Source organism: Dipodomys spectabilis, unplaced genomic scaffold, assembly GCF_019054845.1.
Source record: "Dipodomys spectabilis isolate Male_0828 unplaced genomic scaffold, ASM1905484v1 ptg000018l, whole genome shotgun sequence".
NCBI classification, from domain to species: Eukaryota; Metazoa; Chordata; class Mammalia; order Rodentia; family Heteromyidae; genus Dipodomys; species Dipodomys spectabilis.
Genome location: NW_024870695.1, coordinates 21,104,809 through 21,175,513, shown reverse-complemented (window position 1 = coordinate 21,175,513; position 70,705 = coordinate 21,104,809). Strand labels below are relative to the sequence as shown.

General features: G+C 48.5%; 2 protein-coding genes across 3 annotated transcripts; one reads left to right on the top strand and one right to left on the bottom strand.

Annotated features, from left to right (window-relative positions):
* Positions 1–29,982: 29,982 nt before the first annotated feature.
* On the bottom strand, positions 29,983–64,872 carry Akap1 (A-kinase anchoring protein 1). 2 transcript variants are annotated; one of them, XM_042673665.1, is made up of 11 exons: positions 64,796–64,872; positions 43,237–44,881; positions 40,240–40,373; positions 38,767–38,893; positions 37,809–37,936; positions 36,078–36,255; positions 34,602–34,752; positions 34,362–34,429; positions 32,785–32,858; positions 31,541–31,603; positions 29,983–31,055 (listed from the first exon to the last, which is right to left on the bottom strand). In XM_042673665.1, the coding sequence occupies exons 2-11, from the start codon at positions 44,855–44,857 to the stop codon at positions 30,981–30,983; spliced, it is 2,619 nt and encodes an 872-aa protein (XP_042529599.1). In that variant the 5' UTR covers positions 44,858–44,881; positions 64,796–64,872; the 3' UTR covers positions 29,983–30,980. The 2 variants fall into 2 exon arrangements, with proteins under 2 accessions (XP_042529599.1, XP_042529597.1); XM_042673663.1 differs by lacking the exon at positions 64,796–64,872 and adding an exon at positions 64,513–64,613.
* Positions 63,826–64,908, top strand: LOC122100538 (proline-rich protein HaeIII subfamily 1-like). Its single transcript, XM_042670903.1, has one exon. The coding sequence runs from the start codon at positions 63,826–63,828 to the stop codon at positions 64,906–64,908; it is 1,083 nt and encodes a 360-aa protein (XP_042526837.1).
* The last annotated feature ends 5,797 nt before the right edge of the window (positions 64,909–70,705 follow it).

Here is a 70,705-nt window from a genome sequence, read left to right as displayed (position 1 = left end):
AACGGGCACTTCCGGATGCACTTGAAGGACAGATTGCTCGGGCTGGGATTGCAATCCAGTCTCCGAGTGGGAGAATGATTGCTGCCCTCATCTATATTACCGCCGCCTAAGTCTACGCAGGGCTCATTCAGGTAATTGGGGTCCCAAATTTCATTTTTATCCAGATGCCAAGATGAATCGAAATGGCTTCTTGGAATTAACTCTTTGTGTAGCTTTCCTACCGGCAGCACCGTGTCTGTTCTCCGGCGGTGACATTCACATCTGGTCAAAGGTAGAAAAGATTGCTAGGACCTGAGGGGAAAGTCAAAGGGTTAGACCTGAACATTTAGGATGTCAAGGTTCGTTGTCTGGCTTCGCTGGTCCAAATATTTCCAAGGTCAAGGTCCCAGGATTGCTGTGGAGTTGTCAGCTCTGGTTTAGGAGCCCCTGGGCAGCCCCTCTGAGAGGAGGATGCAGGTCAGGATCCTGAGACAGAAGACATCAGTAAGCCTGGAGGGGTGGGGGGGAGGTGGAGGGCAATGGGCTGTGGTTGCCATAGGAACCACCCAAACTAAGCACACACCATCACTGAAAGCATTGAGCAATACCTCTTGGCTGTTGTTAGGGCATGACATTTATATCATTAATGCAATAAATATTTACTGAAGGCTTATCATGTATCTTGCCCAAGGCATCTCTTCCATTTATGCATGAGTTGTATCCTTTATAATAAACTAGAAATAGGAAAGTGCTTTTTTTCTATAAAAAAAAAAAGGAAGGGGGAGAGATAAAAAAAGCTAATAAATGGAAAGACATCTTGTGCTCATGTATTGGGAGACTATGTCTTATTAAGATGGCAGCACTCTTCAAACTGAGGTATCCTTTCTTTTTCTTTCTTTTTTTTTTTTTTTTGTCGGTCGTGGAGCTTGAACTCTGGACCTGGGCGCTGTCCCTCAGTTCTTCTGCTCAAGGTGAGCACTCTACCACTTGAGCCACAGTGCCACTTCTGGCTTTTCTGTTTATGTGGTGCTGAGGAATCAAACCCAGGGGCCTCATGCATGCAAGGCAAGCACTCTACCACTGAGCCACCTTCCCAGCCCTCCTTTCTTGTGTGTGTGTGTGTGTGTATATGTGTGTATGTGTATATGTGTGTGTGTGTGTGCAGGTCTTGGAGCTTGAACTCAAGGTGTAGCACTGTCCCTGAGCTTTTTTTAAAAGTGAAGGTTAGCACTCTACCACTTGAGCCAAAGCTCCACGTCCAGCTTTTTTTTTTTTTTTTTTTTTTTGGTGGTTAATTGGAGAGTCTCATGGACTTTCCTGCCTGGACTGACTTCGAACCAAGATCCTCAGATCTCAACCTCCTGAGTAGCTAGGACTGCAGGCATGAGCCACCAGTGCCTGCTGAGCTGAGGTACCATGTCATTATCTCCTCTACCAAAACCCACACGCCTGCTCTGCAGAAGGACAGTGCACCCTGAGATGTGTATGAAATTGTAAGAAAAGCCAGAAACTTAAGCAGCTATGGAAAAAAGAACAGAGTTGGAATCTCATTCTTCTCTTCCCTTCCCTCCCTTTTTTCTATGTGTTGTTAGCATGCATGAATAGTGCTAGGAGGTTTCATTGGGATAATTCCATAGATACATGCAGGATAGTGTGGATACCCCTTCTATAATATTCTCTTGACTTCCTTTCTTCATCCCCCCCCCCATTTTTCAACCAGTATTTGGTAGGTTTCATTATGTTATCTTCATATGTATGGGTATGTATGTATATGTATGTACATATAAAACAGCTCATGAAAACATGTATGTAACATACTTGGACCCTATTTATCCCTAGTGCCCTCTTTTCCCTCTCTGCCCTCCCCACCCTGTTTTGCTGGTGCTGGGGCTTAAACTCAGGGCCTGGGTGCTGTTCCTGGGCTTTTTGTGCTCAAGGCTAGTGCTCTACCACTTGAACCACAGCTCCACTTCCAGCCTTTTGTATGGTTAATTGGAAATAGGAAGTCTCACAGACTTCTTGCCTGGACTGGCTTTGAACCACAATCCTCAGCTCTCAGCCTTCTGTGTAGCTAGGATTACAGGCGTGAGCCACCGGCACCCAGCAATATCTGGGTGTTTGATTATCTCATTCAACATGATGACCTCCAGTTCTTTCCATTTTCCTGCAAACAACATGACTTCATTCTTCTTTATGACTAATTAATGCTCCACTATATGCATGAATCACATTTTCTTGATCCATTCATACACTGATGTACACCTAGAGTCTGCAGGTTATCTTAACACTCCTTTGGAATATGCCCAAGAGTAGAATACAGCAATGTCTATTTTTAGCTTTTAGCTGAATCTCCATACTGATTTCCATATTAGTTGCACGAGTTTATAAGGATTTCCATTTCCCCACATTCTGGTCAGCATTTGTAATTGCTTTTTTTTTTTTTTTGTCATAGGCCTTGAACTCTGGGCCTGGGCACTGTCTCTCAGCTCTTCAGCTCAAGGGGAACACTCTACCACTTGAGCCACAGTGCCACTTCCAGTTTTCTGGTGGCTTATTGGAAGTAAGGGTCTCACGGACTTTCCTGCCCAGGCTGGCTTTGAACTGTGATCCTCAGATCTCAGCCTCCTGAGTAGCTAGGATTATAGGAGTGAGCCACCACCAAGTGCCCGACTGCCTTTTTTTTTTTTTTTTTGATGGTAGGCTAGCTGGGGTGAGATAGAATCTGTCACTTTGATTTGCCTTTTCTTTTTTTTTTTTTTGGTCCCGTCGTGGGGCCTGAACTCTGGGTCTGGGCACTGTGCCTCAGCTCTTCAGCTCAAGGCTAGCGCTCTACCACTTGAGCCACAGCACCACTTTCCGGCTTTTTTCTTTTTGCTTATGTGGTGCTGAGGAATCGAACCCAGGGCCTCATGCATACAAGGCAAGTGCTCTACCACTGAGCCACCTTCCCAGCCCCTTGATTTGCCTTTTCTTTATGGCTAAGGGTGTTGAACATTTCATGTATTTATTGACCATCTGTTATTCTTCTGAGAACTCTGTTCAATCCCCTGGCCCATTTATTATTAGTTAGACTTTTTTTTTGGCTTGGTGTTTAACTTCTTGAGTTCTTTGTGTGTGCTGCATATTAGTCCTTTATCCACTGAATAGCTTGTCAAAGATTTCCTCCCACTCTGTGAGTTGTCTCTTGATTCCGATGATCTTTTTGCTGTGCAGAAGCTGTATAATTTATTGGTCAATTCTTGCTCTTATTTCCTGGCAGATTGGAATCTATTCAGAAAATACCTGCCGATGCCTGTCTGTACCTTCCAGTGTTTCTTCCTACACTTACTTGTAGACACACATGCTTCTTAGTATCAAACTACTTACAAAGGTACAGTAATACAAACACTGTGGTACTGGCATGAGGATAAAAATAGAGGTTAATGGAATAGAATTGAGATCCTCAAAATAAGTTCATATGTTTTTATAAGAAATTATAATTATTTCAAAGGTGATGCACAGTCTTCCATTGCTTCTTAACACAAGTGCTAAGACCAGGCAATAATGAAAGAACAATCTTTTCAATAAATGCCACCAGGACAACTGGCTATCCACCTACAAAAGAATGAAGCTAGAGCCCTACTTCACACCGTACAGAAAGTTTCCCTTAGAGCTGATCCAAGGCCTAAATGTAACCTTTAAAACTACTGCACTCAGCCGGGCACTGATAGCTCATGCTTGTAATCCTAGCTACTCAGGAGGCTGAGATTTGAGGATCGTGGTTCAAAGCCAGCCCAGGCAGGAAAGTCTGTGAGACTTTTATCTCCAATTAACCACCACAAAACTGGCTCAAGGTGTTAGAGTGGGAAAGTGCCTAGGCCCTGAATTCAAGCCTCACAACCGACCACAAACAAACTGAAAAAAAGGAAGGGAGGAAGGAAGGAAGGAAGGAAGGAAGGAAGGAAGGAAGGAAGGAAAAAGAAATGAGTGTCTAAACAAATACCTGTATACAGACATTGAGAGTAGCACTATGTATAATAGCCAAAAATCAGAATATGCCATGAATTTATGAACAAAATGCAGTAGATTCATACAATGGACTATTACTCAACCATAAAAAGGAATGAATTATTGATATAAACTAAAACATGAATTTAAAACAATCATTATGTTAGGCGGAAGAATCCAAAAGGCCACCTATGAGGGGTGACTATTTACCAGACATGGGGTTTCTTTGGGGGATGAGGAATGTGTTCTGGAATTGAATAGTGGTCATAGTTTTACAACACTGATGCCCCAAACCACTGAACTAGTTTCACTTGAAAATGGTTAATGTGGTAAGTTTTATGTTGTGTCCAACTAGCCTTCATTTTATTTTTGGAATTTAAGAGAAAGAAATACGTGGCAGCCGGACGCTGGTGGCTCACGCCTGTAATCCTAGCTACTCAGGAGGCTGAGATCTGAGGATCACAGTTCAAAGCCAGCCTGGGCAGGAGAGACTGTGAGACTCCTATCTCCAATAAACCACCAGAAAACCAGAATTGGCGCTGTAGCTCAAGTGGTAGAGCGCTCGCCTTGACCTGAAGAGCTGAGGGACAGCGCCCAGGCCCAGAGTTCAAGCCCCATGACCGACAAAAAAAAAAAAAAGAAATACGTGGCAGTTCAAGACTCGTTTGCTGATGGAGTTTCCATGATGATAAAAGGTGTGGAGCTCTAGGTTCCCAGCCACAAGGACCACAAGACCAGGGCATTATACGGATGAGACACAGACCTCCCCTGCCACCTCCACCCAACACTACAAGCCTGGTGAGAGTCAAACCAGAGCTCAGCGTCCCAGAAGGCTTACCAGGGTATCAAGGACATAGCAAAAAGCAGGAAGCTTCGAAATACTGTGACACCATGGAGACAACCAGTCAGGTTGTCTCCAGAAATGGAGGAAGTGGAGCCATCCTTACCCCTATCCAAAATAGCAGTAGAGAATAAGGTCCTCCCAAACACATGGTCGCCGAGGCCTGGCTGAAGTCCTGCTCCCTTCCTCTGCTTCCACAAAAGCCTAAGGTGTGAATCTGAGAAGGAAACCGCCCTTGTCCAGGTACAAGGGACACCACACTGCTTAGCAACTGTGAACCCCCACTTCGGGGAACACTGGGACTCAGAGAGCTCCATGGAGCGCACAGGTGCCATTCAGGAACTTACAGGAAAAACTAGAGGCCTAAAGAATACATTGCCTGACCATTACCCTCTGCCTCCGGCTTGGCCACGCCGCCTTCCAGGATTCTCAGACTCTTCACTCATTTTTCTCCTTCTTTTGCATCTGTCAAAATCACCCAGTGAGGTAGGGAAGCTGGTGGCTCACACCTGTAATCCTAACTACTCAGGATGCTGTGATCTGAGGATCCAGGTTCAAAACCAGCCCAGGCAGACAGCTCAGAGAGACTCATCTCCAATTAACCACTAAAAAAAAAAATGTCAGAAGTGTGGCTCAAGTGGCAAAGCACCAACTTAAAAAACAAAAGCCAAGCAAGATTGAGAGACCTCAGGTTCAAGCCCCCAGTACAGGTGTGTGTGCGTATCCACACACACATACACACACACATACACACACTCACATGCAAAATCGCCCAGCGGCTCAGCCTTGCTTGGGGCCTACAGTGAGCCCTCAGTTCTGTACCTGGGTTCAGTTTCGCAGCTACTGGCCATTCTCTGACCCCATCTGGTCTCTGGTAAGTCTGAGAAGGCTTCTCTGCAGAGCAGTCCTTTCAGTTCTCAGACTGGAAGAGACAGACTGACCCTTCTGCCTTCCCACAGCCTCCTGAGAGCCAAAAAGCCCACCCTTTCCTGCTTTCCCCCACTGGCGCCTGACTTGGAACACCTGAGATGAAGAAACAAAACCAAAGAGCTGAGAGCCTTTGTTTCCATCCAGAAGCGGCTCCTCTGCACATTTTAAGTTGAGTACGTTTATGTGAAAGCCTTGGCTTCTGTCTTGAAAGCTCAGGTGATTTGGCCTGGTTGGGCTCGTGGTGGAAGGAGCAGCTGCCTCCTTTAGGTGGGACAGGCCAGACCCTCACTTGTTTAGGCTTCAGTAGACTCTGGTCTTGAGAACACTGGTTAAATGTCTTCCCCAGCTCCACAGCGGAGGCCTTACCACCTGCAGATCTCATTTCTTGTTCTTTATCCATTTTGGGGGGCATTGGCTATCACACTTGCTAAGCGAGTGCTTTACCACTTGAGCCCCAAACCCTTTTTCACATACCGTTTTCAAAAAGCATTTTTGGGGGCTGGGAAGGTGGCTCAGTGGTAGAGCGCTTGCCTTGCATGCCTAGAGGCCCTGGGTTCAATTCCTCAGCACCACATAAACAAAAAGAAAAAAGCGGGAAGTGGCGCTGTGGCTCAAGTGGTAGAGCGCTAGCCTTGAGCTGAACAGCTGAGGGACAGCGCCCAGGCCCAGAGTTCAGGCCCCATGACCGGACAAAAAAAAAAAAGCATTTTTGGTTTTTTTTTTTTTTTTTTTTAAATGCTCTTTTGCCCAAGTCTGGTCTTGGATCTCAATTCTCCTCTCTCCACCTGCTGAGTAGCTGGGATTATAGGCATATACCACCACACCTGGTCCTCATTCAGCTACTTTTTTTTTTTTAAGTTTTTAACCCTTGATGAGAGGTAATAGATGAAGACATTCAGCTTTCCTTTCTTTGAGTTTTTAGGGGTTTCGTTTGTTCCGATTTGTTTGGTTACTTTTCTTATATTTTAGGGCAACAGCTTTAAAATTATTTCCTAAACAATCAACCGTCAGATAAGATGTAATCATGCTTCAAAGCAACGCATTTTCTAAAAAGCATTATTGTGTTTAGGTGAGATACCTTTTTCTTCTTCCCCATGATGGGTGTGGGTGGGAACAGCAAACTCCAATTTCAATAGCACGTTTCAAAGGTAATCCAACTGAATGGGGGTCTTTTTTGCTTCGAAGTACATCAAATGCTTGAGCAAATCCTCCCCATATAAAACCATTTAAGCAATTTCAAATGCATTTCCCTGGCATAATTATGCAAGGACCTTGGTCTTAAAAACATGCCACTGAAAACGTAAGTGAAATCACCACAGATTATTATTTGCAAGAAAAATGCCCCCTTGTAAGATAACCCTGTCAGCAGCTCCTCCGTAGACTTCCACACTGTCATTTCTCACAACCCATGGCCCCAATCAGTGTGCCCTCAGGGCGCTGGAAAAGCCCCTCCTCCCACCCCCCAAGGAACCTCAATTAGCATCTAGCTGGGGTTGAGCAGATTGGCTCCTAATGCTGGGGATTTTGAGCTTGAAAGTAGAAGTCATTATGTTGCTGCACGTTAAGGAAAAGGGCCTTCATTTCCCTTCAGGAATCCACTACTCGCCCAGTTTCCCTATGGACTGAGCCACCATCCTCATCTCTGGCTTTGCAATGGGACACTCAGGGAGGCTTTGAAGAAAAATGCCAGTGTCTGGCCACTACAGTGGACCAAGGCAATCAGACTCAGAGAGGGGAGCCAACTGTGATGGGTTTTTTCCCCCGTGCTCAGGTGTTTCTGATGGTAAGCAGCGCTGAGAGGCCCACCCGCCCGCCCCACCCCCTGCCTATGGTCACACCAGGCCTCAAAGTCAGGAGTGTGGTCCTCTGGCTCGTGGGGGTGAAGATTCGGGAGCCCAAACCCAGACCTGCTGATTCAGAACCCCCAGGGGCTGGGCACCCATGGCTCCCGCCTATAATCCTAGCTACCAAAGAGTCTAACATATGAGGAGCACAGTTTGAAGCCAGTGCGGGCAGGAGAGTCCATGAGACTCTCATCTTCAAGTAACCACCAGCACAAAAACAAAAACATGGAAGTGGAGCTGTGGTTCAAATGGGAGAGTGCTAGCCTTGAACAAACAAAGCTAAGGGACAGAACCCTGAAGACTTAGTACTAGTGCAAAAATAGAAAAATGGATAGATAGATAGATAGATAGATAGATAGATAGATTAGATAGATGGATGGATAGATAGATGGGTAGATAACTGGACAGATGGACGGATAGATAGATAGATAGATAGATAGATAGATAGATAGATAGATAGATAGATAGATAGATAGATAGATAGATAGATAGATAGATAGATAGATAGATAGATAGATAGGCAGGCAGGCAGAGACAGACAGACAGACAGACAGACAGAACCCCTGGTGCCCAAGAGACTGTGACACGTGCTCAAGAGAGAATCACTGGGTTTGGATCCTAGATTCAGTCAACTTTGAGTTTCCATCCAAGCCCCCATTTAGGAGCCGTGGGACCTGAGGCCTGGGCTGTCCTAGCTGAGAGTCAGTTTGCACATCTGTAAAATGGGGATAAGGATAAGGAGGATTTCCATACAACAGCGCATGCAGTGGTATAGTATCTGACAGGGACTCTGTGTGAATGTCAGTTGATAAGATGAATGTCAGTTCATCTTATCCATTATCTTCCATTTTCTCTTCCCCATCCACCCCCCTCTCTTCTTATTCTTCCCCTCCTTTCTCCTCCTCCCATCATTGCTCCTCGTGGGCTGTCTGGGGTGGAGATACGGAGGAGACGAGTGGAAGTGGGATAGGATGTGTGCACAGTTGCTGGAGGCCGAGCTACCTCTGAGGGAAGAGGGTCGGCCTCCGCTGGCCCGCCAGGCCAGCACTTTCCCTCCTGAGACCTCAAGCTGGGTGACAAGTTTAGCCCTACACAAACCCACATTTTTGGAACCCTGGGTCAAGTGTGTCCCCAGGCTTCCTGTGATATTTGTTAGAACTTAAGGCATCCCTGGAACCTGATAAACTGCTCCTGATCCGTCCTGCATGGCTGCCACCCAGAAAGCTAAGAGTGTCAAAGTCCTTGGCCAAGGAGCCCGAGTCTTCCCTCATGCCCTGATCTGTTGGATGTGAAGCAGGAGTTTGGGGTAACTCAAGCTTGGAGGAAGAATGCAAACCACCAGGCCTGGAAGAAGGCCACGACCATCTTCTAGACACACAGCCCTCATGTGTCCTGCTAACCTCGGCAGCGATCACTCCCACACCCTCTCCCCAGACGACAGAAGCCCAGCAGGTGCACAGGACAAAGGAGAAACGGGATCCAGAGGGTTGGTGGCTCTGCAATGTGGCTTCACCATCACCACCCACGTCTCCTAAAATGGTCCCTTACTCTTGCCATCCACTAGGCACTAGGCACAGCTCTGCCTGGCTGGTGCTTCCTGCAGAGCCCCATGGAAAATCTCATCTCCTAAGGATCACTTCAAGGCAGGGAATGCAGAGAAGAGCAGAGCTGCTGGCTGCCTGGCTGGGATGAAGGAGAAAAGAGTAAGACACAGGGTCCCCCAGTCCCCTTCCAGGGCACACACCCCAGGGACCAGAGACCTCAGATGAGGCTCCACATCTTGAAGGGCTCACCACCTCTCAATAGCACCGAGCTGGAGTGTCAGCCTTTAACGAATGAGGAACATTTCAGATCTAAAATACAGCACCATCTGATTTAAAATTACAGCATGTATGCATGCACACATAAACAAATGTGCAGCCATAGGCACATATGTGTACATGTCTATGCAATATGAATATGCACACACACACACACTCACACTCACACGCTCCCCATCCCACACTCAATTCTTAAAGGTTGTCAGGGATCTCACTCAGAGAATCACTGTGATGGTTCACTCCACATCCACAGGAAGGTAAGCCCCACGAGGACCCTGTAGGACCCCTGGCTCTGTTTACTGATGTAATCCCCCCCCTCCACACACACACACAAAACAACCTAAAAGAGCATTGGCTCCAGAGTAGAAACTCAGTAAACTGTGACCTTGGGTAGTTTGGTAACCCTTCAGAGCCTCAGTTTCCTTATTTGTAAAGTGAGTATAACCATGACCAGTACTTAGATATCTGTGGGTTCCAAGGAGAAATGGAAATGCAGGAACACTTGTTCACGAATGATGAAGAATGTTATGCTGGGCAAGTCTGAGACTGGGGGATCGTGGTTTGAAGGCAGCTCAAGCAGAAAAGCCTATGAGACTTTTTATCTCCAATGAAACACCAAAAAGCCGGAAGTACTGGCACAAGAGAGAGAGAGAGAGACAGAGAGACAGAGACAGAGACAGAGACAGAGGAGGCAGAAGAGGAAGAAAAAGGGAAGAGGAAGGAGGAGGAGGAGAAGAATTTCTTTTTTTTAGCGGGGGGGGGGGGGGGGGGAGGGGGGAGGGGTTCGGTCGTGGGGCCTGAACTCTGGGCCTGGGCGCTGTCCCTCAGCTCTTCAGCTCAAGGCTAGTGCTCTACCACTTGAGCCACAGCACCACTTCTGGCTTTTTTCTTTTTGCTTATGTGGTGCTGAGGAATTGAACCCAGGGCCTCATGCATGCAAGGCAAGCGCTCTACCACTGAGCCACCTTCCCAGCCCCAAGAGAAGAAGAATTTCAAGGTGAGCATTGGACCCTGTTCATCTTTTGAACACAAGGTGCTACAGGTGCAGGCCCATGACGCTGGGCTGGGCGTGGTGACAATAAGATGGGTTTTATGGGGCTGAAGAACACATGCAGGGGGTTTTCCTCTCCTGCCTCACCTGCCCCTTCCACCCCTCACCTCTCAGCTCAGGAGCCAGGCCTCGCCCTCTATCTCCACCCTGCAGGGAGTCACAGACGGGCCCTCTGTTGCCATCATCTCGGCCTTGCCAGCTGTTCCTGGACAGAGGGGAGGAATTGTGCTCAAAGGAGGAATTGTGGGTGTCTCTGGCTGGGCAGCAGGGCTGAGCAGAGCCCCTTCCCCTTGCAGCCACTGCCCCCACCCACACAGCGGGCCGGAAGTTATTTCCCCTGGGTTGAATGAGTGACCGTGGTGACTGGCCAGAGCTTATGGCTTGCTCCCCCTGCCCACCCAAAGGTACAAACCAGAATCGTTTTTTGTTGTTGGTTGTTGGCCTTGAACTCTGAGCCTAGGTGCTGTCCCTGAGCTCTTCAGCTCAAGACAAGTGCTCTACCACTTGAGCCACAGCCCCACTTCCGGTTTTCTGGTGGTTCATTGGAGATAAGAGTCTCATGGAGGGCTGGGAAGGTGGCTCAGTGGTAGAGCGCTTGCCTTGTATGCCTGAGGCTCTGGGTTCGATTCCTCAGCACCACATAAGCAAAAAGAAAAAAGCCGGAAGTGGCGCTGTGGCTCAAGTGGTAGAGTGCTAGCCTTGAGCTGAAGAGCAGAAGGACAGCGCCCAGGCCCAGAGTTCAAGCCTCACAACCGGACCCCAAAAAAAAAAAAAAAGAGTCTCATGGACTTTCCTGTCCAGGCTGGCTTTGAACTGTGATCCTCAGATCTCAGCCTCCTGAGTAGCTAGGATTATAGGCGTGTGCCACCAGCACTGGTGGGAGTTGTTATTTTTTGGACCATCTCTTCACGGTTATATACTCTATCAGGGCTGGTCAGCAATGGCCAGCCCCCTTCTCAGGGGTTGAGGTGGGCAGGGGGCAGATTAAGAGTTCCCTAAATCCTGTGAATACCTTCTACTCCATGTGGTCAAAGTAAAGAGCTAGTTAGGGGCCTTGCCCCCTTCAACATCATGACAAACTAAGATGGGAATTGAGCTTTTTGCAGTGTACCCTGGAGGGTGGCTGAGGAGTGAGCACAAGCCCTGACTATAAAGAGTATAGATTGAGGGGCCGGGAAGGTGGCTCAGTGGTAGAGCACTAGCCTTGAGCTAAAGAGCTGAAGGACAATGCCCAGGCCCAGAGTTCAGACCCCATGATCGACAAAAAAATAAAAAAAGAATATAGATTGACACACAAAATATCAGGTGACATTCTCTATTGACCATATCATATATCTTTCAGTCTTTTAAAATTTTTCATAAAAAGTCACCTCTCCTGTTAAATAATGTGATTCAACTCACAAAACATCTATTCATGCACAATACAGTATTTGTTTTCTTTTTCTTTTTTGTCAGTGGTGAGGCTTGAACTCAGGGCCTAGGCACTGTCCCCGAGCTCACGGCTAACAATATATCACTTTGGGCCACAGCAACTCCTCTTCCTCCTCCTTTCCTCTTTCCTTCTCCTCCTCCTCCTCCTCCTCAGTCTTCTTCGTCTTCCTCTCTCTTTTGCTCTCTCTCTCTCTGTTTCTGTCTCTTTCTCTTTTGTGCCAGTACTTCTGGATTTTTGGGTGTTTTATTGGAGATAGAAGTCTCACAGGCTTTTCTGGTAGTTAATTGGAGAGAACAGTCTCACAGACTTTCCTACCCAGGCTGGCCTTGAACCATGATCCTCAGATCTTGGCCTCCTAAGTAGCTAGGATTACAAGCATGAGCCACCAGCACCCAGCTCACAATATTTTCTTAATGCTGAGGACTGAACTCAGGGCCTTGCATGCATCTATCATTTGAACCACATCCTCTTGCCCTTTTGTTTTTAGTGGTTTTTTTTCTTTTTATGCCTATTCTGGGGCTTGAACTCAGGGCCTTGAACACTAGTTTAGCTTTTTCACTCAAGGCTGGTGCTATACCACTTGAGCTGTTACACCTTTACTTCTGGCTTTTTTTTTCCTGGTTAATTGGAGATAAGAGTCTCATGGACTTTCTGTCAAGTGCTGGCTCTGAAGCACGATCCTCAGATCTCTGCCTCCTGAGTAGCTAGGATCACAGGTGTGATCCTTGCCTTGTGCATTTTTATCTTACAGTGCTGGAAAGGGAACCCAGGGCCTTGCACACGCCAGGCAAACGCTCTTGTACCGAACCACATCCCCAGCCCTTGCATTTTACACCAGCTGTATATATTTTGTACCTCAATAAAGATGAACTATTATAATTCGATTGCTTTAGCAGATCCTAAGGTCTCTGTGAATTATGATTAAATCAACCTAGTAACTATCTTGGGGAGAGCACATTGATATCACATTATATTGGTTTTTGTGCTAATGGCCTTCATTTTAAATATGTATACTATTGAAACACACAATTTTTGCAACCTGTTTTGACATTGCTTTATTATATAATAAGCCAGCGCTTAACGAAAGGGCAATGGCCTGGCTCTCGCTGAACCTCCGGTGCCCTGTCGCAGACACAGCCGCAGGACAAGTCTGAGGGTTGCTCTAGCACTGGCACAGATTGGCTGGGAGTAGGGCTAAGTGCCAGTCCTGGGGGCCCTGATGAGGCAGGAAAGTGGGCTCAGGATCCTCACAGCAGCCAGAGCCTCATCCCCGGAAGAGCCCTCTCTGCCTGTCGCCTGAAAGAACCCTGCGGCTTCCAAAGCTTTGGAAAGCCACGCTGTATTGATCCTTTCTCTAGCAGTCGGGTGACAGGGCACAGTCCCTAGGCCAAGATGTCCTTGTCTCTCCATGAACACACAGACCTGGAAAAGAGGCCCCAGAGCTAGCACACACTCAAGCTGCCCAAAGGGGGTGATCAGAGCCTGGACAGGGGTCACACAGGACCCCATTCTCAGAAGGGCTTAGCTAATGCTCTGTGATCACCTTTATTGGGTGTACTGGGACACACTTGTAATCCTAACATTTTGGAGGCTGAAGTGGGAAGATTTCAAGTTTGAGGCCAGTCTGGGTTACCTTTGTAGGAACCTGATTCAAAAAGTTAAAGGCTAGGATGTAGCTCAGTGAGAGAACATTTGTCTAGCATATACAATGGCCTGCATTGGATCCCCAATAACACACACACACACACACACACACACACACACACACACACACACACACACACACACAAAGAGGGAAGAAGAAAAAGAAGGAAGGAAGAAGGAAGGAAGGAAAGAAGGAAGGAAGGGAGGAAGGGAGGAAGGGAGGGAGGGAGGGAGGGAGGGATGAGAAGGGAAGATTATGGAGGCAGCAGCTTTTTCCACAGGCAGGAGCTCAGGAAAAAGGCCTCAGGGCCAAGGCCTCCTGACCACACACTCCCTCCTCACCACCAGAGAGGCTGAATTATCCACCTAGGAGAAGTGTGCCCTGATCAGCTCTCACAAGCAAATCTAGCCAGGTGCCAGTGGCCCATGCCTATAATCCTAGTTACTTAGGAGCCTGAGACCTGAGTATCATGGTTCAAAGCCCATCCAGGCAGGAAAGTCTGTGAGTCTCTTATCTCCAATTAAGCACCAAAAAAGGCAGAAGTGGAGCTGTGGCTCAAGTGGTAGAATGCTGGCCTTGTGCTAAAGAAGCTCAGGGACAGCACCTGGCCCTGAGTTCAAGTCCCAGGAAAAGTACAAAGGAAAAAAGAAGTAAATCTAAAATGCTGCAGAGCTCTGGCCTCGGCTCCACGTTGCTCTGCACACATGCGCGCGCGCGCGCGCACACACACACACACACACACACACACGCATGCACATCTCACAAAATGGAGGTGTGGGCAAAGGATGGGTCTGACCACTCCCAGGACAGGGCAGTGCGCCCACTCATTGAGCACTGGGGGCTGGGCGCCCTGTGTTGGGGGAACTTGGATACTGAAGGATGCAGTTGCTGGGTCAGCTGCCAGCCACACACTGTCCACACCACCCTGGGCGTTGGTGGCCTGGGACACAGGTTGGACGGTCCACGCTTCTGTCTCTTCTTCTGTGAATGAGAACCGTAACAGACTCCCCCTTCTTCCGGGCTGCCGGGAGGATGAGGGACGGTGACACCTGTGGGTCAGCACAGGCCTGGCGCCGAGGGGGCGCCCAGAATGTCACCTGTGCGTCCTGAGCGCCAGCCGCAGCCCTGCAGAAGTAGCAACAATGTTCTCGTTCTTTTTATTGTTGTTGTCATTATTGTTCCTTATCTGTCTCAGGACCTTTGGGTAGATGTAGGTTCCTTCTAGAGAAAGCTTCTAGAAGGTAGGAGAGTCATGAGCAGTACCAGCGATGGGTCAATTCCTAGAAATAACCTCGAAGTTGTTTTAATGTGAGAGCAGACAAAGGCCTTAGAGGCCAGCCAGTTCACATTTCTCATTATCCATGAGGAACCCAGGCTTCTACACTTGGGCGAGTGACCTTCCCAAGGTCACGCAGAGAAACAGGGGCTGAGCTGGGAAGGCTGCTCTGGGTTCTTGACCTTGCCCTGTGGGTTCCTGCTTCCAGCTCATTCTCTCAGAACCTCAGGCCCCTCCCACCCCTCCATCTCCCTGGTGGGCTTTCCACCAGGTTACTAGCTCATCGAATTCTTGGCCACATTCTCCTGGAGACACATTTTTCTTATTGAATCAGGCCGCCATTAGGTCCTGAAAGGCCCATAAGTCTTCTATGGATGAGCAGATCCCTTAATCTATTATTCCAGAGTACTATTTATATATATTTATCCATATGGCTATATAAATAGGGCTCTGAGACATACACGTGGCAGGTTATTGCTGTAGCATAGTTGCTGTCCCCAAGAGGGAAAGAGAAATGATGTATGGCAGAGACTTTTGCACGCAGAAAGCTCCCGACTGATTTATTAAGAGTTAGGCTTCAGCCACATGCTCTAAAGTAGAGAATCTATTGCCAAGTTATCTTAGAACAGCCAGCTGGGCGCCAATGGCTCATGCCTATAATCCTAGCTACTCAAGAGGCTGAGATTTGAGGATCACAGTTCAAAGCCAGCCTGGGCAGGAAAGTCTGTGAGAGTCTTATCTCCAATCAACTACCAGAAAACAGGAAGTGGCACTGTGGCTTAAGTGGTGGAGTGCTCTGCTTGAGCTGAAGAGCTCAGGGACAGCACCCAGGCCCAGAGTTCAAGCCCCATGACCAACCAAAAAAAAAAAAAAGTAGTCATGGCTTAGGCACCTGCCATGCCTCAGTACTTGACTTAGGACTCTGGGCTGCAAGTTGAAGCAAAAAAGAGTGCTCACAAGAAGTCGGGCACAGGTGGCTCCTGCCTGTAATCCTAGCTACTCAGGAAACCAAGATCTGAGAATTGTTGGAAGCCATCCTGGGCAGAAAAGTCCATGAGACTCTTTTTTTTTTTTTGTCGGTCGTGGGGCTTGAACTCTAGGCCTGGGCACTGTCCTTCAGCTCTTCAGCTCAAGGCAAGCGCTCTACCACTTGAGCTACAGCGCCACTTCCAGTTTTCTGGTGGTTTATTGAAGATAGGAGTTTCACAGTCTTTCCTGCCCGGGCTGGCTTTGAACCGTGATCCTCAGATCTCAGCCTCCTGAGTAGCTAGGATTACAGGCGTGAGCCACCAGCGCCCGGCTCCATGAGACTCTTATCACCAATTAACTAGCAAAAAAACTGACAGTGAAACTGTGGCTCAAGTGGCAGAGCAAAAAAGCTAAGGAACAGTGCCCAGGCCTTCAGATCAAACCTCAATACTGGCACCAAAAATAAATAAATAACCACCACCAACAACAAAAACTCATGCTGTGTGGCTCACATCTATAATCCTATCTACCCCAGAGGCTGAGATCTAAGGATCCTGGTTTGAAGCCAGCCCATGCAGACAAATTGAGACTCTTTTTTTTTTTTTTTGTCGGTCGTGGGGGCTTGAACTCTGGGCCTGGGCGCTGTCCCTCAGCTCTTCAGCTCAAGGCGAGCGCTCTACCACTTGAGCTACAGAGCCACTTCCGGTTTTCTGGTGGTTTATTGGAGATAGGAGTCTCACGGTCTCTCCTGCCCGGGCTGGCTTTGAACCGCGATCCTCAGATCTCAGCCTCCTGAGTAGCTAGGATTACAGGCGTGAGCCACCAGTGCCCGGCTCAAATTGAGACTCTTATCTCCAACAAACTAGTCAGAAAAATCTGGAAGTAGTGCTGTGGCTCAAGCAGTAGAGCACTATCCTTGAGCACAAGGAGGCTCAGGGATAGCACCCAGGCCCTGAGTTCAAGCCCCAGGACCAGTTTAAAAAAAAAAAGGCAGGGGGGAGGGGGGAACAACTACATGACCATCAAGAAAACAATCACCCGGATGCACTCAGTGGTTGGAAAGAGTGAAAGCACAGGCACCCCGCTCACGGTAAATCAACCCCTCCAGAAACCCCTTTCCCCAGCAGCAAACGGGGCCTGGTGGTAAGGTCAATGGATTCCCAACTGCTTGATTTAAATGTCATCTTTCAAAAATAACGGAACCTACTTTAAAATGAGAGAAAACCCCACACCCTCCGATGTGCTTTGTATCGGATGGTAAACCACCACAAATTCACACTCACGTGTGATTTCTACTCCCTCAGCCTTCTAGAAAACCCAAAGCGCCTGCTCCCATCTTCTCCACTGAGTTGGATCTCATCCTGAGACCCCAAAGCGAGCAGCTGCTACAATCTGTTGCCATTTTTAACTGCCTAGCTGCAGAGTCAAGATTTTTCTCAATATTGTGTAACCAGAGCAAAACATTGATCATTTGTATGTGGTGGGAAATGATCACTGCCACCTACAAGTGTCACTTCAGTTTGCTTTTTTTCATTTGTAACATGTGACAAAGGCCATAAAATTATTTAAACTTTTTCTTTAGAAATAACTTTATATTCCTAAGAAACTTCCTCAGATCTCATCCTCCTGAGTAGCTAGGATTATAAGCATGAGCCACTGGTGCCTGGCTTGTTGATTTCTTAATTAGCATCCTTCCTAGCCACAGCTCATGGTCACAGCTAAGAAACCCAGGGGCCTGCCAGTGTTAAATGGGCACCACACTGCACTCAGACCTATCAGTTTACCCACTTAGGACTTTCTCTCATCAAAGGTTTAATCTACGAGACCATACTAAATTTAGTCAGATTTTCATTATCATCACCCTTAATATCTTGGTTTAGTAAGTCAATTTGATACATGGGGACATATAGATTTATATTTTACTTCATATGTATGTACTACAGTGCTATGGGTAGAACTCAGCAGGCAAGGGCTCTACCACTGAGCCACGTTCACAGCTCTCAGCAGCTGCCTGTGCCCACGCTGACCTGAAAACAGGCTGAAGTGAGTGTGGGCTAAATGTAAGACCTCATCTCAACAAATGAGCTGGGCATGATAGTCAATGACTGTAATTCCAGATTGGAGGGTAGCTCAGGTAGGATTGTGGTCTGAGGCTGGCTCCAGGCTAAAACATGAGATCCTATTTAAAAATTAAAGCATAACAAGGCTGAAAGTGCAGCAGAGCCCCTGCCTAGCATCTGAAATCAGAGATCAAACCCAAGTATAGGAAGGGAGAGAGGGAAGGAGGGAGGGAGGGAAGGAGGGAAAGAAGAAGGGAGGGATGTTTAGATTTCAAAATTATGTTATGCGAGTGAAAGAAGCAGACAGAAGAATCTATACTGGCTGGGTGTGGTGGTCCATGCCTCTAAACCCAGCATAGTCAAGAGACAGAAAGATCTTGAGTTCAAGGACAGTCTGGGCTCTATAGTGAGACCTGTCTCAAAAAATAAAGGGCTGAGAAGGTGGCTCAGTGGTAGAGCGCTTGACTCGCATGCATGAGGCCCTGGGTTCGATTCTTCAGCACCACATAAACAGAAAAAAAACAGAAGTGGTGCTGTGGCTCAAATGGTAGAATGCTAAGAGCTGAGGGATAGTGCCCAGGCCCAGAGTTCAAGCCCCACGACCAACAATAAATAAATAAATAGTCAAGAGACTGTCAGAATGAGGGGAAAAAGTGGTTTATATTGAATACAGATTCTATATTTTATGCATATTAAAATTGCATATGATTACATAACATGCATGCATAAGCATTTTATGTTACATAAATACAATCATTATGTTTATCTTGCATATCATTCTAGACACCTGTACATTTCCATATTGTCTATCATACATTATTTTGCACTATTTATTTTTTTGGTTTTTGTTTGTTTTTTGGTGTTTGTCCTAGGGCTTAAAACGCTGTCCCTGACCTGTTTTGCTCCAGGCTAGCGCTCTGCTACTTGAGCCACAGATCCACTTCCGGCTTTTTCTTTTCTTTTTTAAATTATTTATGTGGTACCAAGGAATGGAACCCAGGGCTTCATGCATGCTAGGCAAGCACTCTACCACTAAGCCACATTCTCAGCCCCTGGCTTTTTCAATAGTTAATTGGAGATAAGAGTCACATGGATTTTCTTGTCAGAGCTGGCTTCAAACTACAATCCTCAGATCTTAGCATCTTCTGAGGAGCTAGGATTAGAGGCATGACCCCCTGGCACTTGGCTGTGATTTTGCTTTTATACATCTAAAACATGAATACGGTACTGTGTGTGCTGATGCATAACACCCAGATGTCTCCTAGCCATCTAGGAGACATCCATCAACCTGCATGCCCATTGAAAGCTGTCCCCCAGATTTCCCACCTTCCTCACAGGCTGAAGTTCCGAACAGGCAACATCTCCCAGCCCTGCCCCTCCAGGCTGGAGCTTTCTCTCTGCCTGGCATTAGCTTGAAAGTGGGATGATGGCTTTTCCTAACACTCCCAACCCAAGCAACACCAAACACGAGGCTGATGGGCAAAGGCCGAATCGTGGACGATTAGGAGTCATTTCTCTGTGACATCTCCTAGCAAACAGCTGACCTTGGCGCGGCCCGCTGGACTGCCTGCTCCACTGGCTTTTCTCACGCACCCTCCCATCCCGGCCTCTCCCCTCCCCAGCCCTCCTTCCAGCCCCCTGGCTCCTGTTTGCTCCCTTAGGATCACCTTCTGTGCCCCTAGATTTGTCTCTGCTAGAGCAAAGAAGCTCCAATTGCCTAGAACCTTCCCCCAAACTCCCAAAGGCCAGCCAGAAAGTAAGCAAGCGAGCTGCGGGCGCCCCCGAAGTAGCAGTGACCAGGTCTTTGGATGGGTCTAGAATTCCACTGGGTCTCCGTGTGTCGCATGCACACAGCCCTGGAAGGAACTCCCTCAGCACTCAAAGCCTGGCAGCCGAGGCCACCCCGCGCTCCCCTCCACCAGCGGCTCGCCATCCAGATCCAGGACCCTCAGGATTCCTGCCTCCCTCCCTTCTCTTCTGAAGTGTCTGTCTTTCCTGTCCTAAACTGTTGCTGTGCGTCCCAGCGCGCTGCGTTTCCTGACTAAGTAGCCAGCCAGCCAGCACAAAGGCTGAATAAACACTCGGCAGAAATTAACTTGAACGTTCAGGGAGAAGAACAAAGGCTTTGCCGGGAGCTGGGGAAGGAATTGTAATTGCCAGAGAGAAAAGGGAGGTCCAAGCACTCAGTGGCAAGAGCCCCAGAAAGTGTGGGGGGGGGGAGAGGAGGAGGGGGAGGGGGATGTTGACAGGCAGGCAGGCTGTCTTGGTAAAGCAGCCCGAAGAGGTGAGCAAGGAAGGGGCTGGGGTTGGGGGGGGGGGGGGGGAGAGGCAAGCCACCCTGGACCCACAATCCCAGCCCAGCAGCGGTGAAAGGCTAAGGCTGCCTGCCGCAGGTGTTCTGAGGATGGTATCATAGCCCTAATGATAACAGGTCCCCAGGGGCAGGTGAGAGGGACTGGCGGCCGTGACTTCAACATGGAGGAAGTAAGGGCTCCTTCCAGACTCACAGAAAGGGGGTTGTCCCACCCACAGAAACAGATGGGTGAGGCCTCATTTGAGCATCTTCTATAGAGAAGCATATGATGGGTCTTATCTCCCACCTGGCCCAGGCAGCAGCCAAAGGAAACAAATAGTGAACAAAATATTGATCAGGCAAGCCGGGTGCTGGTGGCTCATGCCTGTCATCCTAGCTACTCAGGAGGCTGAGCTCTGCAGATGGTGGTTCAAAGCCAGCTCATACAGAATAGTCTTATCTCTAATTAGCTATCAGAAAACCGGAAGTGGAACTGTGGCTCAAGTGGTAGAGTGCTAGGCTTAGTGGATAAAGCTCAGGGACAGTGCCCAGGCCTTGAGCTCAAGCCCCATGACTGACAGAAAAAAAAGACCAGGCATGGTGGTTCACAGCTGAAATCACAGCTCCTCCAGAGACTGAAGCAGAAAGATCATGAGTTCAAGGACAGTCTTCACTACAGTGAGACCCTGTCACAAAGCAAAAGCAAAGCAAAGCAAGTAAAACATGGTATAGAGGGCCTCCTGGTCACCAGGGGCTTCGTGTTTAGGTCCTGGGAGATGGGCTGTTGTGATCCTGTCTCTAAATGGGCAGGCAGAGGCCTTAAGAAGTGAAGGAACTTCTCCAAGATCCCACAGCTCCTAACTGGCATAGCCAGTTTTCTAGCACAGGTTTCAGTCCTAATAATATAGAAATGCGATCAGAGGACTTAGGCCCAAAGGACCTGGCTTTTTCTCCTTATCCCCCTCACAACCTATTCTGCCAGGTCTGGATATACCAGCAACTAACATGGCACCACACCTGGCTAAAGGCCACCTGCCCCCATCAGTCCCAGGCAAAAAAAAAAAAAAAAAGGACAGACCCACTGGTAGGAGTCCTGAGTACATCCTTAGGGGAAAGCAAATGGGGTGTCAGGAGATAGAACGGAGCTTCCAGACGGAGATGTGAGATGCATACCAGACAGGAAGTCACAGAATGCCCCGTGAGGCAGTTCACTATCCCGAGTCAATGCAGAGTAGCTGTTGGCAATCAGTATGCACAATCAGTATGCACAATCGGTGTGCACAATGGCTTATTTATTCGCCCAAACGTGCCCAGGGCCAGTGACACCTGGGTGCTGGGTCACAGGCTGGCGTTACACAGAATGCTCAGGCCCCGGTGGCAAAGGCTTCACCAGGCTAGCGGCTGATGGGCAGCAGTGACGCCGGGCATGCTCTGAGGCCAGAGTATTGTCAGCCAGGCCAGGGAGAAGGGTAGAGGGGGTAGCTTGTGCAGAGGCCCAGATGAGGGAACGGAACTTTCCTCAGCTGGAAAGGACGGCTCCAGGGGACTTTTTTGGGACACGGGGAGATTCTGTTTAGGGAAGAACAGGTGGTCCCTGGATCCAGTTGAGATATGGGAGAAAAGGAAGCTCCTTGGGGAAGAGGAAGCTCCTGCTAGAATGGGGTCCTTCCATTAGTGGGTCTGCTCTGCAAGGATCTCAACCTGGGCCCCGGGGACTCCTCCAGGGATGGCTATGCCACCAGACAGGACAACCAGGGTCCCTGCTACTCGGTCACACCAGACTCTGCTCAGGCGAGTGGACATGCCATACATACTCATGACTGGATAATCGAGGGGATGGTACCTCAAGAATCTATCCAGAGCTGGACGCTGGTGGCTCGTGCATCAGGAGGCTGAAATCTGAGGATCCAGGGTTGAAGCCAGCCCAGGCAGGAAAGTCCATGAGACTATCTCCAATTCGCAACCCAAAAGCAGAAAGTGGAGCCCTGGCTCAACTGGTAAAGCCCTAGGCTTGAGTGCAAAAAGCTCAGGATTAGTCAAAGCCCCGAGTTCAAGCCCCAGGTCTGGCACAGGAAAAAAAAAATCTATCCGAAGCACCTGGCTTTCATCCTTGGATAATGTGGCCTTCAGTCTTTGCAGGCTAGGTCAAAGGCCCAGAACTACACCTTCTAAAAACCCCATTTCCCTTTATGTGTTTAACAAAAGACATCTCCATGGTCTGTAGACTCTTAATTTCCGTGGATGTTAAAGTGCAGAGAATTAAAGAATCAATGAGCAGTTAAGCAGGCACTGGTAGGTTCCAGCCAAGAGCAGATTATTTATTTATTCAGCCAGCCATGCTCATTTTTAAAGAACTAACTTTCCCATTTTGTTTGTGACATCAAAGATGAATCAAACTAAACTGTACACGTTAGAGCTGGGGCAGGACGGGGGCATGATACACTGCCCCCTTTGAAGCTTCAGTAGCTACCCACAAAGCAAGTTTGGTGTCAAAAAAAAAAAAAAATTAATTCTGGTACTAGAATCCCCTTAGGACATAGATGGGATTGAAATGATAAAAATAAGGTTTTAATTCACTAGTGATTTTTTTTCTTCCATCTAGTCTCAAGCTTCTTTTTGATTTCTGAGCAGCCACTTACCCAAATTGTCTTAGGAGGGTAGCACGAATTCAGCCCATCAATGCAGCGGCGGGTGGGTGGGTGGAATTTCAGAACCGCCTGCTCTCAACCACCAGGGACTTAGGCTGACCCAGGGCTCCCCTGGGACTCAGCCAGCCTGTGTCTCAGCTCTCGTTCCAAGAGCCATCACCCAAAGTGGGAACCCCTTGAGTCCTCCCCCCACTTTTCCCTCCATTAACTGACATCACTAGATCTGCAAAACACAAGATTGCCACCCAGTTTCTAGGCCGGGAACTGCTGCCTATTTGGGAAGAGTCCTTTAGAAGTAATGATTCCTGCACTATTGTCCCTCGTCTGTCCTCACCCAGATTTTCCCTGCCCCAGGACTCACTCTAGCTCCTGCTTATCTTCCCCAGGTCTCTCCGGGGGCAGCCACTCTCAAAAGTGTGCACCAAAGGAGCTGGGAAGTTGGCTCAGTGGTAGAGTGCTTGCCTTGCATGCATGAGGCCCTGGATTCGATTCCTCAGCACCACATAAGCAGAAAAAAGCTGGAAGTGGCGCTGTGGCTCAAGTGGTAGAGCGCTAGCCTTGAGCTGAAGAGCTGAGGGACAGCGCCCAGGCCCAGAGTTCAGCCCCCCACAACCCCCCCCAAAAAAAATGTGCGCTGAAGCCACCTGCATGGCATACTGCAACAGTTTCTGATTCAGCAGGTCCCGAGTAAAGTCTGACTCTGCATTTCTAGTAAGTTCTAATGAAGAGGCCACACGCTTGGGAGAACTGCTGTCCTCAGGTAGGGAGACTTAGCCTGTACTGTGGCGCCATCTAGTGGCCCTTAACCGCAGCCGCAATCGGTAGTGTGTCCTTGCCTCCATGCCCCTTTGGGGCTGGCACACACCACCTTCACTTTGATCATCTCTGCTTAAGCTCTTGCTCCAGAGGGAGGGCCACAATGCTGAGGGGGACTGAGGTCTTTGCATTTGTCATGTAGCAAGTCTTGCCATCTCCCCAGACCTTTAGGACTGGCCTTGGACTGTCAAGCTCCTCCTCTAGTAGCTAGGATTACAGGTGTGAGCAGCCATGCTTTTGACTCCCTAGGATCACACAAGTGGCTGGGATTGTTTGTTGGATAGTTCAGGTAGGGGATCAATGTAGGTCTCACCCTTCAAACACAAGACTACAAGTGGCCAGCTCCTAGCCCAGGCCCACTGAACCTTAAATTCTTAAGAATGGAACTAGGACCAGTCACCGGTAGCTCACGTCTATAATCCTACTCAAGAAGCTGAGACCTAAGGATCTTGGTTCAAAGCCATCCTGAGCAGAAAAAGGCGGAAGTGGAGCTGTGGTTTAAGTGGCAGAGCACCAGCCTTGAGCAAAAAAGTTCAGGGCCTGCAACCAGAACACCAACCAACACCAAAAAAGAAAAGGAAAGAAAAGGAAAAGAACGAAGAATGAAACAAAAAAAGAATGGGACTAGGGCCAGGAGTAATGGTTCACATCTATCATCCTAGCTCTTTGGGAGGAAGAGACGGAGATCACTAGCAGGGGCAGAACAATTCCAGACCTCATCTCAACCAATGGCTTAGCATAGTGGTGTCTGTCATTTGGAGGACAAAGGAAAGAAGGATCAAAGCCCAAGCTGGTGGAGCATGAAGACCGTGCCTGAAAAATAACAGAAAACAGGGCTGGTAGAGTGGCTCAAGTGGTAGACTGCCTGCCACGAGGCCCCAGGTTTAACCTCCAATACCATCAAAATACAAAGAAAGAAGACATTTTATGTAACCTACTGTTCAACTCCCCTCCCCCCACCCTGCAGTTGTGAGGCTTGAACTGGGCACTGTCCCTAAGCACTTCTGCTCAAGGATAGTGCTCTACCACTTTGAGCACCAGCTCCATTTTCAGTAACTGGGGAAGACACTTATGGGGACTTTTCTACCTGGGCTGCCTTCAAACTGTGACCCACAGATCTCAGCCTCCTGAGTAGTTAGGATTACAGGCATGAGCCACCAGCATGCGGCTGTTCAAGACTTAAGTGCCTGTACTGGGGCTTGAACTCTGAGCCTTGGGCTCATGTGGCATTTTCCACTCAAGGCTTGCTGCTCTAATGCTTGAACCAGACCTCCACTTTCGACTTTTTGCTGGGTTATGGAAATTTCTGCTCAGCTGGCTTCAATCCTCAAATCTCAGCCTCCTGAGTAGCTGGTATTACAGGCATAAGCCATAAAGCATCCAGCTTGTTCAGGAGAATTTTGTAAGCATTCTTGTCTCTTCTTTTTTGTATTTTGAATCCAGGTAATCACAAATACGAGACAGGCTCTATACCACGCAATCTATATACCCCCAGCCCTATTTGCTTGTTCTTCAGATAGGGTCTAGCTTCACCCAGGCTGTTCTCAAGCTCACAATCCTTCCGCCTCCGAGTACAGGCATAAATCACCATGCCCATCTTGGTTTTTCTTATAGTGTCTTAGATTTCCAGCACATCTCAATTTGGACCAATCAAATTTCTAGTGCTCAGTGGTCTCAGGCAGCCCAGGAAGTGCAGAGTGTGGCGTGCCCACTGGCACATCTGCGCATGAAGGCATCATGCCCCAAGTGCATCCAAGGTGCCAGGCCGTGTCAGGTGCTTACATGCCTTATACCACTCGCCTCCCATCAACCCTGTTTGTAGGTCAAGGTAGGACGGTTGTGAATGATGTAGGAGCATCACATCCTTAGGTACACATGGCCCAGGCAGCACAGAAGCAAGCCAACAGGAAGAAGAGAGAGAGAGAGAGAGAGAGAGAGAGAGAGAGAGAGAGAGAGAGAGAGAGAGGGAGACAAGAGATTTACATACTGAAGAGGAGGGGATCCAAGTTCCCTCCTGCCCTGGGTCTTACCTTGTATGGTTAACATGTGGTAAAAAAAAAAAAGCAACGCTCTCCCCAAGACCAGCTCATGGTTGCTCCTTACCTCCCAGAGCAGTTATCACAGCTTCACGCAGTCTGGACCTCACCCTACTCCCAGGTGCCCTGCTGCCATTGGCCATCATGGGCATGCTGGCTGTGAGCTGCTGGGCTGCTGGCTGCAGCATCTCCAGGAGTGGAGCAGCACCCAGGACAGCTCCAAGGATGGCTGTGAAGACTGGGGTGTTAAGCTGGGCATGTGGCTTAGTGGTAGTGTTTGCCTAGCATGCATAAAACCCTGGGTTGATTCCTCAGTATCACATAAACAGAAAAAGCCAGAAGTAGCACTGTGGCTCAAGTGGTAGAGTGCTAGTCAAGCAAAAGCAGCTCAGGGACAGTGCTCAGGCCCTGAGTTCAAGCCCCAGGACTGGCAAAAAAAAAAAAAAAAAAAAAAAAGGAAAAAAACTAGGGTGTGGAAGAATCTTAAGTGGAGAATGGAGCATCCTGCCACAGGAGGAGGGGTGAGAGATGGAGGTTGGAACAGTCATGACCATTTACCAAAGGGCTTGTCTGAGATGCGCAGGGGGACAGAGACAAGGCCCTAAGGTGGCACATGCAGGATTCGGTGACTGGAGGTGGAGAGGTGTTGCCGGCTCAGATCTCATCCTTCAGGGAAGGCCCTGTTCGGAATTTAGGAGGGAAACTCATCCTGAGGATGGGGAAGGGAAAGAAATGTTTCTCAGGATGGCTGTGGGCTTTGATACATTTCCCAGAGTTCTGCAAAGGTGACGCCATCTTGCTAGAAATTTTACTGCTTTTGATGTTTATCTGGGCCAATTCATTTTGGACACCTTTGAATGACCAGTAGGACATACAGGGGATAGCTTCTTGTGACCTGGAAACCCCTGGACAAGCCGGGGGATTGGCATCCACCCAGGATGGGATGAGGAGTGGTCAGCACTAGCCATGGGAGTTTGGGGCTGCCCTTGTGGGAGCTGGGTTCTAGAACTCTTGTTATACTGTGTGATTATGCCACTTGCTGACAATGCCATCAGAAGAGAACTGATGTTGCTCTGAACCTTCACTGGGTCAGTCGTGAGAAGGCCAGCTGTGTGCTGGGGGCCATGGCCACTGAAAGGTAATATTCAGCCCTCAAGACAACTGGGGGGGGGGGGCAGGGCCTCCACAAAGGAGCAGCTGGCCCATACCATGGTCTGCAGCTGGAGCAGAGGTGCATTCCAGACCAGGCAGACCACCTTTCTTCTTGGTAGTACTGGGGACTTACTTAGGACCTTGTGCTGGCTAGGCAAGTGCTGGGCCACTTTGGCCATACTCCAGTCCTTTTGCTTTTAGTTTCCAGACAGGTTCTAGTACTTTTGCCTGGGTGGCCTCCAACTTCCCTTGTAGCAGGGATTACTACAGGTGCCAGTCCACAACTCCCAGCTCTAGGAGTAATTCTATTATGCAGCATGAAGTCATCTCCTGTTGCTCCATATGCTCCAGTTGTGCTACTCAAAGGAAGGATTTGAAACAGGAGAGATTGATTTTAAGTGAAAAATTAAGTTTTTGAAAACATGAACAAAGGAGATGCTTGTAGCCTCCGGGCCAAAGGGCAAATGTCTCTAATCTGCTGACCTAGAAGAAAAACTAAGTCTATTGACAGTATCATAAAGGACCTGGGCAGGAAAGTGAACCTGGGTCTGTCAGGCACTGGTGGCTCCTACCCAGAAGCCCAGATATGCAGGATGCTGTGATCTGGAGGATCACAGTTGAAGCAAGGATCCAATGAACACAAGGCCCTGAGTTCAAGCCTCACTACTGGTAAAAAAAAAAAAAAAGGGGGGGGGGGAGGGAATAATTTGAGTCTGCTTGTAAGATCAGTGCTAGGACCATAATAAAAGGTCACAAGACATAGGGAAAGTTAATTTCAGTAGAGGTGGTTAATTTTAGTGATAGTTAACCGGATATAATTTCAGCATATAACAGACATTAAAAACTACTAGTTTGGAAGTGGCGCTGTGGCCCAAGTGGTAGAGTGCTCACCTTGAGCTGAACAGCGCAGGGACAGCGCCCAGGCCCAGAGTTCAAGCCCCATGACCGACCAAAAAAACAAAAACAAAAACAAAAAACACCCCAAAAACTACTAGTTTACTTTTTTTTGGGGGGAGGGGTCAGTTTTGGGGCTTCAACTCAGGACCTAGGCTCTGTCCTTGAGCTCTTTTGCTCAAGGTTAGTGCTCTACCACTTTGAGCCACAGCATCACTTCCAGTTTTAATTGATAATTGTCTCCCAAACTTTCCTGCCTGGACTGGCTGGCTTTGAACCACGATGCTCAGCATTCAGCCTCCTGATTTACAGGTGTGAGCCATCAGCACTCAGCTTTTTTTAAAAAAGAAAATTCTATTTCAAGTTCTGAACTAGAACTTTTTCCCTGAGCTGAGGACCAAACTTCAGGGCCTAAGTAAGTCCCCAGTACTACCAAGAAGAAAGGTGGTCTGCCTGGTCTGGAATGCACCTCTGCTCCAGCTGCAGACCATGGGTATGGGGCCAGCTGCTCCTTTGTGGAGGCCCTGCCCCCCCCCAGCCACGTGGAGTGCCAACCTTGCCTGGTCCCAGCAGTTCTACTGAATAAACCTACCCCTTACCTGAATACCACGTGAGTGCTACTGTTCTTACCCCTCTCTCTGCTCTTTTCTAGCTCTTTCCTCTCTTTCCCAGCTCTCTCTCATTCCCAGGCCTTTCCCAGCCACGTGGAGTGCCAACCTTGCCTGGTCCCAGCAGGTCTACTGATCTACTGAATAAACCTACCCCTTACCTGAAAAAAAAAAAAAGAAAATTCTATTTCAAGTTCTGAACTAGAACCTTTTTTCCCTGAGCTGAGGACCAAACTTCAGGGCCTTCTACTTGCTAGGCAAGTGCTCTTCCACTGAGCTAAACCTCATAACCGTTTATCTAACTTTTCATTCTTAAGCCACTTAAACCTAGTGTGCACTTGACACTTCTAGCTACCTGTCCAGACTATGTCTCAGGAGCTCAAAGCCGCAGGTGGCTGTGGCTCTGTATTGGACGGTACAAGATTGGCCTGTCCCGTTAGTCTCTACCACATTCATACAAACAGCCTGAAATACCCACTGCCTTACTCAAAAGCCCTGGGATTATCAGGTGTAGTAGTGCACACCTGCAATCCTACTACTTAAGGTATCTGCTGCAGGAGGATCCTGAGTTCAAAGCAGCCTGGGCTACACCAAGTGGAGATCCTGTCTCATTAGATGAAACAAATCTTTTCATGTCTGTCTTGTCTCTGCAGGGAAGGGCTGCCTGAGAGGGGAGGCATTCAGGCGACTTTGCTTGCTTCTTACTTCACAGTGCACTTCTCACCACAGCAAACTCAACAACCCCATGTGTCTTACCAGGACACCAAGACTGCACAGCTGGCTTTGAGGCTACTGCCCTACACTCAAGTCAGGCTGTGAGGAGCTCAGCTGCCACCTGGTAGGAAAGGAGAGAAGCAAGGCCAAAGATTCCTGACTCAAATGTCTTTAATGGGCTGGGAAGTTGGCTCAGTGGTAGAGCGCTTGCCTTGCATTCATGAGGCCCTGGGTTCGATTCCTCAAGCTAAGGGACAGCGCCCAGGCCCAGAGTTCAGGCCCCACAACCAGACCAAAAAAAAAAAAAGAAGTCTTCAATGAACTTGGCTGCTGGGCACTGATGGCTCATGCCTTAATCCTAGCAATTTAGGAGGCTGAGATCTGAGGATTATGGTTTGAAGGCAGATAAATAGGGACTCGATTTCAATTAACCAGCAAAAAGCTGGAAGAGGAGGTGCGGCTCAAGAGTTAGAGCACTAACCTTCAGCATAAAAAAAAACCCCAAAAACTTAGGGAGTTGGGCACCGGTAGCTCACCCCTGTAATCCTAGCTACTCAGGAGGCTGAGATCTGAGGATTACAATTCAAAGCCAGCCCAGGCAGTAAAGTCCATGAGACTTATCTCCAATTAACCACCAAAAAACCAGAAGTGGCGCAGTAGTTCAAGTGGTAGAGTGCTAGCCTTGAGCTGAAGAGCTGAGGGACAGCGCCCAGGCCCAGAGTTCAAGCCCCACAACCGACCAAAAAAAAAAAAAGGGATAGAGCCTTCAGTTCAAGCCCCAGCACTGTTGCACACTCATGCGCGCGTGAGCACACGCACACACACACACACACACACGTGTGCGCACCCAAACCTGGGGTCTCCTTTTGTGTGATCCTAGAAAGCACAGTTGGCCCTCCCCCCACAGTCAATCACTCACAACCCCCCTCTTTATTCCCTGACCTCCCATCTTGTACACCACGGGAAGAAAAATGGACTCAAAGCTACAGTTAATACAATTCAAGATTTATAGAAGTTCAAGTTACTTAAGTTACTTATCCTTAAATTGCACAATGCTGAAGCCAGTCTAAAAAAGAATCAAACGATACCACTGTAAGGTAATTCAATGAGTTATTTTTTTTTTTAAACAAATGTGTACAGCAAAAACTCCCCAATTGATAGCCCGTCCCACCCAGACCCCATGTCCCCAAGTCCCCAAGTCCCCATGTGGTAGGCAGGAAGCCGTGGGCCCGGCTGCGGGAGCTGGCAGCACGCCCCACTCCACAATTAGCTTCCACTTACCAGCCAAGTGTGTGGCGTGGAAAACCTCGCGTTCCCTTTGTTCTCCAGTGTGTCTTATACAAAATATTACATTTTTTAAACATATATTTACAGAATTTGCACAAATAGAAAATGGTTACAAATTACAACCAGGCTTGGCAAGATTATCGTTCCCCGCCCCTGAGCAGGGCCGGGTGTGACCACTGCTCTGTATTTACATCTGCATTAAAAAGTCTGGGTTCCTACAGACCTAGAGGAAATATGTAAAAACGGGCTAAGCGCCACCACTTCATTTGTGTGAGCTGCACAGGGGATCCATACCATTCAGTTCATGTCTGGCTCCTTGAAGGAAGACGGAAGCAAAAGAAACCCTCCCAGGCGAGTCACAGGCTTGCCCTGTCTGGCCTGCAGTGTGTGCGGGTGTGGAAGGAGGGCACGGAGGGAGCGCAGGCAACCCGGTGGAGATGCTTCCCTTCGCTTCCTTTGAAACAGTTGAGAGCTGAGGAGAAAGCAGTTGGCTTGTGCAACACCAGCCTACGGCTCTGAGAACCCACCACTCCTTTGGAAGGAGCCACGTCTTCAACAGAATACAGAACAGGGGGACAAAGAGGATCCGCAAAGACAATGTTTGTTGTTACTCTGATGTTATATCTTTTTGTCTTGAGGGCCAAGCCAAATTCCAACAGTGCAAAAAAAGACTCAAGAAGTGGCTTTGGGGGCTAGGGTCAAAGGTTGGCGTAGTAGCTATCGACCCACTGTGCAAGGCCTCGCTCCACCAGCGACCGGTTTATCAACACCACCTAGAAAACCAAAAGTTTCATTAGGAACTTTGTTCCTGGCACCTTGGGACCATCCCCCAAGCCAACATGGCTCCTCCCTCCCCGGCCCCTCGGCACCTATCAGGCAAGAGATAAATATATACATGCGCAGCCTGACTCCAACCAGGACTCCGACGTAAGTGTCCAGGTGCTTTTCGGTATGAGCAATGACGTTTTAATACACTAGATACTACAAGGATGACAGACAGGAAAACCAAACTGACAGAAGGTGCTGGAAGGTGCACAGCCAGGTTCCCCATCTCGACCTGAGTGCAGCTATGGGCTGGACAGTCCTGGCTGCCACCCCCTGGATGACACTGCTACCCTGTGTTGTGGCACTCAGTGTCGCCTGCAGGCCTGGTGTAGAGCCAGGCCCGTGATTAGTGAGGAGGAAGCAAAGCCAGGACTGGCCTGCACACAACCTAGCCCTGCTGGTGAGCAGCGCAGACAGAAAAGGGCAGACTCACTTCATCTCCAACCACGCTCCACAGCTGGATCAGGGGCAGGCCAGTTGGACTGTAACTTGTCACCTAGGGTAGGGGATGTGGAAAGCACGGTTTTAAAAAGCTACGCCATGTAGTTTCTTTTTTGGAGACAGAATCTCATGATTTACCCCAGACTGGCCTCAGAGGCAGGATCCTCCTGCCTCAGCCTCCTAAATGATGGGATGACAGGTGTGGGTCATGCTTGATTTATCTATTTCTTTCTTCAAGCCTGCTAATCACTCTAAGACCTACAGGTGGTTGCTCACGCCTATGCCAGTTATTCAGCCTGTGATGCCCGTTATCCAGAGAGCCGAGATCAAAAAGATCAAAGTTCAAGGCCATCTTGGGCAAAAAGTTAACAAGATTCCAATTGCTACAAACAAGCCAGGTGTGGTGGTTCATGCCTGTAACTCCAGCTATGCACCCCCGGCAGGTGCATAGGTAGGAAGACTATGGCCTGATGCCAGCCCCAACAAAAAAAAGCATGAGAGCTATCTTTAAAAACAACAACAACGGGGCTGGGAAGGTGGCTCAGTGGTAGAGCGCTTGCCTTGCATGCCTGAGGCCCTGGGTTCGATTCCCCAGCACCACATAAGCAAAAAGAAAAAAGCCGGAAGTGGCGCTATGGCTCAAGTGGTAGAGCGCTAGCCTTGAGCTAAAGAGCTGAGGGATATCGCCCAGGCCCAGAGATCAGGCCCCACGACCGGACCCAAAAAAAAAAAAAAAAAAAAAAAAAAACAAAAAAAAACAACAACAACAACAACAAAAAACCTAATGCAGAAAGATAAAGCCTAATGCAGAAAGATCTAGGCACGTGGCACAAATAGTAGAGTACTGTCTAGAAAGTATGGGGCTGAGTTAAATCCTAGTATAAATAACACAAGTCAAGTCCAATCCAGGCACTGGTGGCTCACCCTGTAATCCTAGCTACTCAAGAAGCTGAGATCTAAGGATCACAGTTCAAAGCCAGCCTGGGCAGGAAAGCCTGTGAGACTCTCATCTCCAATAAAGACCAGAAAATCAGAAGTGGTGCTGTGGCTCAAGTGGTAGAGTACTACCCTTGGGCTGAAATGCTGAGGGACAGGCCCAGGCCCGGAGTGCAAGCCCCACGACCTACCAAAAAAAAAAAAAAAAAGTCAAGTACCAAGAAGCCAGATCCTAAACTGAATGAGACACGAAGCTCCGCTGACCCGCTGTGTCCAGCTCACCCACTCCTAATCACATACCTGGGCAAGCAGTGCTGTGTTTCCTGTCATCTCGCTCATAGCTGCGTCTGCTTCAGGTGAAAAATGGTCGTCATCTTTAGAAGAAGGAAAAGCAGTATTTAGATGTTCACCAGGGCAAAGGTTTACCTGTCACATGCATAACGTGCACTGTATTACAAGTAAGCTGCTTTGGATGCGCCAGATGGGAAAACTGCACTTGGGAGAGCTATGTGGGTCAGAGAGGCCTAGGTGTCCCAACAACAAGTAGATATGCACAGTCTCTGATGCATGCTGCTCTGATCTCTCTACCAGGATGGAAAACCAAGGACAGAAACTGCCTTCCATGGCAACCCCACCTAGCCTCACCCTCACCTGTTTTAGGATCAACTATGCTGTATAAATCAACACCCTGGAGGACAGGTGCTGTGCCTGCTTTACAGGCACAGGTTGGCATAGGCCAATCACTAAAGGCCAACAATTCCCAGAGTGGTGCAGTGGAATTCAAATCCAGGCAGTAAGCCCAATAGGCCAGTCACTGAGACAGGGCAGGGTATCAAGGACCATTCTGCTGGGCTGGATTACTAACGGTAGCACTCAATAACATGGCCCCGGCAGGGAGCGATAAGCATGGGAGGCTCGAGTTTGCGAAGGTAGGGGAAAAGTCTGATCAAGGAAGACACATTCGCCAGTAATCCTAGCTACTGAGGAGGCTGAGATCTGAGGATCGCAGTTCAAAGCCGGCCCAGGCAGGAAGATCCATGAGACTCTTATCTCCAATTAACCATCAGAAAACCAGAAGTGGAGCTATGGCTCAAAGAGTGCTAGCTTTGAGCAAAAGAGGTCAGGAACAGTGCCCAGGCCTTGAGTTCAAACCCCAGGACTGACACATAAAGAAAGGGAGGAAGGGAGGGAGGGAGGGAGGGAGGGAGGGAAATAAAGAAGCATTCAGAGGCTCTGGACAGATTGTTGAGATAGACAGAAATGGACAGAAGGTTGGGAAAAAGCAAGGAAGGAAATAGAAAAAAGAACTTTCCCCCATGGAATGTCTGCCATGACTCCAGCAAACCAGTGTTTATGTGTCATATGAATTGCTTTAGCCTAGCAAGAATCTGATCTAAAGGAGAAAACCCTGGGAGCCGCTTAGGAAGGTGCCCACTTACAGCCAAGCGGCTGCTCGCTAGCCACCTATTCTCCACAGGTGCCACCCCCATTTCCCAGAAAGGAAAATGGAGGCTGATAATGCCAGCCCTCTTCTATCAAAACATTTATGGAAGACAGGGTGAGGGCTGGCATGGCCCTAACTCTGCCCTAAGGAGCTGTGACCTTGCTGAGCAGTGCAGCTGGCCTCATGCCTACCCTCTCTGGTCTGGACTATGCTCCGCAAGTGCCTGCTGGAGGTCCAACCCCCAAGGGCAGCCTACAGCACAGCAGCACCGGCATTACCTGGGAATTTGTGAGAAATGCAAGTTCTCAAGCCTCAGCCCAAGGCCTACTTCACCAGAAACTGATAGTAGCACACCAAGTCCTAGGTGCGAATAGGGCTGTTGGGAAGACCATGGTCACCAAGTGCCCGCCCCACCAGAGGCCGCATTGGTTACCTGACAGGGGCATCACACTGTCCAGAAGGACCTCTGCTCCTTGGAATGGCAAGGTCACAAAATCCGACCTAGAGAGGAAGAAAGAGACCAACAGGACTGACTCCACCACCAGCCGGGATGCACATCTACCTGTTGCTCATCACGGGAACACCACCACCAGGAGGGAAGGGTAAGGCCTCACCCCAGGCCTGACAGCACGGACGCCACACACTACACACCACACAGGGAGGCTTCACTCACCTGATTTGCCGGAGCACGTCTACCTTCACCCTTTTATATCCACCGTAGTCCACGTAGCGAATCTCCACCTCATTGGTCTCCTCGTAGGAGGCAACCACCTGAGCTCGCCACCAGGCCCCGTCCACACCAGGGGCAGCGCAGATGACTGTTACTGCAAGGCAGGAAGAGGGCATGTGGACCCCCCTGGCCCTGGCAGGGCACCAGGGCTCTCCCTCATCACTGGCACCGTCTCTCCACATTATTTTCAGAGGCCCACAACCTCCACAGGCAGGAGACCAGAGCAACACGAGATGAAACCTGGGAAAGTTGGCCACAGGAATTCCAGCCTACCAGATGGCAATCCTCAGAGCTAGCCACACCAAAAGGTATTCACAACCTAGATCCATTACCCTGCAATACCAAGGCCTAGGAGGGTGGTAACTCTAACAGGCCAAATAAAATACAAATGTGAGGATACAAAGCACAGGCCTGCCTGGCCCTTAAGGTGAAGTCTCTGAAAGAATCAACACTCTCCAAAAGTAGCAGAGTTTGGTAGCCCAGCACCTACAGTCTGGTCAGCTCAAATAGGGGCCTGGCCGGAAGTGCACGCCCATATCCTCACCCTAGGAGGTACAGGTAGCCCAGACATCCAAAAAGGTTGCACTCCAAGGGCCACCCGTCTCTTCCTGGAGCAGCAAGGGCAGGTAAAATTATGGTGTGAGGGCCACCCAGAAGAGGGACACAGGGCTGACCCCACTGAGTCCTGACCATTAAGAGAGCCTGTGCTCTGGTTTGGGTTTTTCACTGCAAAGTTGAGGATCTGATGAGAGCAAAAATCTTTACTATTCCTAATGGAGGGAAAAAAAAATTCACATAGCCTCAAAGCTTTTCCCCATCTGAGGAACTCATGTTTGTAGTCTTTAGGGGATTGGAGAAATGTTCTGACGTTCACTCCCCAAGGACAAAAGCAACAACAGTGACAAAAGTTGGTTTGGGTCCCAGCTCCTGCTCAGGTGCTACCTGTGCAAGTCACCTGATTCCAGAGGCTTGGATTCCTTGCTTGCCACGCGGAGATTACCAAGTCTACTACATGGGTTTGTTGGGCTTAGGGTCTTTCATTATTTAAAAAAATGTATATGGAGTACTTTACATATTACACATATAGCACAAGTCAACTCCACATGCTGGTGCACAAGCCTAAATGCCACCTGTTAAGGGGCATTTGGAAGGGCTTGGATTTGAACTCATGAGTCAAGACTCTACTCCAATCCCATTGCTTTCAGTCAACAGAAGTACTAGCTTTATTGAGCCAGGAAACTCAACCCAACAGACTCCATGACAGTGCAGGAACTCAAGGATGCTGGCCCATAAGGGATCCCAGACCAGCTTCCACCTAGGTCAAGACTGAGAGCAAAACAATGCCCAGACTCACCTCCTTAGTTGGCCACAACCCAGAGACACCTCCACTACCCGCCCATACTCCAGGACAACACTTACTTTCCACTGGGGTGGGCAAGGTGGGGATCCCAGGCTGAGAGTAGCAGAGGTACATCTGCTGGTCCAGACTGCGCAAGGCGTGGAAGGTGGGGTGTGTGTGCTGCTGTACAAACAGATGTCCAGCATTGACCTGGTTGACCACAATCACCTCCACAGTGATGCCATCAGGGAGCATGAGCTGTAGACGGGAAGAAGTGGCCAAGCTACTTCAGATCTCTTCTCAGGTCTGGGATAAGCCCTGAGGACCAGGGCCAAGTCTACTTCCCCAGGAGTGGCTGTCATGTTGCAATACCGTGAGCAGCCATTAGGGGCAGCCTCACTTTAGGGCAAGACCAGGAACCCCATGGCCTCTCACAAGGCTGGGCAGGGTCCCAGTCCCCAGAGCTTTCCTTCCTCCTTTTTAAAAAATTTTCTTTGTTGGTTGTGGGGCTTGAACTCAGGTACCTGAGTGCTGTCCCCGAGCTCCTTTGCTTCTAATGAGTCTGTAAGACCCAAGGAAGGCAAAGAGGGGCAGGAGGTAGCCCTCAGGCCCCTCTGGACCTGTAGCTGACCCTAGCGAAAGGTTTGACAGTTTATCTGCCTTAGGAAGAACAAGCTGCACCTCAACATCTGCCAGAGGTGGTGTTTCATTTGTTCTGCACTTGCTTTCACTTCCCAAACCCTCTACTCCCCAGACTCCACTTCTCCCACCTCATTTGAGTCTTGGCAGGTAGACATGCTAAGCTCTATGTTAGAGGTCCTAACAGAGGCCACTCCTGGTCTTTCCAATGTCAAACTGCAGGCAGAAAGGGCTATGGGCGCAATAGTTGGCCCCAGGGAGAAGAGATTCCTCTGACCCCCATATATCCACCCAACCCTGCGGACCCAGATCTACCTGAGGTTTCTTCTCCTACCCCACTGAACCAAGAAACTACCTATATACAAACCATCCCATTATTTAAGAAGAAAGTCACGGGCCAAGCCTCCTGGGCCCTTGACTCTCCTGAGATACGAGTCTAATTCAGGAAGAAACCACAGATAGGGTTCAGCCCACAGCAGAAGTCTGGTGGGAAAGGACGGAAGCGCCCGCCATTCTAAACAGGACCCACGGGAGCAAGTATCCTGAAGCAGCATGCTCAGCCATCGGTGTATCATGCAGTGCAGTCCCTGGCCAAAGAGCTCACATGGCTCCTCCTAGTGAGAAGAGGCCTGGCCAGGGGCAGGGGCCCTGGAAATGTCAACTTCTCTTCCTGCCAAACTCCCAGGTTTCCTGGGTCAGAGACTGTTTCCAGAAGATAATGAAAGCAATTCTAGGGACTGGGAAGAGGAAGCAAATCCTTCACCAGGACCACTACTCAGCCCAGCTCAATTAGAAAAGGACCAGAATGACCCATTGCGGCATTCATCCAAGCCCTCAAAGGTCTTAAGGCACCCCACACCAGTCTGGACACATCCAGTATGCAGCATTAACTATAATTCATTTGAGGCAAATACCTAGCAAAGAGAAAATGTGCTCTGGTGGCAGAGGAGGCTTGATATTCCCACAAGGGGATTAAGAGGCCCTGGCGTCTTGCTAGCAGTTTACCCTATCCCCAGAGAACACCCCCTGGCAGAACTGATGGGTGGAGCCGAGGGGTGAAAAGGCGGGGCAGTCATGTGCTCATGTCCTCCTTGGTCCACAGTCTGGGGAGGTTCACTGGGGTGGGTTGGGGGAAGGGCGCAAGAAGTCCCGACCGCTGGGAGCATGCTCACCCAGGATGTCATCGGTAAGGAAGGCAGCGCCAGGGAAGGCAATGGAGGGGCATAGATATTGGTGAGATTCAGTTCCTTAAACTTCTTTCCAATCAAGCTCAGAGCTTTGTCCACGTGATGCTGGGAGCCTAAGGGTATGAGGACAGGGCAAGAAAAAAGTTACAACGAAACAAGGAGGAGGCTACAATGCTTGATAAGAAAAGTACTCATTATCTTGCCCATGTAATTGTAACCCCTCTGTACAGTATGTTCACAACAAAAATAAATAAAAAAATAAAATGTGGAGCAAAAAGAAAAGAAAGAAGTTACAACAAACAAATTCTCCCCTCCTGCAGAGTTCAAGGGAATTTTTAAGGAACCAAAATGCTATGCTTTAAAAATCCTGGAACTCGCTGGGCACTGGTGGCTCACGCCTATAATCCTAGCTACTCAGGAGGCTGAGATCTGAAGATCATGGTTCAAAGCCAGCCCAGGCAGGAAAGATTGTGAGACTCCTATCTCCAATAAACCACCAGAAAACCGGAAGTGGCGCTGTAGCTCAAGTGGTAGAGCGCTGGCCTTGAGCTGAAGAGCTGAGAGACAGCGCTCAGGCCCAGAGTTCAAGCCCCATGACCGACCCAAAAAAAAAAAAATCCTCTAACTCCTATCTTTTAAAAGTAATACCTTGCCATTCTACCCATGCTTTGAACACAAGAGGTTGGACAGGTGACAAAGAGCCAGCCTGCCTCAACCAGTAGGCTCTTCACTCTGCATGGTGACAGGCATTGAGACCCAGAACCTTGGCCAGAGAGCTGAGCCTAAGGTGGGGAAGACATGCCATGTTGCCTCCACCTGGAATAGGAAGCACTGTCTGTCCAGAACCTGGCAGTCAGGATCCCCGCCGCCACCCCACCCCCCACCCCCCGCCATTCCTGTATACTTACCTTTCAGTTAAGAAAACTACAGGCCTGCCACTGACCTTCAATGTGGCAGATCTGGATGTTCTGGGTGTAAGGCAGCGTGGAGATGTAGATCTTGGCACCAGACGTCTGCTTCAGAAAACTCACATAGCGGCCCTGCTTGCCAATCAGCCGGCCCACCAAGTGCTGCCAGGAGGGATAAGGAATGAGAGGTCTAATAGAAAACCAATCCCCCATCCCAAAGACCTACTTTTACTTCCCACAAGGTCATGCTCAAACATATTAATAATGGGAGAGTCTAACAGCATCTCCCAGCTCCCATTTCATACTCATTATGTGGCCCACACCAGAAGGCTGCAAAGGTAACAGCTCTATCCTCACACACCATGAGCAGCTTCACCAGCAGGAGGGTCCACTCTTGACTTCTTCAAGTCTACTCACGCCAAAGATAAGGGGCTGGCATGAAAATGAAAGAACCCTTGGGCTTTTGCTGCCAAGGGACAGAAGGCTGGAGCCTACAGAGCACAAGTGCCCAGTGCGCCAGAGTTCACAGCAGACAGGGAAAGCCAAACTTAGCCATGATATAACATGGGATCGCAAACATATCCCAGACGACCCCAGCCCAGCAAGGTAGGAGGCACTCAGGCCAGCCTCATCCAGAGCCTGGCTTGGGTGACCTCTACAACCATTGAGGACAAGACTCCTAACAAGGCCACGGAGAGGGAACGCCACAGGAGCCAGCAGCTCAGGGAGAGCACAACCTTCCTAACCCAGAGCTCAGGCCAAGCCAGGCCTCTTCTGCAGCCCAGAGCCAAGGGCCCTGGGAGAAAGTCTACCACTTCTTTCAAGCTCCTGAGATAACCATAAAGGTCTAAGTTGACACAATGTTTGAAGCTAGAACAGCAAGGTGCTAGAAACCACTCAGGAACTGGAGATCAATGAGAGGACCACACAGAACCAACAGTTCAAATTACATTTCCAAAGCATAAGATAGGAGAGCAAGACTGTGAAATAATTAAAAGTTATTAACCAAAACACCACCACCTCAGTTTTGTTTAAAAACTGCAGGGTGCAAGATGAGGAGGAAATAGAAGTCTTCTCTCAGGGGTAGAATCTGAGTGGCTTTTTATTTTCTCCATCTATTTCTATAGTTTTCAACGTCTCTAAAGCTCTGTGTATGCTTTGCTCAGTTAGAAAATGCTAGACTGGGGTACAGGGCGTTCATCTGCCAGCACTCAGGCTGGTTTTCGCCATTTACAAATGATCGGGGCGAGGACGATGAGGACGAGGACCACATGCTCTTCTTGAAGGCACCTCCAGCTTACTCTGTACTCAACAAGGTTTCACATACGCACGCGCGCGGGCGCACACACACACACACACACACACGTGCATACATACACACGCACGCACGCACGCACATCTCTGGCTCCCTGCCCATTCCAGTGCCTCCTCCAAGTCCAACAGCCCCTGTACAAGGGAAGTTTGAGCCCACAGCAGAATCCAGCCTGCGTGGCTGCCGCCATTCTTACCTTGGGCACCTCGATCTCCCAGACGATGAGGTCCACCTTCTTAGGGTTGGAATCTGCCTGGGCATTTTGGAGACTGTCGGCCTTCTTGAGCCCACACCCACTCTCCACCGAATCCATGCTGTTCCTGTCAGAGCCTGCAGGGGAGGAGGCGGCAGGCGCACACAGACCCGGCTCAGAGCCTTCAATACCCACACCTCCTCAAACTCCCCTTACAGGAGGAAAGAGGCCCACCCCACACCCCCTCCTCAAACTGGGCAGTCTAGAAAGCTAGAAAAACCCAATGAAAGGAGGCCTGGGGTACCCATCCACCTAATTTTAGCCTGTCACTTACGGTCCCACTTGCTTATTTGGCAGCCGCGCCCAGCCACAGCTGCTGGAGCAGACACACAAGTGGGAAGAGCCAGACTGCGCGCCCAGGGAAGGGACTTCACAGGGCTGGAGGTGGGTGGGAAACAGCCCACAGATCCACATGGTCCCAGGACTGGGTCACAACTCTCCTTCTATCTTCCCACATTTTCCAGTCCTTCGAACCAATAGTTATCAGTCCCCAAGCCCTGACTCCAGTGATGGGAGCAAGACAAAAGCCCTCGCTACCTGAGGGTCCTGTTTCTGTCTCTCTGCCAGATGTGGACAGACAAAAGTAAGGCAGACATTTCCCTGTGCTTAGGCTGAGCTTGTGCAGCTCTGACTATTCAAATTCTCCCTGGTCCGAAGACTGAGCAAACACTCAGAGGATGAGGGAGCAGGACTCTGCCGCCAATTTGAGCTGTTTTACTCTTGCCCAAGGCATGCCAAAGGGACCACTGAAAAAAACAGGCCCAGAGCAGCTTAAGGGAAGTGGAGCCAGCTTAAACATGGACGACTAACTGGCCAGAAATAGATCACTCCTGAGAGTCAACTAATTAGGTCATTATTACATGGTTTTCCCAAACCCTGGGCATAATCTTTCACCAAGCAATCCATGTGCTGCCTGGATGCAAAGAACTAAGACTGAAAGGGACTCTACTCCAGCTAACAGTCACCTTCAAAGTGACCTCCCTTAACACTGGAAGTGGAGGGTCTTGGAATAGGGTCCATGGCCAGACTGCTGGAAACAAATCAGGCTGGGGGAGGAGGGGGAGCTCTCCGATTCACAGGCCCTGTTTTGTTCAACAGAACAGGAATGGTCAGTATTTGTACTCTACTGGTACCCAGGAGAGGCCCAGGCCTTCAGCAGGCTGCATTCACAAGCCACCTACCAGTTCTCTCAGCTGGACAGTCTTCATATCCCTGTTTCAACTTCCTCACACACCATGCAGGACTAAGACTAACATGACACGCGCCTGGTGCCCAGTACACACTAAGGGCTCACTGGTTGATGTCACCAAGCTTTCACTGATCAGCTATTCCTGAACCTCTCAGTCCCTCCTTTCCTTCCTTTCATCTTCTGTTGTTTGTGCCAGTTTTGGGGCTTGAGCTCAGGACCTAGGTGCTGTCCCTGAGCTTCTTTTGATTAAGGTTAGTGCTCTCTACCACCTGAGCCACAGCTCTACTTCTGGCTTTTCTGATAGTTTAGTGGCGCCAAGAGTCTCACAGACTTTTCTGCTCAGGCTAGCTTCGAACCTTGATCCTTAGATCCCAGCCTCCTGAGTAGCTAGAATTACAAGGTGTGAACCATTGGTGCCTGGCTTCCTTTGATCTTTTGAGGGTGAAACTGGGTCTTGCTCGATAGCTGGCTTAGAACTTGTTACATAGCCTCAGTTGGCCCCAAACTTGTGATCAACAGCACCCAAGTGCTTGGATTCTATAGCTTCTTTTTCTGCAGAGCTAAGCCAGAAGTCCTCAAAGCATCTGTGAAGCTTCTGTTGTCAATCCAGAGTTGGCATGACAAGGCTAAAGGGCTTGTTAATTAAGGTTAAAGGCAATAGGCAAAGAAGAAGAAGAAAAAAAGACCACAAAACTTTCTTTTCGCCCATCTGAAGATGGGATTCTTTTTTAAAAACATATGAAGTTCCTGGACATTAGTCAGGATAGACCTTACAGTATCTGGTCTTCCATCATCATGACTGGCAGCATTTGTTTTCTTTTAGAGGTTGTGAAACCCATTAGCGGTCTTAACCAACAGCATCTCAGGGTGACAAAATGCAGTGTTGCACATCAGATGTTGTTGAAAGGAGTAAAACACCCAAGGAAGCTTCCCCGATGGAGCTGAAGTGTGAGGGACTTGCTCCGGGACCAACACTCCGGAGAGCTACGGGGGAGAGGTCAGGGCATCCTCCATGAGATCAATGAAAATACCCCAGGGGAGCTGCAAAAGCAGGGTCAGAAGCTGCTGACCTGTAAGTTAGCAGGCTGAACTGTCTACGCTGGGGTCAGCACTCGAAAAACCCAGTGGACACTTCGTTACCCAAGTGCCCTCTCTCTCCCGGGGTGGAGCTGCAGCTGCACAGAGAGAAAATGGCTGAGGCTCTGCGGAGGAGGAGGTGACAGCAACAACCCAAGGCGGCTCAGCCTCCTGCCAGCGCTCAAAGCTGTGGCCGTCCATGGGGCACTTACCCTGGGAGAGCTTCTGGAGGAGGAGAGCAGGTGAAGACACGGGACAAGCACATGAGGAAAGGAGGTCAGCCATCAGGAAACACTTGCCCACCCCAGCACTGGGGGAAGTAAAACTAAGGAGGGCCTCTCCATGACAAGCCCAGTAAGAGGTTAGCATCAACGGAAGAGGCTCTGAGGCTGCCCCGGGGAGCCAACTCTAAGCTGGTTCCTTCTGATGGGCTGGGGAGGCTCCCTGGCTGGCGAAATCAAAGGACAGCCCCCCCAAGGCTTTGGTGTCTTGGGGCAGCCTGATTTCTCAGGCTGTCTGCCACACCCACATCTGCAGGCAGCTGGGACAGAGCTGAAGGCACCATCGCTTTGCTGTGGAAGTACAGAAGGGAGGGGCAGGTGGGCCAGCCGTCTTTCCCTAATGAGTAAAGGGAGACCCCTGACTCTCCAAGCGAGCACCCAAGGCCCTCCTACCTCCCGAGTGATCTCCTTCCGCGTCCATGGTCCATCCATCCTCAGCCCCCAAGTCTGATAACTCCCCCTTCAGCACCCCATTGCTGAAGGGCCCAGTACTGTCTGGCAGTGGCGGGCTAATGGCCTTGTCCCTGGGGCTCGAGTTGTTCTCTGTGAAACTGCCGTCAAGCCCTGAAGGGCTGAGGGAATCTGAGCACTGCCCAGAGGAGGCCACAGAAGGAACACTCTGGTTGTTGCCCGACATGCAGGTGACACATGTGGCATCTCTTCCCAGGATGCTCGTCTCCTCCACTGACTCTACGGAGGGCGTAGCTGGTGGCAGGCAGGCCGCCAGGGAGATGTGGTGTGCGGAGTTCTTTGGCTTCCCCTCCTTAGTAGGGCTGGAGAAAGGGCTGCTCAGGCAGCTCACATAGGTCTTTGGTGGTGGCAGGTCCTCTGCTAGCAAGGTGGGTGAGGCCAGGGAAGTGTCTAGCGGGCTGGTGGCTGTCCCTGCTGTAGGTGTAGCAGGCTTTGTGGTATCTTGCCCCAGGAGAGTTTTCTGGCTGGCTGAGGCCCAGCTCTCTTCCTCCTGCCCTTGGGCTTGGCTGGGGGAGGCTTGATGAGCCTGGCCTGCCATCTTGCCTTCTGTGCTAGCCAGCACCTCTTCAGTCGCTTCCAAGATCACTTGGGAGATGATCTGGAAGGCAGCCTTTTCAATCTGCTCATTTTTACCCACCGTCTCTTCTTTGCCCACTTCTCTGTCACAGACTTTGCCACTTCTGATCTGGGTGACCTGGGTCTCCTCCTTCACCAGCTCTGGGTGAGCCGACTCCACATTGCTCAGCGTCTTTCCAACTACACGCTCTTCCTTCTGCGAGTGCCTGCCCGCTCGGTGAAAGCCACTGCTCCCCTTCTCTCCCCCACCTCCCAAGGGAGCCAGGCCAAGGACCTTAGTGCTCTCCAATTCTGGGACACGCTCCTGGGATAAGAGACCTTCTTCATGCACATTCTCTCCCCATGCTGCATCGCCAGTCCCCTCAGCCCCACCTGTCTCTCTTGCCTTCTCTCCAGGACCACGCTTCTCTGCAGGAACCATAGATTGGCTGGGCCAGCCATTCCCTGATGCCTTTCCCAGCTCGGGCTCTTGCTTGCCCATGTCAGCTGCTTCATGGGGAAATGGCACATCCTTTGGGGGTGGGAAGGGATGCTCAGGAGGAACAGGTTTTACTTCATCGCCCATCAGGGAGAGTTCCACCTTCGCACTGTCGTCTCTGAGAGTTCCTGGCTGCAATCTCGTGTCTATGGTGTTAGGAAGGCTGCTTGAGATTTCTGACCTACGACAGACCACGTGCATCCGCAGCACGGCTGAGGGCTCCCCTGAAGGCATGCCTGCAGGGGACTGTTCCTTTTCCAGCGACTGTGTGACACTGTGGGGTGCAATCACAACTCCAGGAGAGGACTCTTCCATGGGAAGCTGTTTCTTGATGACAGGGCTAGCCCTCCGTGCTACAGCACCAGCCTCTGCTGACTTGTCACTGCTGCTGATCTGTTCTTTTTTCCGAGAGAAAAACCACCACCAGCCAAGGATCACCAACATTCCAGGCAATGCCAAAGGTAAGAGTGTGCGGAAATGTATTGCCATCCTGGAGGTGTGAAGTAGTTATGCCTGGGAGAGTGGGAGGAAAAGGAAGGAGGGTGTTATGAGAGCCAGGTAATACACACTTGACATGGCACGTTACACCTTCAGATAGACTAGAGGTTTGATGCACAGACCACAATATAAATACTTCAGCGTCTCTGGTTGCTTCCAATATTCAAAAGAAGTTGAGCTGGGCGCCAATAACTCATGCTTGTAATCCTAGCTACTCAGGAGGCTGAAATCAGAGGATCATGTTCAAAGCCAGCCCCGGGCAAAAATGTCTGTGAGACTCTTACATCCAATTAATCACCTAAAATCCGGAAGTAGCACTGTGGCTCAAAGTGGTAGAGCACTCGCCTTGAGCAAAAGAGCTCAAGGACTGCACCCAAGCCCTGAGTCCAAGCCCCACAAACAACAACAAAAACAGTTGGGTGACTTCATCTCCACCCTCTGGGTAGATTCAATGACCTGTAGCCAGTAATGGCTTTAGACTCAAACAGGTAGCCTTGCTAGATGCTTTGCTTCTGAAATCCAAGCACACATTGTTTATCTCCAGCACCTCAGCCACCCCAGATCTACTGAATTTGAGCTTCATTTAACAAGCCCCATATGGGAGTTGTTAGAAGGAATGCTAGATATTAGATCTACCCAAAGTAATGAAGATGAGAGAGAACCAAGGAGGTCATCTCCAGAAAGTACCTCCATCTTTAAGGATAAATCAGTCTGCTACTATCTGACAATGAAGCAATAAAGTTGGAAAACACAGAGTGGAATGAAGCAGTGGCCAGGGTGAGGGTCACTCCATTCACCCCTCTGGATATATTCAATGATGCTACGTGAAGCCAATAATGCCTTTAAGATTCAATTTTGCTGGATGCTTTCCCTCCTATATTACCTCGTTTGGAATGGAATACTTGAAGGTTAACTCTATCCAACAACCACAGAATGAGTATCAAGGTTCCATTCTATACTAAGCCTAGAATCCTACAGTCTGGGCTGGGAAGGTGGCTCAGTGGTAGACCGCTTGCCTTGCATGCCTGAGGCCCTGGGTTCCATTCCTCAGCACCACATAAGAAAAAAGCCAGAAGTGGTGCTGTGGCTCAAGTGGTAGAGCGCTAGCCTTGAGCTGAAGAGCTGAGGGACAGCGCCCAGGCCCAGAGTTTAGGCCCCACCACTGGACCAAAACAAAACAAAACAAAAGAATCCTACAGTCTGTGGATTCACGGGGAAGACGATTATACAGGCTTAAGGGGAAAATTCATACTACGTTTTTTAGAGAGCTCTTGAAAATCTTACAAGCATGGACCATCCCAGGCAACAAAGCTCGCAAAGACCACTTCTTGAACCAATATGTTGGGGCACCTTCATCTTATCTACAATTATGTGGGAGGCTAAAGTTGAGAGGATTGTGGTTACAGGCCAGCTGGGACAGAAACTCTTTAAGACTCCGTTCTCAACAGAGAAAAGCTTGTTGTGGTACAACACACCTGTCATCCCACACCTTCCCCTCCCAGATGAGAGTGAAGACTCAAATAGGCAGATCACAGCATGCTCAGGCAGAGCCTCTATTTCAAAATTAAAAGGGGCTGGAGGCATAGCTCAGTGGCAGAGGGCCTACCTAGCAAGCATGAGGCCCTGAGTATAAACCCTAGTACTCTGCCCACCAAAAACAAATAAATAAGTTATTAGGGCATGGTAGTTCACACTTATAATCCTAGCTACTCAGAAGGCTGAGATCTGAGGCTCAAGATTCAAAACCAGCCTGAGCAGGAAAGTCTGTGAGACTCATCTCTAAAACTACCAAAAGGCCAAAAGTGGAGCTGTGGCTCAAAGAGGTAGAGTGCTAGTCTTAAGCAAAGAAACCCAGGGACAATGCTCTGGCTGGGTCCTGGTTAAACCCCAGGACTAGGACACACACAAAAAAAGTTACTGACCATTGTATATACATTTAGACCCACTTACATTAAACAAACAAACAAATTGGATGGCCCATACCAAGCCATCCAGTTGGCAAAGTAGGGAGATTTTTATGCATAGATTTTGTATCCTTCAACCTTGATAAAGTAGTTTATTAGTTCAGGTTGTTTTTTGGTAGATTTCTTGGGATTTCTTATCTACAAAGAAAACTTCTGTAATAGTGGTTCTCTTGACTTGGATCCACACTAACACTGAAGAAGCTTTTGTTTTTATCTTACCAGCTTTTGAAACTAAGTCTCACTGTATAAACGAGGCTGGCATGAACTCCTTTTGCCTCATCCTCCCAAATACTGGGTTTATAGGAATGTATCACCATGCTCAGCTGAGAAACTTTTAAAGGCCCAAGGACAAAGTGGCATCCAGACCAATTAAGTCAGAATCTTTGATGGGTAAGAATTTTTTGTTTTAACCCCACGTGATTCTAACACAGGGCCAAGTTGGAGAATCACTATTCTCTAACATCTCCCACATACTCAGAAGATTAGGGAGATTTGCTTTGTAGTTGTTTCATTTCAGTGTCTTTCACATAAGAGTTAAAGAAAATCTGAGCTGGGACAAAGGGGAAATGCGCGTCTCAGAGCAGCAAGCCCTCAGCCTGTTGTCAGGAAAGTGCACCTTGCCCCGCACAAACCAGGCAACGGAAAGTACAGCTGGTGCCACAGCCCAGACTCTCACTTGTTCATAAATCAGACTGATACCTTACTACCGGGGGAATCCCTTTTAAATAGAGTTTAGAGTTATAATTTCCACAGAACTCTACCCATTCTCTGATCTCAGGAAAATGTCTCAATGGAAAAGAGTAAAGAAAAAGAACATCAGCTGGAAGAAAACCCATTCCTCCCCCAGAGATCTGTCACTATTGCTATACTGCACTAAGGAGAGTGCCAAGCCATATTTGTGTTACATATGTGTGAGTGTGTTGTGTGTATGTATGTATGTTTCTCCTCTATATCTATCTATCTGTCTGTCTGTCTGTCTGTAAGATAAATAAGAAATGGCCCAAAGGCTGGAGGTGTGACTCAAGTGGTAGAGTACCTAACTAATAAATAAGCACAAGGCCGAGTTAAAACAAAGCATACAAGCATGTGCCCACGTACAAACACACACACACACACACACACACAGGCACCCTAGAATATCCAACACGGCTAACATGAGAATCCAGAAGATCCACCTCAAGTCATTCACAATGCCCATTGACCCCAGCCTCTGTTAGACTAGAGCTAACAACCCACTACCTTCTAGACAGGGAGTGGCTTAAGATAAAGCCTTTTCCTCAGACCTCAGACACAGGTACTGAAATATGAAGGCCCTAGAGAAGTGGCAGGGTTTACTTTTCCTTGCTACCTGGGTAGCATGACTACAGATGGGACAGCCTCCACCAAGAACAATATCAGCCTTGGTTGCAAGCCTACCTGGGGACTGCTGTGCTAGCTGGCACCCAATTGTGGTAACTGAGGCCCTTCTACCAGCATCTACTTCCAACCAGTCAAGGAAAGGGCTAAATTGGGTGGTAGTGGCTAGCACCTGTCATCCTAACTACTCAAGAGCCTGAGATCTGGAGAATAATAATAGATCAAGGCCAGCAGAAATGTTTGCTACATTCCATTGCACCTGTAATCCTAGCTCTTCAGGAAACTGAGATCTGAAGATCTAGGTTTAGAGTCAGTGATAAAGTCTGTTAGACTTTATCTCCAATTAACCAGCAAAATGCTGGACTGGAGGTGTGGTTCAAGTGTTAGGAGCACTAGCTATGAGTGAAAAAGCCAAGCAACAGTATAGGGCCCTGAGGTCAAGTGACAGTACCACCACATATACAAAATAATAGCCAGCAAAAAGAGGAGGGGGACTGGAGTCGTGATTCATGTGATAAGAGTGACTGCCTAGCAAACTCAAGAGTACCACAAAAACAAAAAAGAGGGAGAAAAAAATGGCTACTCGCTCACTAGCCAGTCTCCTATCAGTCAAATAGACTTCTCAGTAGTTGGAGCTTGTAAATCTATTTTCCCCAATTTATATTTTGATAGGCCTATAAAAGATGGACAGGCACCAGTGGCTCACGCCTGTAAGCCTAGCTACTCAGAAGGCTGAGATCTGAGGATTGCAGTTTGAAGCCAGCTAGGGCAGAAAAATCTCTGTGAGACTCTTATCTCTAACCTCTAACCACTCAAAAACTGGCTCAAAGTGGTAGAGTGCTAGCCTTGAGAAAAAGAGCTCAGGGATAGCGCCCAGGCCCTGAGTTCAAGCCCTAGGGGACACACACACACACACAGCCCCAGGGGACACACACACACACACACACACACACACACACACACACACCCTCACACACACACACACACACACACACACACACACACACACACACACTCACAAGGCTGTTACTTTCCCTCTGTTAGATTTTATGAGATACAGTCCTTGTTCTGAGTAACCTAAAAAAAATAATTTATTGTTATTATAAAGGTAATATACAAGCCAGGCGCCAGTGGCTCACGCCTGTAATCCCAGCTACTCAGGAAGCTGAGATCTGAGGATTGTGGTTCAAAGCCAGCCTGGGCAGGAAAGTCTGTGACACTTATGTCCAAGTAACCACCAGAAAACAAGAGTGGCACTGTGGCTCAAGTGGTAGAATGCTCACCTTGAGCTGAAGAGCTCAGGGACAGTGCCCAGGCCCAGAGTTCAAGCCCCATGACTGACAAAAATAAAAATAAAGGTAATATACAGAGGGATTACAACTACTTGAGTCAGGTAATGAGCACATTTCCTTCATACAGTGTCTTCTGTTTCCTCATTCTCTCCCAGTCCCTCCCTCCTGTCTCCACCCACGAGTTGTATAGTTCACTTTCATCCGTGTCCAGTGAGCTCCACTGCTGCACTTTTTCACCCTTTTTCCACTGAGCTCTGTAACCCGCACCCTCTCGAAAATATACATCATACATAAAGAAAAGGCAAAATAATCAAAACATTTTTAATTACAAAGTTTTTCAAAAAGAAAAGAGATCTCATTTCCAAATCTTGGAGTTTGTTTCCATATGTGCGTATTATTTTATATAAAGAGGCACATAGGCATTAAGTCTTTGTGTTTTTCTCCAAGGAATATCCTCTTTTGGTCCTACTATGTGTAAATATCTAGAACCTTGTATAACTTATCATAACCCAGTGGATTTTAGATCTAATTTCCTCATATCAGAAAGAACATGCACCGTTTGTCTCTCAGCTTGGCTTAACCTCATGATTTGTTCTAGTTCTACCTTGTTTCCCCCCTGAAAAACCATATTATTTGATTCTTTCTAATGGCTGTGTAAAATTCCATTTGTGTATAGGTAGCACATTTTTTGGACTCATTCATCTACTGTGGAACATCCAGGATGTTTCCATGTCGTAAGTATTGTGCCAGTCCTGGGCCTTGAACTCAAGGCTTGGGCACTGTTCCTGAATTTTTGTGCTCATGGCTAGCATTCTACCACTTGCACCACAGTTTTTTGATAGTTAACTGGAGATAAAGAGTCTCAGACTTTTCTGCCAGGACTGGCTTCCAACTGCAATCCTCAGATCTCAGTCTCCTGAGTAGCTAGAATTACACATGTGAGTCACTAGTACCCAGCTTATTTTTGCTTTAGGATCTTGGGAAAACCTCCTAAGATTTTCTCTCTTCTGAACAATTTTTAACAGGTTTTACTGTTCTGTTTTCATCCCGGCACATGAAGCACATCTATCTCATTTCTCCTTCCTTACAACCTCCTGAACCTCCCAAGATTTAGGTGGCCTGAGCACTGCACACCCCAAAGCCTCAACATCACAGGCAGAGGGCTTGCAGCCAGAGAAAAGCCTCCCCCAGGGAGGGGATAGAGCCCCACCCTAGGGCTGGTGGGGAGGCCATTTGCTATTTTGAATCTGTTGGAATTAACCGACTGCCTGCTTATTTTTATTTTTAGCAGGTCCATTTGCTGGGGGAAGAGCCGCTTGCTTGGCCCACTGCCAGGCAGTCACACGGAGATGGGCACGTGCACAGCCACAGGGCCTTTGCACTCATCTGCTCACACCGAGTTAAAAAAGGATCCTTCCTTCTCTGGAGAGTACACCTGCAGATTCTCAGAACTTTGGGGAGAAGCAATAGGCTCTGCCAACCAGACGTCAGATAGGTAACCCCAAGTCTACAAAACAACCATTCCTAGGAATGGTACAAAAAAAAAAAAAACCCCACATGGTTCCCAGCGAAAAAAGTCAATTTGGATGCAGTTACTGTACAAAAAGAGCTGCATGGAATTAACAGAAAAGCTGATATAAAAACAACAACCAGTGATAGTGGGAGAAAAACAATGCCTGACAAGAAATGTACTCGTTACCTTATTCGTGTAACTATAACCCCCCTCTGTACAGCATCTTTACAAGAAAATAAAATTTCAAAACAAAACAACAACAACAAAAAAAAACAAAAACAGCCCAGGCAGAGCCCAAGTCCACTCTGAGCTTTGGGCCTGGTCAGCAGAATCACATCTATTTTGTGTTCTACAGAAGCATGCACATATTGTCTGAATGAAACATTTTCCCATTATCCCAGTGTCCACCAGGAGCAAAAGTACATGCCAAAGATACCACATCTGGAGTTCAGTCCAGCAAGGTCCAGAAAAAGGCTCCTCCCCTTTCCCAAGACTGGGAATCAGAATTGGAAGCCTGCCCCTGCCCCCCTGCCCCCTCTAGCCCGTGCTCAGCAGCAGCTTCTCATTCCCTGCCCTGCCTTGGGTGGGAGTTTGGCAGAGAACTCAACACAGCCAAAAGTTCCTTGACCAACTTTCAAAAGTACTTCTTAGTTTATATAGGAAGCATTTTCCTAATCAATCCCTCATCAGTTAATTCTCCTTTAGTCGAATCTGTTTAAGCTGCTACTAACAGCAGCTTCTATCCACCAGGAGTTCACAGCCTAAGTGGAGAACTCCATCTCAGTGGCTCACAAGCTGCCAAGCTGGAAAGGAGGCAGAAAGCAGGGCTCAAGATTTCCTTATCCTGCAGTGGGTGGGGCAAGAAAAAGGACATTAATTAAGGTTCTAATAAATACCTTGAAGGCTGGGAGGGGAAGAGGGTCCCAGAGCAGCGCAAAAGCTCAAGAGCCGGTGGAGCCAGAGCGTGAGGACCGTGGCCTTTCCCATCAATCAAGGCACTGGGAACCATGCGGAGTGGCACAGTTGCAACCTGGTCAAAGTGGAGCAGGTCACCAGAGGTAACAGCTGGGGCAATCCCAAGTGACGGATGCTGTCCAATGCCAGCGGCCACTTAGTCACGGGGGTTACTGAGCACTTGAACTGAACCTCGAACTTAAAGTTAATTTGAACTGACACACGCAGCTAGCTGGTGACTGCCTATTGGAAAGAGGTTTAGAAGGTGTTCCCCCAAGGCCCATGACCCTTGAGGGACTGACCAAAGCTACCAGGCCAGCACCTACCTTGATGGCAGTGTGCAGTCCTGCCACAGAGGGTGGGGGCGATGGTGAGCCTGGGCCACTCTCCCACAGCAGCATGGCTGGGCCAGGAATCACAGTGGGGGAGCCATGCCTCACGTGTGGTGGTCTCGGCCCTGCCCCCGTGCTCCCTTCATCCTTGGGGAACTAAGCAGGCTGACTCAAGAGAGTACCCTCAGGATTCCATGTTAGCTCACAGTGGGGCCAGAGGGCCTGCCCAGGGCTACTCCCACACCCTCCATTGTGATGGCCCCACGGCCAGTACAGCTGGACAGGTGTGTCCTTGGGTAGCTCTGCCCTTCTGGTGGACCAGGGTCAGGACATCATGGAACCCATTCTGAGGCACTTTAAAGGAGGGCCAAGTGAAGGCCCTGCTGGGTGAAGCCTCTGGTCAAACAAAATGGAAATCAGAATCCAGAACCAAGAGCTCCATCTAAAAGCAAGAAGGCAAAATTTGCAGCTCTGGAAATGGTCTCTTCCTTTCCTAGTCCAATTATAAACTAAAGGCCAGGCATGATGGCTTATGCTTGTAATCCCAGCTACCTAGGAGGTATAGACAGGAGGATCAAAGTCTGAGGTTAGCTCTGATTTAAAAAAGAAAAAAGCATAAAAACCCACTTGAAAAATAACTTAAAAGACCAGGTCATTGCTCTAGCAAGCATGAAGATCTGAGTTAAAACCCCAGTAGCACAAAAAATAAAAATAAAAATAAAAAAAATCAACCAGTCAATCAATCTCATAGTTTGGAAAACCGGTAGCAAAACAAACCACACAAGCATAGAGTAAAATCCTTTCTTCTCAGATGATGGGTGAAACAGCCTACCAAGGTTTTCCCAATGGATTCCCCAGGAGGTTAAGACTTTGAAGACATACAGTTAACCCTGACCCCCTCATCTTAAGCTCCTGGCAACCACCTGGCTTTACAAGTGAATTCTATCAGGCTTCTGAGGATGGTGACAACACAGATGTAGGAAAACACTCCTGGTAAAGTAAGAGTTCCAGCACAAGACCACAGAATATACCACACAGGACAGAGCAGTAATCTAACACAAGTACAGTAAGAACTATTAAGGATGGATTATTTCTGGGGAAATCAGAAAAGATATGAGAAGTCAGGGACAGGCATAGTGGCTCATGCATGTAATTCCAGATACTTAGGAGGCAGAGACTGAGGATTCCAGTTCAAGGCCAGTCTAGACAAAAAGCAAGACCCTATCTCAACTAAGGGCTGGGTGTGGTGGTACACACTTATCCCAGCACACTAGAGGCATAAATAGAAGTATTGTGGTTTAGGCTTACTCAGGCAAAAAGCAAAAGCCTACTTCAAAACTAACTAGAGAATGGGTGCCAGTGGCTCATACTTGCAATCTCAGCTACTCAGAAGGCCCAGATCATGGTTTGAAGTTATCCCCAGCAGGAGAAGTCCCTAAGATTCTTATTTCTAATTAACGACCAAAAAGCCAGAAGTGAAGCTGTGTTAGAACACTAGTCTTGAGTTCAAGCACCAGGTTCAGCACCAAAAACAAACAAACCAATCAGAGCAAAAAGGGATAGAGGCATGGCTCAAGTGGTAGTGTGGCACAGGATCACCACCAAAACAATAGAAAAAGACTGTTGGTGTATGTGGGAAAAGGCCTTCCACATCATCACCACCAGTGGACAGAAGTCCCTGATTTCCCAAACAGACCATCAACCCAGAATTCACATAAAGGCATCCCAAAGCAAATAAATATCCACAACACTACCAAAGTATCAAGCATTTGGCACAGAAATAAAAGTCAAGATGTTACCCTCAAGGCACACCGACTCTTTCACTGCTTTGGGGTGAAAACAATGATCCCTTGTTCAGTGAGCTTGTTATACTGCCCTCTGCCATTGACCAACTGAATGCTTGGACTAAGAGATAACAAGAACCAAGGTCCCAATTCCCCAGAGAAGGATGTTCTAATATCCTGGGGCTAGGTGTAAGGATATTAGGCTGAATGCTAGCACCCATTTAATAATTACTTCCAGATCCCTTCTCCTTTACAACATCCAAAAGGTAAGTCTAGTTCTTTCTGCTGGTCTGGAAGAGCCAGAAAGAGATCTACTGGTCAGCTTTTTTTGTGTACTTTCCACCAATCTTGTGAGTCCCTCCCCCCCCAATGAAGTTCTCTGGCTTCCTACACAGTATGGGCTTCTTGATGGTCACCATCACCCCCCCCCACACACACAGTTTCTCAGCAAGCTACCACAGGATGTGTATTCCACCAAGACACAAAGGTAAACAAGAAAGGAAAGAGCATCATCAGATGCCAACTCAATAGAGGAAATTGCAGGGCGTCAGTGGCTCATGCCTGTAATCCTAACTACTCAGGAGGCTGAGATCTGAGGATCACAGTTTAAAGCCAGCTGGGGCAGGAAAGTCTGTGAGACTTAACCAACAGCAAACAGGAAGGGGCGTTGTGGCTCACGTGGTAGAGCTGAAGAGCTCAAGGACAGTGGCCCAGGCCAGAGTTCAGGCCCCAAGACCAACAAAAAAAAAAAAAAGAAAAAGAAGAGAAGTTCCCAGGAGGAAGAAGCAGAGCCAGCGGAATGGGATACAACATAAAAGCAACATGGAACTCTTGCAGGGACCTGAGATTTTTAAGCACATGAGAAGAGTTCTCCATCAATGAATGGCATGAGTTCTACAGCAAAGGTGGAGGCTCCAGGGAAAGTCAAGGGACCAGTGAGATACACAGAAAAGTGAACAAAGGAAAGTGAGTGCTGGGTGTGGTGGTGCAAAACTATAATCCCAGCACTCCAGAGGGTCAGTATGGGCTATGTGGGTAGTCAAGGTCAGACTCTGTGGGGGAGAGGGTAAGGAGCAGAGCAGAATTAACCAGTAAAGAGCAGAAAAAGAGACAAAATATGGAAAATAAGAAGTTTGTAGACATAGATGTTAATAATATATACTATGACTAACAACTTGTGCTACTTCTATACTGGATGGGAGAAGAAAGAAGTATACGAATAAGCAAAGAGAGAGAGAGCTCTCATAGCAAGAAAGTAAGCCAGATGGTCTAAAAAGAAAGCTAGCATAGACATCTAGTAAAAGGTAAATGTGGCATGGAAAGCTAGGTACCAGTGGTTCATATCTCTAGCCCTAGCTACTTAGAAGACTGAGCCAGAAGGATAATGATATGAGAGCCAGCTAGGGCAAAAGAAAAGTTTGAGAGACTATCTCCAAAAATAACCATCAAGCCAAGCACTGGTGGCTCACACCTGTAATCCTAGCTACTCAGGAGGTTGAGATCTGAGGATTGTACTTCAAAGTCAGCCAGGGCCTGAAAGTCTTAGAGAGTCTTATCTCCAATTAACTTCCAGAAAAACAGAAGTGGCGCTGTGGATCAAAGTGGTATACTGCTAGCCTTGAGCAGAAAAGCTCAGCAACAGTATTCAGGCCCTGAGTTCAAAGCCCAGGACTGGTGCAAGCACCCAGGAAGAAAGGAAAAGAGGGGAAGGAAGGGAAGGAAGGATGGCCAATACTCTATGAACCAGGTTCCACCGGGGACACAAGGGAAAAGCTCTCTCAAAAAGCAAAGACAAAGGGAAGGCAGGGACTCAACTTTCAGTGTTGAGTGTGGAGAAGATTCAGCAACTTAACACATCTGCAGGCTCTCTGATTGGCTGACAGAGTGCAGAGCCCTCAGCATCCTTGCATGTAATGGATTAAGTACATTCCCGAGCACGTGGAAGTGCAGCGAGAGGCTGCGAACAATCTGCAGTGTACTACTGTTTGGAGGAGAAAGGCTGCAGGGAGGATTTGAGAGAGGAAGCTTGAGGCAGAATGGTGAGGGAAGGCCTCTTGGAAGACATGGCATTAGAGCCAACAGTGAGGAGCCATGCCAGGATCTGGGGGGTGGGGGGCAGGGAGGGAAGTATGAGGGAGAAGAAAGTTCCAGGCAGGGAGAACATGTGCCAAAGTCCTAAGGCATGAATAAACTTGGAACAGGCTTGGCTGACTCAACAGACAGAAAAAACAGGGGAGGCCAAGGTGGGATCAGCATGCTGTGGCCAGAGAAATGGCTGCGTGGAGACCCCCACAGAAGCACAGCTTAAGGAAGATCTGGACCCATGACCCAAAGAAACTAGGTTTAACAAACTTCCTTCAGGGGCTTTCAGACTTGAAGCTGCTTTCAGGAAAATATTCCAGAAACGGGATATCCTTGTCCAGGAATAGGACAGGTATGTTGTGTGTGTAAACAGGCTCACTTCAAGTTCCCAGCAAATGCTTGCTGGCACACTATGTGTCAACCTGGCATACCACTGCAGGACCCTTCCTCCATCCCCCACCCCTCAACAGATGTGCCGCAATTCAACAGCCCGCCCCTAAAAGCGGGCACGTTTGTACACCCGCAGCCCCATACGTAAACCCTTGTCACTTATTTCAACCAGACTTTGCAAAAACAACCCCGCTCTACAGCCAACCCATAGGCAACAGAGGGCCTTATATGGCTTGAAGTGTTCTTAATCAGAAGCAGATAGATGGGCTGGAGCTGGCAGCTCTAAGCTAGAAGTAAGGAGGAACCAAAAAAGAAAAGGATAGTGTGGGGAACAGGCAAACTTATTTGTCACACTTTTTCATCCCTCTTCCGCCTTGGTGGCTTCCCAGGAAAGAACTCTTACTAGAGGCTATGGCTTTGGCTCCTCCTGGGTTTGTATTTTGGTTTAAACCAAAGGACACCAGCAGCCAGGACAGTCCATGGTGTTGAGAGGTTTGTGTCCATTTATTGGCCAGCCCCTAGACTGGACAACTTCATGTGAAAGTGGGTTTCTGTAGTTTGAGTCATCATCTGTTGTGTTTCCAGGGCAGCACCTGGCCCCAGCTCCCTAGATCACTGAATTCCTCAGTCACATGCCTACGGGGACCAAGAGGCAGGGTTGGGCCCTGGCCCTGGAAACCTCGTAAGCAGCCACCCCTCTGTGGAGTTTCTAGGGTGGCTTTATTCTCCTCCAACCCTGGTTAGGTGGCAACGGCAGTGACACTGCAACCGCAAGCACATGGCTCTCCTAAAAGATGCCACCTGTTAAAAATAGCTGCAGCATATGCTTAGTGGAGTGGGCCACACCAAAGTCAGAGAAAGCCCAGAGGTCATTCTTAGCACTGCCTTTTCTCTCAGAGCCAGCTGAGAGCACAGGCCAGGGCTGGTCCCCCTCCAAGGCAGCAGGAAAGGTAGGAGCCGTCGCTCTGTAGGAACAGCAAGGAGACACAGAGGACAGAGGGGCCTTCAGCGGCTGCCACCTCTGGTCTTCACTAAGACATCCAGGCCAAAGCTGGAGAGAGAGAAGAGGGCCTGAAAGCTGTGCTTGAACCCATCTGGCTGCCTCCTCCAACAAGGACCAGGCTACTCCAGGGTAACAGCCTGTCAAGGGCTGGGGATGGTCTCATGACCTCCTTGTGAGGTCTGACTGGCCACTAGTAAAGTTATTATTAGCTGAGGAATGAGTGACTTCAAGGTCAACCTGCTCAATCCTCATGGTGTTTCCAGACCCAAGGTTCAGCAAGAGCCTAGGAGAATTCTTTTTATTCATAGTTGTTACTTGCAAATGAAAGATGCATTTCCCAGGTGATAATAGGGCTTCGGGAAGAGTAAAGAATAGGATACCCTATTAAGAAAATTTCGGCCTGTGCCAAGGAGACCTAGGGTTTCTCCTATTCCATCCTGTAATGTTTACAGGGTGTCTGCTTTGACTCCGAGGTCTTTGATCCATTTGGAGTTGATTCTGGTGCAGGGTGATATATAAGGATTAGCTTTAGTTTTCTACAAGTAGTTAACCAATTTTGCCAGCACCATTTACTGAAGAGGCTGTCTTTCTTCCATTCTATATTTTTAGCTCCCTTATCAAATATTAGATGACTATAGATCTGTGGGTTCATTTCTAGGTTTTCAATTCTATTCCATTGGTCCAGAGGTCTGCTCTTGTGCCAGTACCAAGCTGTTTTGATTTATGTCTGAGACAAGCAGAAAAGGTAAGATAAGATGATGTTAGGCAAAATGAACCCCAAGATAAGGACACAGGGTTTCTTTCTTGCTATTGTTTCTAACATATTTATAAGGTGATTGTTTCATTGCTTTATATGTCCCTCCCCCACGGTATAACCCGTTTTCACTGTATTTGATGTTGGTATAATTTGGGGAAGGGAAGGGAAAAAAACAAGTTGTTTAAATAGGGATACAGGTGGACCTATTGCAACAATGAGATGTACAAAATGCTGTGTTGAAAAAACGAAAGTTTACAACTTGGGAGGAGGCAGTGTAGTTGTGGAGATGGGAGGGCAGGGATGATAGGGGAAAAAGGAGGCAACAATGCTTGATAAGAAATATACTTATTACTGGGGCTGGGAAGGTGGCTCAGTGGTAGAGTGCTTGCCTTGCATGCTCGAGGCCCTGGGTTCGATTCCTCAGCACCACATAAGCAAAATGAAAAAAGCCAGAAGTGGCGCTGTGGCTCAAGTGGTAGAGTGCTAGCCTTGAGCTGAAGAGCTGAGGGACAGTGCCCAGGTCCAGAATTCAGGCCCCAAGACTGGACCCAAAAAAAAAAAAAAAAAAAAAAAAGAAATATACTTATTACCTTGCTCATGCAATTGTAACCCCTTTGTATGGTATTTTCACAATTAAAAAAAAAACTTATTAAAAAAAAAAAAAAAAAAAACACAAGAATAGGATACCCGAGCTGGGCATAGGTGGCTCACACCTGTAATCCTAGCTACTCAGGAGGCTGAGATCTGAGCAACTCGGTTCAAAGCCAGCCCAGGCAAGAAAGTCCATGACATTCTTATCTCCAATAAATCACAAGAAAACTGGAAGTAGCACTGCGGCTCCAGCCATAGAACGTTGATCACTTTGAGCTGAAGAGCGCAAGGACAATGCCCAAGCCCAGAGTTCAAGCCCCTCAACTGACAAAAAAAAATAAAAAAGAATAGGATGTAGGGATGTAGCACAGTGGTTAAGTGCTTGCACAACCAAGGTCCTAGATCCAAAAGTTCAGGAATGTATTTCCTGTAAAATGGGGTAAGAATAACCCAACAGGTTGTAATGAGGCTAAAATGACTCAAAACACAACCTGATTAGTCTGTGAGATACACTGTTAATCTTTTAATGCATCCAGGTTTCTTTCCTTTTTTTCTTTTTCTTTTTTTTTTTTTTTTTTTGGGGGGGGGGGGTCCTGTCATGGGGCCTGAACTCTGGGCCTGGGCACTGTCCCTCAGCTCTTCAGCTCAAGGCTAACACCCTACCACTTGAGCCACAGCACCACTTTTGGCTTTTTTTTCTGCTTATGTGGTGCTGAGGAATCGAACCCAGGGTCTCATGCTTGCAAGGCAAGCGCTCTACCACTGAGCCACCTTCCCAGCCCCAAGGCCCCAAGGTTTCTTTCTTGATGAAAAGGGAGAACCAGCCAGCCAGGCACTGATGGTTCACAACTCTAATCCTAGCTATTCAGGCGTCTGAGATGTGAGAATCATGGTTCCAAGCCAGCCTGGGGGAGGAAAGTCTGTGAGACTCTTATCTCCAATTAATCCCAGAAAAGATATAAAGAAGCCTAGGGACAGTACCCAGGCCCAGAGTTCAAGCCCTAGGACCAGAAGAAAGAGGGGGAGGGGGAGGGGGAGGGGGAGGGAGAGGGAGAGAGAGAGGGAGAGGGAGAGGGAGAGGGAGAGGGAGAGGGAGAGGGAGAGGGAGAGGGAGAGGGAGAAGGGGGGGAGGGAGGAAGACAACATTCCCAGTGTCCAGAAATCAGTTTACCAACCCCTTAGTTCAAACCAGGAACCACCAGAGGTGTTGACAGGATTAAAAAACCCCCCATGGTTCATTGTACCTTTAACTCCCACATCCTGAAGGACAAACAGGAAATGTTTCTCTCTTCTCCATTTCTCCCTACTTTAATTTTGTTATACTAAAACAAATCAGCCGAGCATTGGTGGCTCACGCCTGTAATCCTAGCTATTCAGGAGGCTGAGATCTGAGGATTAGGGTTCAAAGCCAGCCCAGGCAGGAAGTCCATGAAACTCTTATCTCCAATAAAAACCACCAGAAAACAGGAAGTGGTGCTGTAGCTAAAGTGGTAGAGTGCTCAGGCCCAGAGTTCAAGCCCCATGACCAACAAAAAATAAGTAAATAAATAAAACAAATCATTGCTAAAACTTTCAAATGTGTGTAAGAACATACACAAGAATCACCTAGGGGTGAGTTCAAGGCCAACTTGGGTAACAGAACAAGATCTCATTTTAAAATAAACTGTAAAAAAAACAATAATCCTAAAACACCGAAAGGTGCTGGATAACTTGTTGGACACAGGCTACACCTGGTCAGGGAAGAAAGGTCTCACACCATGTGTCAAAATGCATAACCCAGGGCTGAATGCAGGACACCTATTGAAGGCTGCTAAGCAACCCAGGCTCACCCACACCCATCTCAGGAGCAGCAGGCCACCTATTCTCCCGTGCACCTCCTAACACAGACTGCAGGAGCAGATGAAACTGCATCCTGGCTAGTGTAGGTCCTGTAAGAAGTCATCGGCAGATCTGGTGACATTTGACATTTGTAGACCCAGAACAATGCGCACAGACTTGGAGAGCCAGAAAAAGACCTTTGTAGTGATAAACAGGCTCTCAAACCAAACTGACTAGCTTCTTGCTGTGTCCCCAAGCCTCTCTAACACTGTTTCATAATTGATAACTCTTCCCAACTGGAGACCAGAGCTTGCTTCTTAAAATATCTGATGAAGGCAACCAATGTATAATGGAGATTACAAGCTATAGTAATGACATTTTGTGGAGTTGAGCAAAAATAAATAAATATTCTAGAGCAGCACTGTCCAACAAATTTCTAGCGTGATGAAAATGTGCTTGATCTGCACTGCTCTGAACAGTAGCCCAAACATATGCCTCCTTGTAAGCCCCAGGAACATAATCTGAGCTCTCTAATGGTTACCAACTCTCCTCCTATGAGCTAACTAGGTTCAATAGGCCTGCCTAGACCCCCCCTCCACTGCCCACTCTCCAAGCACATATAACCTAATGCCCACATAATCAAGACATGTTGACCCAGGCAAAATGAGGACAAAGACATGTTGACCCAGGCAAAATGGGGACAACCAACTTGTCTCCCGTTTCTTTCCAACCTAGACACTAAGTCAGAAGCTAAGGGAGAATAGTACTCTTTTTTTTTTTGGAAGAGCTGAGGATCAAACTCAAGACCTTGCACTTACCAGGCAAGTGCTCTTCCACTGAACTGAATCCCCAACACCAAGAATGGTACTCTTTATAAAATGCAAATCAGCCAGGTTCTGGTGGCTTACACCTACATTCCTAGCTACTCGGAGGCTGAGATCTGAGGACTGAGGTTCGAAGCCAGACCAGGCAGAAAAATCTCATCTCCCACCAACCAGTCAAAAATCAGAAGTGGCACTGTGGCTCAAAGTAGTAGAGCCCTAGCCTTGAGCAAAAGAGCTCAAGGACAATGCCCAGGCCTGAGTTCAAGCCCAAGCCATTAAAAACAAAACAAACAAAAACCAAAAACACCTCAAATCACTCAAGTGATTGAAATGAAAGAAACTTAGAAGTCAGACTCAGGGATTCCTAAGGCAGAGAGGAAAAAAAAAAGACAATGCATAAGCAGCACCTATCAGGCACAGTCCCAAGTCTTACATATATAATCAATCATATGATCTCTATCCTTCCTTCCTTAGGAAGAGAAAGGGAACACTGGAGGCTACAACTATGGCTATGACCAGTCTGGGCCCCAAGCCCAGTATAATCTGGGTTACTAGGCAGCCAGACAAATGCTTTAAAACACTGATGCTCAGCAACCTTACACTGAAGGCACATCAACTGCAGCACCTGAGCAGGCTACTTACAACAGGTTCTTAGATCTATCTCTGCTGTCACCCAGCAGCAGACAAGTGTGAATGCATTTTCTGCTGGGATGTGACAGAGTCCAACAAGGGACTAGACTACACCTTGACAAATCCTCCAGGCTAGTCTCACTTACTGGGCAGGATCAGTTACCAGCACAGAAACAACTACCTGCATGACAATAGTCTACTTAATTCAGAAATAGACAAACATTAGTGATAAACAGGACTAGATAAAACTCCTCTAACCCAGAGCCTTATTTCAGAAGCTTAAAACTAATAAGAGCCGGGCGCCTGTGGATCATGCCTGTAATCCTAGCTACTCAGGAGGCTGAGATTAGAAGATCCAGGTTTGAAGCAAGCCTGGGCAAAAAAGTCTGAGACTTTTATCTTCAATTAACACCCAGAAAATCGCAAGTGACACTGTGTCTCAAAGTGGTAGAGTGCTAGCCTTGAGTGAAAAAGCTCAGGGACAGCACCCAGACCATGAGTTCAACACCACCACCAACAACAACAACAAATTGTTAAAGAATAAAGAAGAAACAGTGAAAAAAAAAAAAGCTCCCAAGATAAAACATCACTTGATTCCAGGGTTCAGAAAGTCAAACAATAAGCAGGTGAACCGTCTGAATGCCAAGGAAAGAGGAATGAGATAAATATCAGTTCATTCAGCCCTCTTCGTTTCAAAGATGCTCTGCATCTTTAAGAGCTGAGTGGCTGGGTGGTGCTAAGAGTCCAAGCTTTGCTTTCTAAATAGAGTTTTAAAAGTACTAATTTGGAAAAGACTTAGAGATAAACGGACATGTAAGGTATTGTCAGAAGTAATCCTTTTTGGTGAATGGCGTTCCAGTTCCTGACTCTAATTGCCACACGGGGAGGTGGAAGGAGTGGGGTTGCAAACCAACTAACAGGCATGGTTGCATCAGGTCCAGCAGCCCAGATTTCACTGCAGGAATTAAATTTAAACACCAAGCAGTCTGCACTTCAGTAGGGGAAAAGACAGGCAGTTTAACCTTACTAATTGCCCTGCACATACAACCTACCCCATAGGATTTGAGAGGCCTTGGCCGGCACCTGGGGCGAAGTCCACCGGGTTCGTGTTAACCACAATCCCAGGGGCGGGGAGGAAAGGCTCTCGGTCCCCCTAAGCCACTCCCGGGGCGTGGAAGGTTCCTGCAATGCCCACGGCTTCCCGGAGACCCAGGGTCCCACTATCATCGGCATCTTCCCTCATTCACCCAGGACTTGAAACGCCAGGAGGCGTCCCCCAGGGCGCAAAATAGCTGAACTCGGGGAAACTCGGCCCTGAGGCGTCGGGCCCCAGTTAAGCCTCCCAAGCACATTTTAACCTCTACTAACCCCTGGACGTCCCAGCAGGTCGTAGACGGGGTGCGGGACTGGTGACCTCTGGCACCCTTAGGGGTGAAATCAGTAGGCACCGGGGGAGGGGGGGCTCCAAGGCCCCACCTCTCGGGACGCGCTCCAGGGGGCGCGCTACAAATGCTAATATCCCAGGAGACCCCCGAGTCACGGGCCTGGGGGTCCTAACGGGGTTCTTTGGGTCCCGATCGTTTCCCAGCCCATCCTCCCGGCTCAGCCCGCTGAATCCTCCCCACCGAGTTCGCCGCACAGAACTCCAAGGGCTGGGACACAAGCTCGGATGCGCCACCGCCACCCGGCCAACCCGGGGACGACTCAGCGGGGACCCGAAGTTAGGGGAGCCTTCCAGAAGCGACCCGTCCAACTCCAATCCCGCAGCCCTACAGGAAAGAGGGTCCGGCGGGCACAGGGTGTCGGGGGAGAGCCCCGGGGCCCTGCCCACAGCCCGCCCCGCCGCCGCCTCTCGGGGACGCAGACTGGGTACACACGACCTTTGAAAAGTAAACGCGAGTGGGGCTGGGCGACCTTGGGTGGGACGCGCGCCGGTCCGCCCCGCCGGCCGCTGCGCGCGCACGGGGGGGAAAAGTTAGGGCGCAGAAGGGGGCACCCCGGGCCTCGCTGCCCTCCTCGTCCCCGCCCCCAGCGGACGGGGACGCGCGTGAGCAACCGGGGCTCGCAGCGCCGCCCCCGAGTCCCGCACGCGCGACCTGTCAGCGGGAGCCTGCGGGCACGCAAGCCCCGGCGGAGGACGGGCGCGGGCGCGCGGGCCCCCGAGGCAGGGAAGGACCCGCGGGCGTCCCGGGCCCCTCAGCCTCCACCTGCCCCCCTGGAAACGCAGCCCACGCGCCGCATCCTGCACCTGCACCCCCACAATCGCCATCACCCGGCCCCCTTCCTCCCCGACGGCTCCCCTAGAAGGCCCAGTAACGGGTGTCCGGGCCGGTCGTCCTCGGCGGCCTCAACTTACCAGTTCCTCGGTGACCGTCGGGATGCAGGTCCTCGTACCGCCGCCGCCGCCGCCCCCCCCCCCAACCCCAGCCTCACCCCGCGGCCCAGCCTGGCCCGGCAGCGCTACGCTCCGGCCGCTCCCCCACGTGCTCGCCCAGGCCGAGGGAACACAGAGACATTAAATACTGAGGACGCGCAGCGACGTGCCCGCGGCGCGACGCAAAGCCCCGCCCCTCGCCCTCGTGCCCCTCGCGCGCCCCCGCGCCCTCCTCCCTCCCCCGGCCGCCCGTCGGTCTGCTCACCTGCGCGTGCGCGCCGCCAGTCACTCCCGCCCGTACCTCACGTGCGCGCGCGCGCGCGCGCGCGCGTCTTCCCAGCTGCGCCAAGAGGGGGCGCGGTCTGGATCATTTGGTGAACATCCCGCGGCCGCCCGAGCTCTCGCGAGAGGAGCCGTAATCTCGGCGGGCCGGGGGAAGAGGGAGCGCCAGCGGTTTCCCACCCGAGGGTGCCTGCATTTTCTGTCTCGTGATGTTGCACCGGCTGCGCGGATTTGCTCTCCTGGAACCAATGAGTGCAACTCTTATGCCCACTTTCTGCACTTGGCGTGATCAGAGTGAAACACTTTCCTCCAAAAGGGTTTGTTTGGATTTTGGAATGATGCCTGCGAAGGGATGTCACGATGAGTCACGGACTCTGCCAGGAACTTGGGGAAATCAGTTCCCTCCGGACAGTTGGACAGGGTGGGGTTCGGAGCGGCCAGCCCTGCTCAGATCCGAAACACTTTTCATTTGGGCAAAAAAAGAAAAAAGAAAGCATGCTCTCTGGAAAAACAATCTTCTCTAGAGAAGAGACACCTCTGCCCGCTGAGTTGGAAAGCTTCAATTCCTGTGTGTGTGCGCATACATATATATGCATGATGGGATGGGCGCCTTGATGGAGACTGGAGCTCATTTTTTGTCTTTTTTTTCCCCCGTTTTTAATTGTGCTGGTCTTGGAGTTTGAACTCAGGGCTTGAGCTCTGTCCCTGAGCCTCTCAGTGCTCAAGGCACTCTACCACCTGAGCCACAGCGCCACTTCTGGCCCTTTCTGTTTGTGTGGTACTGAGGAATTGAACCCAGAGCTTTATGCATGCTAGGCAAGCACTCTACCACGAAGCCACATTCCCAGCCAGGAGCTGAATTGTTGTTTTTGTTTTGTTTTTATTTTAAAAAATTAACTAGGGAAAAAAAGGAGTGATAGAGGGGTGAGATTGACTGGAATATGATGTAATGTGGAAATGTAAATCTCCCCTTTATAGCTAATGTTAACTAATTAAAAAAAAAAAAAAGACTACTCCAGAGGCTGAGATTTAAGGATCTCTATTCCAAACCAGCCCAAGCAGGAAGATCTTTGCGACTCATCTCCAATTAACCAGTGAAAAGCTAGAAGTGGAATTCTGGCTCAAGTGCCTTGGGCACAAAAGCTAAGGAAAATTCAGAGTTCTGGAAAGAAAAAGAAAAGAAAAGAAAGGAAATAGAGAGAGAAAGAAAAAGAAAGAAGGAAAGAAAGAAAGAAACAGAAAAGGGGCTGGAAAGGTGGCCCAGTGGTAGAGTGCTTGCCCAGCATGCATGAGCCCCTGGGTTTGATTCCTCAGCACCACATAAGCAGAAAAAGCCAGAAGTGGCGCTATGCCTCAAGTAGTAGAGCGCTAGCCTTGAGTTGAAGAGCTAAGGGACAGTGCCCAGACCCAGAGTTCAGGCCCCACAACCGACAAAAAAAAAAGAAAGAAAGAAAGGGGGAAAGAGAGAGAAAGAGCTGTTTTAGGTAGTGCAGATAACAAAGAAATAAGTTGAAATTTAGGAGAACTTAGTAGCCAGCCTTGCAAAATAAATGTGAAATAGGAGTTAGAGAATCTTCCTAGAAACACAACACAAGCAAAAGCAAGAAACTTTTGGGCTTTGGGTGCATGCCTGCTGCTCAGGAGGTGAAATAGGAGAATCACAAGTTCAAGGTCAGTCTGAGCAAAATTAGAGACCCTATCTCAAAAACCAGATAAGACAAAAGGGCTTGCCAGGTGCCAGTGGCTCACGCCTGTAATCCTAGCTACTCAGGAGGCTGAGATCTGAGGATCTCGGTTCAAAGCCAGCCTGGGCAGAAAAATCCATGAGACTCTTATCTCCAATGAACCACCAGAAAACTGAAGTGGTACTGTAGCTCAAGTGGTAGAGCACTAGCCTTGAGCTGAAGAGCTGAGGGACAGCACCCAGGTCCAGAGTTCAAGCCCCACAACTGACAAAAAAAAAAGACAAAAGGGCTGGGGTCAGAATACTTGACTATTGTTCATTTCTTTTTTGTTGTTAGGGTTCAGTTCCCAGGCCTACAGAAACAAAAAGAAAAAAAATTTTGAGTGGATTGGAAGACCACAAAAGGAGAGAATGCTAGGATTAGGGGCTGGAGTCATACAGCTATTCCTTGGTGGGTGTGAATATTTTATTCTTTTGGAGAAGATTGTGTGCTGGTCTACATCTTAACAGGTTGGACTTATTCTACACTATTCAGTCCCAACACAACTAATAACTTCACCTCAAAGCCATTTATTTTATTTATTTATTTATTTTTAATCTTTTTGCCAGTCCTGAGACGTGAACTCAGGGTCTGGGCACTGACCCTGAGCTTCTTTTGCTCAAGGCAGTGCTCTTCCACTTGAGTCACAGTGCCACTTCCAGCTTTTTCAATTTATGTGGAACTGAGGAATTGAACCTAGGGCTTCATGCCTACTAGGCAAGCCCTCTGCTGTGAAGCCACATTTCCAGCCCCTTTATTTATTTTTCAAATGATGATAGTAGGCTAGGTGCTGGTTTGCCACAAGGCTGTAATCTTAGCTGTACTCAAGAGGCTGAGATCTGAGGATCACGGTTCAAAGCCAGTCTGGGCAGAAAAGTCCCAACTAACCAGTTAAACACCAGAAGTGGTGCTGTGGCTCAAAGGGGTAGAGTGCTAACCTTGAGAAAAAATTGCTCAGGACAGCACCCAGGCCTTGAGTTCAAGCTCCATGATCAGAAAATAAATAAATAAATAAATAAATAATAATAAGCCAGGCATTGGTGGTTCACACCTGTAATCCTAGCCTCTCAGGAGGCTGAGATCTGAGGATCACGATTCAAAGCCAACCTAGGCAGGAAAAGTCGGTGAGACTCTTACCTCCCATAAACCACCAGAAAATTGGAAGTAGTGTTATAGCTAAAGTAGCAAAGCTAAAGAGTTCAAGCCCCGTGACAGACAAAAAAAAACAAAAAACGACTGCATTCTTAGAGTGAAATATACATAAAAAAAAAAAATCATTATGACCTTGAATTAGGCAACAGTATCTTATATATACCAAAGCATAAGAAGCAAAAGAAAACACAAATAGCCATCCTGGGCAGGAAAGTCCGTGAGACTCTATCTCTAATAAACCACCAGAAAACCAAAAATGGCACTGTGGCTCAAGAGCACTTGCCTTGAGCTGAAGAGCTGAGGGACAGTGCCCAGGCCCAGAGTTCAAGTCCATGACTGACAAAAAAAAAAAAAAAGATATGCAGGATGGTAGCATACATCTGCAATCTCAGCATGAGACCTTGCCTCAAAAATTAAACAAAAACAAAAGCCTGTGCCAGTGGCTCACAACTATTGTCCTACCTCCTCAGAAGGTTGAGTTCTGCGGAACCAGTTTGAAGCTATCTCCAAACAACCAGCAAAAAACCAGAAGTGGAGCTATAGCCCAAGTGCTAGAATGCTAGTGTTAAGTGGAAAAAGCTAAGCAAAAACATAAGGTCCTGATTTCAAGCCCTAGTACTCACACATACATACACACCACATACAGAAACACACACAATATATATTGCTTGTCTGAGGGTATAGCTCAGTGGTAGAGCATTTGTATAGTATGTACCAGGCCTTGGGTTCAATCCCTAGCACTGCAGAAAATAAATACAGGTAAATGCTTCGTGGTAATGGAAGATAGAAAGTGAAGAAACTGAAAAAGTGATAATCCAAGGGATTAAACTGGGAAATATTGGTTAGAAAGAAAAATGAGAAGCAGGGAGGAAGTAAAGGAGGAAACAGAGTTATGACTATGGTTACAAGCAGGGAGAAGAGTTCAAGGGAAAATGAGATTCCTATGTGGGTCAAGTTCATCCCTGCAGGCCTGCCAAGAAGAGGTGGAGGGAAGAAAATAGCGGGTGGGTGAACTGGACCTGGAGGGAAAATGCAAGTTAGTAGTGGAAGGCAGGAAAGGGGGGAAAACAAAACAGGATTAACCATTTGAAACCACAACCCAGGGCTCAACCCAGTAGCTCTGGCTGAGGGTGTGTCCACAAAGGCAGAACAGGGCAAAGGTCACAGGGGGGCCTAGTACAACATTAAAAAGTGGAAGGAAAAAGCCGGGCGCTGGTGGCTCACGCCTGTAATCCTAGCTACTCAGGAGGCTGAGATCTGAGGATCGTGGTTCAAAGCTAGACCGGGCAGGAGAGACCATGAGACTCCTATCTCCAATAAACCACCAGAAAACCGGAAGTGGCGCTGTAGCTCAAGTGGTAGAGCGCTCGCCTTGAGCTGAAGAGCTGAGGGACAGCGCCCAGGCCCAGAGTTCAAGCCCCACGACCGACAAAAAAAAAAATCAAAAAATCAAAAAAAAAAAGTGGAAGGAGAGGCTGGGAAGGTGGTTCAGTGGTAGAGTGCTTGCCTTGCATGCATGAGGCCCTAGGTTCGATTCTTCAGCACCACATAAGCAAAAAGAAAAAAGCCAGAAGTGGCACTGTGGCTCAAGTGGTAGAGTGCTAGCCTTGAGCTGAAGAGCTGAGGGACAGCATCCAGGTCCAGAGTTCTGACCCCACCACCGGACCCCCCCAAAAAAGAAAGAAAGAAAGTGGAAGGAGAATGAGGATAGTGATCTCAAGAATTTGGCAAAATGTGGGCTGGGAAGTTGGCCCAGTGGTAGAGCGCTTGCCTTGCATGCCTGAGGCCCTGGGTTCGATTCCTCAGCACCACATAAGAAAAAAGCCAGAAGTGGTGCTGTGGCTCAAGTGGTAGAGTGCTAGCCTTGAGCTGAAGAGCTGAGGGACAGTGCCCAAGCCCAGAGTTCAGGCCCCACGACCGGACCCAAAAAAAAAACAAAAAAAGAATTTGGCAAAATGATCTTGACAAAAATAAAGGATTACATTGTTGCTAGGAGTGGTGGTACTCACCTCAGCATGGAGGGAAACTGAGGTAGGAAGGTCATGAATTTGAGGATAGCAAACTCAACAAACAAATATACATTGTTAGGCTTAAACTTCAACATAGCTCAACATGGGCAAGTTCTGTTTAAAACAGGATTTTTTAAAATATTTTTAATTGAATTCCACATATTACACAGTATTGTGGAATGGTGATCATTAAAGTCACAGACACATTTTAACCTTCACAAGGCAAATTGTCATTATCAAGGGCTATAGTTTGTGAATTCTATGAGCTTTGACGATACAACTATTTCTTCCACATCAGGTGATATTTACATTTCTTTCCTTTTGCTTAGTGTAAGCTTAAAACAGGGTTTTTTTTTTAAGTGCCTATAGTGGGGCTTGAGTTTAGGCCTTAGGCTCTGTTCCTTAGATTTTCCCATTCTACTACTTGAGCCACAGTTCCACTTCTGGGTTTTTGGTTGTTAATTGTAGAAAAGAGTTTCATGGGTTTTCCTGCTCAAGCTGGTTTCAATTCTCAACTCTCAGACTCCTGAGTAGCTAGGATTACAGGCCTGAGTCACCAGTGCCCAGACAATGTAAATCTCTTAATCTTCAATTAACTACTGAAAAAGCTTGAAGTTGAGTGTTTGCCTTGCACAAAACAAACAACAAAACAACAACTAAGGGATGGTACCCAGGCCTCAAGTTCAAGTCCCAGGACTGGCACACACACACACACACACACACACACACACACACCACACACAAAATTAACTTACTATTAGTAAAACAGCATCAGGGTTATCCACAACTCTCTGAAATTGTTTTCATGGTGTGGTATGGATTGTGTGGCATTTTCCTTGCCGATATTTTGGATGGCTTATTTCAGATTCCCTAATCTTACTTTTAAAAAGAAGAATGCCGTGATAGATCAAAAGGCTTCAATCCAAGAAAGTGCAATCAGAAGAGGAGGCTAAAAATGAAAAGTGTTCACAGCAGACAATGAAAGATGAGAAGGAAGAAGGGGGAGGG

Coding starts and splice junctions, on each gene's coding strand:
- Akap1 (XM_042673665.1), bottom strand. CDS start 44,857: ATGGCAATACATTTCCGCACACTCTTACCTTTGGCATTGCCTGGAATG. Junction 38,894..40,239: donor GGGAGATCGAGGTGCCCAAG/GTAAGAATGGCG, acceptor CCCTCCTGGCAG/CACTTGGTGGGCCGGCTGAT. Junction 34,753..36,077: donor CTTGCCCACCCCAGTGGAAA/GTAAGTGTTGTC, acceptor CCTGCCTTGCAG/TAACAGTCATCTGCGCTGCC.
- LOC122100538 (XM_042670903.1), top strand. CDS start 63,826: ATGCGCCACCGCCACCCGGCCAACCCGGGGACGACTCAGCGGGGACCC.